This window comes from Rana temporaria, chromosome 8 (genome assembly GCF_905171775.1).
Source record: "Rana temporaria chromosome 8, aRanTem1.1, whole genome shotgun sequence".
Lineage (NCBI taxonomy): Eukaryota > Metazoa > Chordata > Amphibia > Anura > Ranidae > Rana > Rana temporaria.
This window is the reverse complement of record NC_053496.1, coordinates 638638-708653: the sequence shown is the minus strand read 5'-3', so window position 1 is coordinate 708653 and position 70016 is coordinate 638638. Positions and strand designations below refer to the sequence as shown.

Below are 70016 nucleotides of genomic sequence, written 5' to 3'. Positions count from 1 at the left end.
CCTGGGGAGGGACAGGCTGACCATCTTCTATCCGGGCCAGCCAAAGCTCTGCAATAAATGTGGAGACAAGAGTCACCTTGCGTCCTCCTGTCCAGTGATGAAGTGCTCTCTGTGCCAGGGTATAGGACATCTGGCTAAGGATTGTAACCTCATAAGGTGCAATCTGTGCAATGCGGTGGGGCATCCTTATAGTCAGTGTCCTGAGGCAATGCACAATAAGCCTGAGCTCATGAGGGAGTTCTTCCGCCTGGACATGGAGGATGCTCGGAGCTCAACAGCTGGAGGGTCTGTGAGTCCATCTGAGTCTGTGCCAATTCCCAATGTGTCCGTGGTGCCCCAGACTGTGCCAATTCCCAATGTGTCCGTGGTGCCCCAGACTGTGCCAATTCCCAATGTGTCCGTGGTGCCCCAGACTGTGCCAATTCCCAATGTGTCCGTGGTGCCCCAGACTGTGCCAATTCCCAATGTGTCCGTGGTGCCCCAGACTGTGCCAATTCCCAATGTGTCCGTGTCTCCCCAGTCTGTAAGTAAGGTGTCAGTTGCAGAGAATGTGTCCAATCCTTCTGTATCTTCTAAAATTGCAGAGGCAGCAAGAGGTGCTGGTGCATCAGGTGCGGTGCCAGTCCCCCTCCCTCGATGCTGCAGGGTTCCTGTTAAGGATCGTGGGGTGCAGAGGAGTGGGGAGGATGGTGAAGAGGCTGGCCTGGTGGTAGATAAGGGAAGGGAGAGTGGAGAGGAGGATAGGTGTGGGGAGGCTGCTGACTCCGGGTTGTCCAAGGGTGATATGGAGTGGTTGGAGGATAAAAGGAGGAGAGGCAAAAAGGGGAAAAAAGGAGGTACAGTTACCTTAAGTCCTGAGGTTTTGCCTTTGGCGAATAAATTTACGGTACTGTCTGAGGATGACTATGAATGGGACTCGTTCAGTTCTGCATCCTCTATGGATGAAGAGTGCCAGGGTGCAACGAAGCGCGCTGGTTCTCCAGGGAGAGGGAGTAGCCAGGCTGAGAAACGGCCTCAGCCACCTTAATGGCAGTTCCCACTCACTTTATATAAAAGGTGACATGCATGGTGATGCTCTTTAGTCTGGCTCTCCCGTAGGGATTATGTTGTGCGCAATTTGGTTTGCACCGTTTATTATGTTCTTGTGTTTGTTTCTGTTTTGTATAGTCATATTCAATTGTTTTGTAAATATGTTTTATTTATTATGGTTTTATTGGATATAAGTTGTTGTTTGTAAGATTTTTTCAATAAACAAAATTAACCCCTCATAATGGGCACAGCGGGTGTACAGACCCGGGAACTCAGCACAGGGATGGTGGGAACCCCTCATAATGGGCACAGCGGGTGTACAGACCCGGGAACTCAGCACAGGGATGGTGGGAAGCCCTCATAATGGGGCACAGTGCGTGTACAGACCTGGGAACTAGGGTCCAACCAACAGCCCACTGCGGTGGGATCCTTCCAGGCCAGCTTCCTGAGCTCCAGCCTGAGGTAAAACCCCTCCTGACAGGAGTCCATTAATGCCCATCAGTGCCACCTCATTAGTGCCGATCAGCACCTCCTCATTAGTGCCACATTATGAATGCCCATCAGTGCCTCCTCATTAGTGCCCATCAATGCCACCTTATCAATGACCATCAGTGCCTCTTCATTGGTGCCCATCAGTGCTGCCCATCAGTGCCATCTCATTAGTGCCCATCAGCAGTGTTGTAAGTAACGGCGTTTAAATAAACACCGTTACGTAACGATTGGCCTTTAATGGGTAACTAGTAATCTACCTGATTACTATTACCATTACATTGATTGGCGGCGTTACCGAGTTACTATGAGCGCGCGCGGGGGGGGCAGTCCGGGCAGACTCTCACTCTGTCACGGGCAGGGCGGGATGGAGCTGGCCTGTGATATACTGTACTGTACACTATACTGTATAACTGCACTACAAAATTCCTTTACAAATAATGCATATTTTAAAATGTTATTAGTAATAAGTTATTAGTAATAACATTTTAAAATATGCATTATTTGTAAAGGAATTTTGTAGTGCAGTTATACAGTATAGTACAGTATATGGCAGGCCCAGCAGATGCAATACTGTGTACAATTATTAATATCATCATCACACTCCACCTGCCCAGCAATAGTGTACAATATAGATTCAGTGTGCACGGCAGAAGTGTCACTCACACTGCGCACTGAGGGCCAGATTCACGTAGCTCAGCGGATCTATAGATTCGCTCGATCTACGTGAATTAAGATCCGCTCCCGCAAGTTTAGGAGGCAAGTGGCTAATTCACAAACCACTTACCTCCAAACTTGCGACGGCGGATCCTAAATCCCCCAGCGGAATTCAAATTCCGCGGCTAGGGGAGTGTCCTATTTAAATCAGGCGCGTTCCCGCGCCGATTTAAATGCGCATGCGTCGTCCGGGGAATTTCCCGGCGTGCATTGCTCCCACTGACGTCACTAGGACGTCAGTGGTTGCGACGTGAGCGGGACTTGCGACGCGCGTGTTCGTGAATCGGCGTACGCAAACGACGTAGGAAATTTCAAATTCGACGCGGGAACGCCGGCTATACTTAACATTGGCTGCGCCTGATAGAAGCAGGGGTAAGTATACGACGGAAAACCGCTACGGAAACGACGTAAGAACACTGCGACGGGTCCGCGTACGTTCTTGAATTTGCGTATCTCGCTGATTTACATATTATTTATCGTAAATCAGCGGGAACGCCCCCGGCGCCATTTTTAAATTAAAAAAAAGATCCGACAGTGTAACACAGTCAGATCTCAGCCCTATCTATGCGTATGTGATTCTATGAACCAGGCGCATAGATAGGACCAGTGTAAGTCAGAGATACGATGGGGGATCAGGAGATATCAGGAGATAATACACCCGAGTATCTCTTTGTGAATCTGGGCCTGAATCTATATTGTACACTATTGCTGGGCAGGTGGAGTGTGATGATGATATAAATAATTGTACGAAATGTTGTAAAATACTGTATATCGTGTTTTTATTCTTCAATCAGCTAATATAAACATCTTTGATACTAAAGATGTTATAGAACGTAATTGCATTGTAGAATATAAAAAAAAAAATCTCAGTTACTTTTCCGAGTAACTAGTTACTTTGCTAATAAAGTAACTGAGTCACTAAGTCACTTACTTTTTCGGACAAGTAACTTGTAATTGTAACTAGTTACTTTTTTAAATGAAGATGAACAACAGTGCTCATCAGTGCCACATTATCAATGCCCATCAGCACCTTCTCATTGGTGCCCATCAGTGCTGCCTATCAGTGCCCCCTTATCAATGCCACATCAGTGAAGAAGAATTTTTTTTTTTTTTTCAAAGATTTTTTTATTTTTATTTGTTAACCCTTCCCCCCCCTCCCCCAGGGTGATGAAATACTCGGGTTGTCCCGATATCACCTTTCTAAAACTGAGTAGAAGTATCAATCGTTTTTACCGATTGCCGATACTTTTTTTAATGTGACAGCGGCACTAATGTCCGTACACGCAATCCGAATATCGGAGGAAAACGATCGTCCGAGAAGGAGCCGTACAATTTTCTTATAGTCCACATTTCTGAGAGCCGATCGCGACAGTTCATCCGAAAATGTTCCTCCTACGATACCCGATCGTACGATTTTCTTCTAGTCGGTATAGTTGTTGTCCGAAAATACAAATACAATACAAACACACCACAACACAGGAAACCTCTTCAATTTCTACTGTGACTATTTAGTGAAAAAAGTCGTACGATATTCCGATCGTGTGTACGGGCCATTCAGATTGTAAGCTCTAATTCTTTTAGATTGTAAGCTCTAATGAGCAGGGCCCTCTGATTCCTCTTGTACCAAATTGTAATGTCTCCCTTTATTTTGTAAAGCGCTGTGCAAACTGTTGGCGCCATATATAAAACCTGTATAGTAATAATAACAAATCTTTTTTCCCTGACATCTCCCTTTAGAGACGGGGAAAGGGGGGGGGGGGGGGGGGGACACAGGTTCTCGGTCCCTTTCTCTGAACTGAAGATGAATGGAGACGAGAGAGAAACTTGTCTCCATTCATACACTGAAGCATCGTAGACACAGATTACAAGGCTCAGTTATGAATGGACAGTCAGTCAGCTCCTTTCTCCACTCTCCATCCTGACAGGTTCGAGACAGGTGGTGACCGAGGAGCATGGAGGGGGACTGAGGAGCACAGAGGGGGACCGGAGGAGGACGGAGGGGGACCGGAGGAGAATAGAGGGGGACCGAGGAGCATGGAAGGGGACCGGAGGAGAATAGAGGGGGACAGAGGAGGACGGGGGGGGACCGAGGAGCACAGAGCGGGACCGAAGAGCACAGAGCGGGACCGAGGAGCGCGGAGGGGGACCAAGGAGCATGGAGGGGGACCAGAGGAGGACGGGGGGGGCCCGAGGAGCACAGAGCGGGACCGAGAAGCACAGAAAGGGACGAGGAGCACAGAGCGGGACCGAGGAGCACAGAGCGGGACCGAGGAGCACAGAGCGGCACCGAGGAGCGCGGAGGGGGACCAAGGAGCATGGAGGGGGACCAGAGGAGGACGGGGGGGACCGAGGAGCACAGAGCGGGACCGAAGAGCACAGAGCGGGACCGAGGAGCACAGAGCGGCACCGAGGAGCGCGGAGGGGGACCAAGGAGCATGGAGGGGGACCAGAGGAGGACGGGGGGGGACCGAGGAGCACAGAGCGGGACCGAGAAGCACAGAAAGGGACGAGGAGCACAGAGCGGGACCGAGGAGCACAGAGCGGGACCGAGGAGCACAGAGCGGCACCGAGGAGCGCGGAGGGGGACCAAGGAGCATGGAGGGGGACCAGAGGAGGACGGGGGGGACCGAGGAGCACAGAGCGGGACCGAGAAGCACAGAAAGGGACGAGGAGCATGGAGGGAGACCAGAGGAGGACGGGGGGGACCGAGGAGCACAGAGCGGGACTGAGGAGCACAGAGCGGGACCGAGGAGCTCGGAGGGGGACCGAGGAGCACGGAGGGGGACCGAGAAGCATGGAGGGGGACCAGAGGAGGACGGGGGGGACCGAGGAGCACAGAGCGGGACCGAGAAGCACAGAAAGGGACGAGGAGCATGGAGGGAGACCAGAGGAGGACGGGGGGAGACCGAGGAGCACAGAGCGGGATTGAGGAGCACAGAGCGGGACCGAGGAGCTCGGAGGGGGACCGAGGAGCATGGAGGGGGACCGAGAAGCACAGAACGGGACCGAGGAGCACAGAGCAGCACCGAGGAGCGCAGAGCGGGACCGAGAAGCACAGAAAGGGACCAAGGAGCATGGAGGGAGACCAGAGGAGGACGGGGGGACCGAGGAGCACAGAGCAGGACTGAGGAGCACAGAGCGGGACCGAGAAGCACAGAACGGGACCGAGGAGCACAGAGCGGCACCGAGGAGCGCGGAGGGGGACCAAGGAGCACGGAGGGGGACCAGAGGAGGACGGGGGGGACCGAGGAGCACAGAGCGGGACTGAGGGGCACAGAAAGGGACGAGGACCATGGAGGGAGACCTGAGGAGGACGGGGGGGACCAAGGAGCACAGAGCGGGACTGAGGAGCACGGAGGGGGACCGAGGAGCACGGAGGGGGACCAGAGGAGGACGGGGGGGGGACCGAGGAGCACAGAGCGGGACCGAGAAGCACAGAAAGGGACCGAGGAGCATGGAGGGAGACCAGAGTCGGACGGGGGGACCTAGGAGCACAGAGCGGGACTGAGGGGCACAGAGCGGGACCGAGAAGCACAGAACGGGACCGAGGAGCACAGAGCGGCACCGAGGAGCACGGAGGGGGACCAGAATCCCTCCTGAGATGTGTGGAGACCTGATCACCAACTACAAGAAACGTCTGAGCTCTGTGCTTCCCAACAAGGAACCTCCCCCAACTACTAAGGAACCTCCCCCAACTACTAAGGAACCTCCCCCAACTACTAAGGAACCTCCCCCAACTACTAAGGAACCTCCCCCAACTACTAAGGAACCTCCCCCAACTACTAAGGAACCTCCCCCAACTACTAAGGGGGTCAAATACTTATTCTCCTCCATTTATAACATTTGTATCATGTGATCTCTCTGGAGTTTTGGTTGATCTTCTGTTTCCATCATATAAAATACACCTATGAGAGGAATTATATTCATTTCTATGTAACAATCTGCAGGGGAGACGATCGTTATTTGCCCAATTCCTGGAACGATCGTATTTTTCCCGTGTGGTGAATTGATCGGTGTCTCTCTTCTCGGTGTCTCTCCTCTCTACTGATAACAATAAGAAGACACAGAGAGACGAGGATCGTTACAATGTTATATTTATTCACATACAAAGAAGAAGAGATCGGTGTAATTCCCATGGAGTTGGCAGAAGCTCTGAGATAAACAATCATCATTTTCTTAAAGAAAATCATTTTTTCACTTTTTTTTGTTGTGTTCAGAGATGGCTCTTTAATTAGACGGTCACCTAAGGCCTCGCACTCACAGGGGCCTCTGCACAATCCCTGTGTGATAGATCCGTGCATCTTTCTGCAGCCATTTTTATTTGCTTGAATTTTTTTACCCATTATGGGCATGGTGGGGCCCCCAGTTTTGATCCGGGGCCCTGGGGACCTCTGGGCCCTCTAATAATAATAATAAAAAAATATTAGGTGGATATAAGTATCTTTGCGGCGGCGTAGCGTATCGTATTTACACTACGCCGCCGTAAGTTAGCTAGGCAAGTGCTGTATTCACAAAGTACTTGCCTCCTAAGTTACGGCGGCGTATCGTAAATGGTGTCTAATTTAAATTAGGCTGAGGGGGCGTGTTTTATGTTAATGGGGGGTGACCTGACGTGATTGCGCCGTCCGTGGACATATCCCAGTGTGCATTGCGGCAAAGTACGCCACAACGACGTATTGGTTTCGACGTGGACGTAAATTACGTCCAGACCCATTCACGGCCGACTTAAGCAAACAACGTAAAATTTTCACATTTCGACGCGGGAACGACGTCCATACTTAACATTGGCTATGCCACCTAGGGGGCATGTTTATCCTTAGGCGTCGTATCTCTTACGGTTCTGACCAGTACACACCAGTATTGATTAATGACCAATGCAGACCAATGTAGACCAGTATTGATTAATGCAGACTAATGCAGACCAGTTCTGACCAGTGCAGACCAATGCAGACCAGTTCTGACCAATACACACCAGTATTGATTAATGCAGACCAATGCAGACAGTGCAGACCAATGCAGACCAGTGCTGACCAATGCAGACCAGTGCTGACCAATGCAGACCAGTGCTGACCAATGCAGACCAGTGCTGACCAATGCAGACCAGTGCTGACCAATGCAGACCAGTGCTGACCAATGCAGACCAGTGCTGACAGATGCAGACCAGTGCTGACCAGCGTTGACCAATGCAGATCAGTGCTGACCAATGCAGACCAGTGCTGACAGATGCAGACCAGTTCTGACCAGTGCAGACCAATGCAGACCAGTTCTGACCAATACACACCAGTATTGATTAATGCAGACCAGTTCTGACCAATACACACCAGTATTGATTAATGCAGACCAATGCAGACCAGTGCTGACCAATGCAGACAGTGCTGACCAATGCAGACCAGTGCTGACCAATGCAGACCAGTGCTGACCAATGCAGACCAGTGCTGACCAATGCAGACCAGTGCTGACCAATGCAGACCAGTGCTGACCAATGCAGACCAGTGCTGACCAATGCAGACCAGTGCTGACCAATGCAGACCAGTGCTGACAGATGCAGACCAGTGCTGACCAGCGTTGACCAATGCAGATCAGTGCTGACCAATGCAGACCAGTGCTGACCAGCGTTGACCAATGCAGACCAGCGTTGACCAATGCAGACCAGTGCTGACCAGCGTTGACCAATGCAGACCAGCGTTGACCAATGCAGACCAGTGCTGACCAGCGTTGACCAATGCAGACCAGTGCTGACCAGCGTTGACCAATGCAGACCAGTGCTGACCAGCGTTGACCAATGCAGACCAGCGTTGACCAATGCAGACCAGTGCTGACCAGCGTTGACCAATGCAGACCAGTGCTGACCAGCGTTGACCAATGCAGACCAGTGCTGACTAGTGCAAACCAATGCACACCAATGTAGACCAGTACTGACCAGCATTGATTAATGCAGACCAGTGCAGACCAGTGCAGATCAGTGCAGACCAGTGCAGGGCATTGGTGTGAACTGGGATCATGCAATATATGACTTTTCTGTGTGAATGATCCCCAAATCTACACACGGGTTTGATTGCATCAACATTCTTACAGATGGTGGCAAGGAAGGGTTAATGTGACTATATACAGCGCGTCTCTCGGCGGGGGAAATGCGGTGGAAATCACGCCGCAGGACGCGGCCTCGCGTAGTAGTGATGAATCTCGTGTTCTTCTAATCAATGTTTCTTATTTATAGGATTAGCAGTTCTATGGCGACCGGAGATTCGGCGAGTGATTCCCGGAATGACAATTTACACATCGAGTACAGAAAGCAGATCGCAGAATACAGGAAGTAGTGATGTCCAGTTCATGAACGAATCGTTCTTTTGAATCGGTTCTTTTCAGTGAACTGAGTGAATCGATTCATCTGAGTGAACTGAATCGTTTGGATTGGTTCTCTGTGCACTCAATACAAAGCATAGCAGAGCAGGCCTGGTAATATGATCCTAGAGTGAGAGAGCTCGGCCCCTCCCTGCAACCAATCAGCTCAAGGCACAGAGACACTCAGGAACTGCATACAAGTCAGTCATGAGTACACAGTACACCGAGTTAAAGAACCGTACGAGTTACTGAGTGAGTTGAAGAACTATAGGAGTTACTGAGTTGAAGAATCATAGGAGTTGTTAGAATACAGTACACTGAAATACCACGAGTCACCACCAGTATATCAATGATCAGGTAGCAGAAATACATTGCAGACTGCTTTAAAGACAGAGAGGACAAAGAGTCAGGATAAGAAGATCTCCTCATTCAGATTAATTCTTTAACCCTTTAGTATTTAGTTGGCTTATCCTAAAGGAGATATGTATGTTAAAAGGGACAGACATCCCTTCTGGGACATGTGTCTAATTTAGTAGCTGTTTAACTGATTTTTTTTTTTTTTTCATTAAACAATAAAGCAACCCCTTTGGGGCACTTTGTAATAGAGGTAGTTATAACAGGTAGTACAGGACATTCATTAACCATAAATTATATTTCTAGAATTATTGCAGTCACTCTGATGTTTGTGGTGACACCTAACGTGTGAAGCGATTGTCGTTTATGTACACATGCACGCCCTACACACGTTTATTCATATGTAGATATCGGGGTCAGTGGGGATGGTTTTAGTTATTTTGTTTATTTTTACACTTAACAAGCCCCTATGTCAAGGGTGCTCAACCCGTGGCCCTCCAGCTGTTGTGGAACTACCAGTCCCATCATCCCTCTGCCTTTGTGAGACATGTGTGTAACTATCATCCTTGCAATGCCTCATGGGGCTTTTTAGTTCTGCAACAGCCGGAGGGCTACAGGTTGAGCATCCATGCCCTATGTGATAGGTTTTTTGAAGTGACAGGTTCTCTTTATTGCTTCTGGGGTCTGTTATATGATCATATGAGTATAGGATTGTGCTCAGTAACCTGGGTAACAGGTGTTCTGTCAGATCAAGCAATCTATAGGATCAGCCAATATTGCCACTTACCGTGAAGCACAAACAGCTGTGTAAAGGAAAAGCGGGGTTTTGTGCGTGTGACCTGCATTCTGATGGGCCAAAGTCACAGTTAAAATGGCTAGCCATCAGATTTGTCCGTAGTCTTTACAGTGCATAATGAGGCCCCTTTCACACTTGTGCGACTTGTCCTGCGACTTGGGACTACAAAGTCACATGACAAGTGGTACCCCATGATTTCCAATGAGTGCCATCCATATCTGTGTGTCTTCAAGTCGCAGCGACTTCAAAGTAGTCACTGCACCACTTTGGTCCGAATTTGATGCGACCTGAGGCAGAAACCTCAAGATTACATAGGTATTGCTTCAAGTCGCATCAAAATCGCATCAAAGTCACTGTAAAATTTGTGGCAAAAATTGCACGACTTTCAAGTCGCACAAGCGTGAAAGGAGCCGAACGATTGGATTTTTACTACTGTGGGTACTTTGCTCGCCCACGCTAGTAAAATGCGATAGTTTTTCCCTGGGCATGCGCTGTGAAGACTACGGAAAAATATGATGGCTAGCAATGTTAACTGAAGTTGGCCCATCACATGCACAAAAACCTGCTTTTAATTTACACAGCTTTTTGTGCGTCACCAAAATTGATGACACTGTCTAATCTGACAAATTGTGGTCTGATACAATAGGATTGTGCTCTGAGCAAGGAACTAAATACAAGTAAATGTCCCCAGGACCTGCAAACCTTCTGTGAAGAATCGTTCTTCTGATTCTAATCATTTAAGGTTGAGTGAGAGCTTTGGTTCACTTGCTTGTCAGTAGACTCAGCAAGTGAATCGAAGAATCGATTCATTGAATCGGTTCATTTCAGTGAGTGACTCGAAATGAACCGATTCAGTTAAAATAATCGAACTTCCCATCACTAACAGGAAGTCGCACGTTTCTGGCGGGATCAACTGGCTGCCAGCCAGTGCAGGGAAGGTGGCGCCCCCTATGGGCCCCTAAGGAGAGCCAGCCTGCTTGGCAATACAATTGTGTCCTCATAACAATCAGAACTTTCTTCAGACGTTTTCTTTAAATCGTTGGATTGGAATCCTGAGAAAGAGAGAAGAAGAGAATTTCAGGATTTCCGCCAGAAATAGAAAAGAAAAGGTTCAAAGAGAATGAAACCCACAAAAATATCCACACCGGAGGTCCTCAACCCCCCCCCCCAAACCTTCCGTACCCCAACTGTATAAAAACATCTATATTATGGGAATACAAAATATGTGGGGGGGTTGGGGGGCTAAAGGCTGCAGGGGCAGACTGACAACTCATGGGGCCCCCGGGCAATAGGAGATTAAGGAGCCCCTAGGTAACAGGAGATTATGAGGCCCCCAGGCAATATATTATGGGGCCACACAGTATACACACATACAGTATACATACACAGAGAAGGTACTGGAGAGGCGGGGCAGCTATAATCTTGGGATCTGGTTTTACTGAGGCTGGCAACCCTGATGTGGCCCCCTAGTGGTATGGGGCCCTCGGGCATTGCGTGGGTGCCCGAATGGTCGGTCCGCCCCTGAATATAAGTATTGGGGTACAAAGTATGTGGGAGGTTGGGGGGCTTTGGGTGCTGACAAACAAAGAAAGGGGGGTTGCCCTGGGGACCTCTGGGCCCCTTACAAAAAAGAGATAAAAAAATATAAAAAACAAAATTATAAAAAAAAGGGGGTTGCCATCCTGGCCCCTGGGGACCTCCGGGCCCCTTACAGGTGTACTGCCTGTACCCCCCTGATAGCGGCCCTGGGCATAACTGTTCTTCCCCTTTATTTCTACAATAAACACCCCAAAACTGATCGGCGAGTTTGTAATTGTGTGGCAGTGATCTGTCCTCCGGTCCTCCTCCTGATGAATGTCCTCCAATAATCACACCCCAAGATCTCCATACTTACCCCCCGCACTCACACCTCTTCTGTTGGTGGATATTCTGGATCAGCCACGCCCTCTTCCGGGCCCGCCGCTGCAAAAAAAGAGAACAGACAGTACTCAGTATAAGAAGAAACATCATAACATGGGGTCTAGGGGGGCCAAACACTGGCCCCGGATAGGTGGGTACAGGCAGCCTTCCCGTACTGGGCCCGGGCCCCATTGGGTTAGGAGGGATGTTCTGCAATGGCTGCCTTTGTGTGGCCCCAACCAGAACCCCCCGCCGAGACTCTCTGCATCTCACAGGACTGAGGAGGATTGTCCCCTCCAGGTTAGGGGTGTCACCTTGTCCCTTTATTCCAGGTTAGGGGTGTCACCTCGTCCCTTTATTCCAGGTTAGGGGAGTCACCTCATCCCTTTATTCCAGGTTAGGGGTGTCACCTCGTCCCTTTATTCCAGGTTAGGGGTGTCACCTCGTCCCTTTATTCCAGGTTAGGGGTGTCACCTCATCCCTTTATTCCAGGTTAGGGGTGTCACCTCGTCCCTTTATTCCAGGTTAGGGGTGTCACCTCATCCCTTTATTCCAGGTTAGGGGTGTCACCTCGTCCCTTTATTCCAGGTTAGGGGTGTCACCTCGTCCCTTTATTCCAGGTTAGGGGGGTCACCTCATCCCTTTATTCCAGGTTAGGGGTGTCACCTCGTCCCTTTATTCCAGGTTAGGGGTGTCACCTCGTCCCTTTATCCCAGGTTAGGGGGGTCACCTCATCCCTTTATCCCAGGTTAGGGGTGTCACCTCGTCCCTTTATTTCGGGTTAGGGGTGTCACCTCGTCCCTTTATTCCAGGTTAGGGGTGTCACCTCGTCCCTTTATTCCAGGTTAGGGGTGTCACCTCGTCCCTTTATCCCAGGTTAGGGGGGTCACCTCATCCCTTTATCCCAGGTTAGGGGTGTCACCTCGTCCCTTTATTTCGGGTTAGGGGTGTCACCTCGTCCCTTTATTCCAGGTTAGGGGGGTCACCTCATCCCTTTATCCCAGGTTAGGGGTGTCACCTTGTCCCTTTATTCCAGGTTAGGGGTGTCACCTCGTCCCTTTATCCCAGGTTAGGGGGGTCACCTCATCCCTTTATCCCAGGTTAGGGGTGTCACCTCGTCCCTTTATTTCGGGTTAGGGGTGTCACCTCGTCCCTTTATTCCAGGTTAGGGGGGTCACCTCGTCCCTATATTCCAGGTTAGGGGTGTCACCTCATCCCTTTATTCCAGGTTAGGGGTGTCACCTCGTCCCTTTATTCCAGGTTAGGGGGGTCACCTCATCCCTTTATCCCAGGTTAGGGGTGTCACCTTGTCCCTTTATTCCAGGTTAGGGGTATCACCTCGTCCCTTTATTCCAGGTTAGGGGTGTCACCTCGTCCCTTTATTCCGGGACACATGAGGGGACAACTCTACTCCAGGTCTCCGTCCCGCCCACTCTTCCCCCGCAGTGCTGAGGTTCTCTTGTTGGGGGACCGAGTCTCATGAAATGTAATCTGGTGATTGGGGGGCTTTGTCTGGTGTGTGCCGGGTACATGGTGAGTGATGGGCACTGTGCCGGGTACATGGTGAGTGATGGGCACTGTGCCGGGTACATGGTGAGTGATGGGCACTGTGCCGGGTACATGGTGAGTGATGGGCACTGTGCCGGGTACATGGTGAGTGATGGGCACTGTGCCGGGTACATGGTGAGTGATGGGCACTGTTCGGGGTAAATTTTTTATTATTTTTGTAAAGGTGAACTGGCCCTTTAAATACAAGTTGGCAACACAGTAACCTTTTGTCTCTACAGTATTATGAACAAGAATTGTTACATTTCCTGCCACAAGGTGGCGATGGTGAGCCGTCACAAGCACCACCAGCCTAAGAGTCCGCAGCCACACCTTCCGCCAGCAGAAGCATCCGATTGGTTGCTTTCAAACAATACAGCTTTACCAATTCACCTGCAATGCACCCCCCCCCCCCCGGTTTCCATAGTAACTCTGCATTGGGCTTTTCAATTAAATTATGCAAAAAAATAATATAAAAAATTTAGCAAAATTGTTTTCAGACTCTACAGACTCATGGACAACAATAAACATCTACCAGGGGTTCCAACCCTTTCTGAATGGGAGTTGTGCTGCTAGCACAGCACCCGGGTCATGAGCTACCATCGCACCGGTTGGCCCGGCTGCCAGCACCATAACAACCAATGGTACTCAAGTGCAAGAAGCACATGGTGTTACTATGGTGATACTATGGTGTTACTATGGTGGTACTATGGTGGTACTATCGTGATACTATGGTGTTACTATGGTGGTACTATGGTGGTAATATGGTGATACTATGGTGTTACTATGGTGATACTATGGTGTTACTATGGTGATACTATGGTGTTACTATGGTGATACTATGGTGTTACTATGGTGGTACTATGGTGATACTATGGTGATACTATGGTGTTTCTATGGTGATACTATCGTGATACTATCATGATACTGGTGGTACTATGGTGATACTATGGTGATACTATGGTGGTACTATGGTGATACTATGGTGATACTATGGTGGTACTATGGTGTTACTATGGTGATACTATGGTGATACTATGGTGATACTATGGTGTTACTATGGTGGTACTATGGTGATACTATGGTGATACTATGGTGTTTCTATGGTGATACTATCGTGATACTATCATGATACTGGTGGTACTATGGTGATACTATGGTGTTACTATGGTGATACTATGGTGGTACTATGGTGATACTATGGTGTTACTATGGTGATACTATGGTGTTACTATGGTGATACTATGGTGGTACTATGGTGGTACTATGGTGTTACTATGGTGATACTATGGTGTTACTATGGTGATACTATGGTGTTACTATGGTGTTACTATGGTGATACTATGGTGGTACTATGGTGATACTATGGTGGTACTATGGTGATACTATGGTGGTACTATGGTGGTACTATGGTGATACTATGGTGATACTATGGTGGTACTATGGTGTTACTATGGTGTTACTATGGTGATACTATGGTGATACTATGGTGGTACTATGGTGGTACTATGGTGATACTATGGTGATACTATGGTGATACTATGGTGGTACTATGGTGATACTATGGTGTTACTATGGTGATACTATGGTGATACTATGGTGATACTATGGTGTTACTATGGTGATACTATGGTGTTTCTATGGTGATACTATCGTGATACTATGGTGATACTATGGTGTTACTATGGTGGTACTATGGTGGTACTATCGTGATACTATGGTGTTACTATGGTGGTACTATGGTGGTAATATGGTGATACTATGGTGATACTATGGTGATACTATGGTGTTACTATGGTGATACTATGGTGTTACTATGGTGGTACTATGGTGATACTATGGTGATACTATGGTGTTTCTATGGTGATACTATCGTGATACTATCATGATACTGGTGGTACTATGGTGATACTATGGTGTTACTATGGTGGTACTATGGTGGTACTATGGTGATACTATGGTGGTACTATGGTGTTACTATGGTGATACTATGGTGGTACTATGGTGGTACTATGGTGTTACTATGGTGATACTATGGTGTTACTATGGTGATACTATGGTGTTACTATGGTGTTACTATGGTGATACTATGGTGGTACTATGGTGATACTATGGTGATACTATGGTGGTACTATGGTGATACTATGGTGATACTATGGTGGTACTATGGTGATACTATGGTGATACTATGGTGGTACTATGGTGTTACTATGGTGTTACTATGGTGATACTATGGTGTTACTATGGTGTTACTATGGTGATACTATGGTGGTACTATGGTGATACTATGGTGATACTATGGTGGTACTATGGTGATACTATGGTGATACTATGGTGGTACTATGGTGGTACTATGGTGATACTATGGTGGTACTATGGTGATACTATGGTGATACTTTGGTGTTACTATGGTGATACTATGGTGATACTATGGTGTTACTATGGTGATACTATGGTGGTACTATGGTGATACTATGGTGATACTATGGTGTTACTATGGTGATACTATGGTGATACTATGGTGATACTATGGTGTTACTATGGTGATACTATGGTGTTTCTATGGTGATACTATCGTGATACTATGGTGATACTATGGTGTTACTATGGTGGTACTATGGTGGTACTATCGTGATACTATGGTGTTACTATGGTGGTACTATGGTGGTAATATGGTGATACTATGGTGATACTATGGTGATACTATGGTGTTACTATGGTGGTACTATGGTGATACTATGGTGATACTATGGTGTTACTATGGTGGTACTATGGTGATACTATGGTGATACTATGGTGTTTCTATGGTGATACTATCGTGATACTATCATGATACTGGTGGTACTATGGTGATACTATGGTGTTACTATGGAGATACTATGGTGGTACTATGGTGATACTATGGTGTTACTATGGTGTTACTATGGTGATACTATGGTGGTACTATGGTGGTACTATGGTGTTACTATGGTGATACTATGGTGTTACTATGGTGATACTATGGTGTTACTATGGTGTTACTATGGTGATACTATGGTGGTACTATGGTGATACTATGGTGATACTATGGTGGTACTATGGTGATACTATGGTGATACTATGGTGGTACTATGGTGATACTATGGTGATACTATGGTGGTACTATGGTGTTACTATGGTGATACTATGGTGTTACTATGGTGTTACTATGGTGATACTATGGTGGTACTATGGTGATACTATGGTGATACTATGGTGGTACTATGGTGATACTATGGTGATACTATGGTGGTACTATGGTGGTACTATGGTGATACTATGGTGATACTATGGTGTTACTATGGTGATACTATGGTGATACTATGGTGTTACTATGGTGATACTATGGTGATACTATGGTGATACTATGGTGTTACTATGGTGATACTATGGTGTTTCTATGGTGATACTATCGTGATACTATGGTGATACTATGGTGTTACTATGGTGGTACTATGGTGGTAATATGGTGATACTATGGTGATACTATGGTGATACTATGGTGTTACTATGGTGATACTATGGTGATACTATGGTGTTTCTATGGTGATACTATCGTGATACTATCATGATACTGGTGGTACTATGGTGATACTATGGTGTTACTATGGTGATACTATGGTGGTACTATGGTGATACTATGGTGTTACTATGGTGATACTATGGTGTTACTATGGTGATACTATGGTGGTACTATGGTGGTACTATGGTGTTACTATGGTGATACTATGGTGTTACTATGGTGATACTATGGTGTTACTATGGTGTTACTATGGTGATACTATGGTGGTACTATGGTGATACTATGGTGGTACTATGGTGATACTATGGTGGTACTATGGTGGTACTATGGTGATACTATGGTGATACTATGGTGGTACTATGGTGTTACTATGGTGTTACTATGGTGATACTATGGTGATACTATGGTGGTACTATGGTGGTACTATGGTGATACTATGGTGATACTATGGTGATACTATGGTGGTACTATGGTGATACTATGGTGTTACTATGGTGATACTATGGTGATACTATGGTGATACTATGGTGTTACTATGGTGATACTATGGTGTTTCTATGGTGATACTATCGTGATACTATGGTGATACTATGGTGTTACTATGGTGGTACTATGGTGGTACTATCGTGATACTATGGTGTTACTATGGTGGTACTATGGTGGTAATATGGTGATACTATGGTGATACTATGGTGATACTATGGTGTTACTATGGTGATACTATGGTGTTACTATGGTGGTACTATGGTGATACTATGGTGTTTCTATGGTGATACTATCGTGATACTATCATGATACTGGTGGTACTATGGTGATACTATGGTGTTACTATGGTGGTACTATGGTGGTACTATGGTGATACTATGGTGGTACTATGGTGTTACTATGGTGATACTATGGTGGTACTATGGTGGTACTATGGTGTTACTATGGTGATACTATGGTGTTACTATGGTGATACTATGGTGTTACTATGGTGTTACTATGGTGATACTATGGTGGTACTATGGTGATACTATGGTGATACTATGGTGATACTATGGTGGTACTATGGTGATACTATGGTGATACTATGGTGGTACTATGGTGTTACTATGGTGTTACTATGGTGATACTATGGTGTTACTATGGTGTTACTATGGTGATACTATGGTGGTACTATGGTGATACTATGGTGATACTATGGTGGTACTATGGTGATACTATGGTGATACTATGGTGGTACTATGGTGGTACTATGGTGATACTATGGTGATACTATGGTGGTACTATGGTGATACTATGGTGATACTTTGGTGTTACTATGGTGATACTATGGTGATACTATGGTGTTACTATGGTGTTACTATGGTGATACTATGGTGATACTATGGTGATACTATGGTGTTACTATGGTGATACTATGGTGTTTCTATGGTGATACTATCGTGATACTATGGTGATACTATGGTGTTACTATGGTGGTACTATGGTGGTACTATCGTGATACTATGGTGTTACTATGGTGGTACTATGGTGGTAATATGGTGATACTATGGTGATACTATGGTGTTACTATGGTGGTACTATGGTGATACTATGGTGATACTATGGTGTTACTATGGTGGTACTATGGTGATACTATGGTGATACTATGGTGTTTCTATGGTGATACTATCGTGATACTATCATGATACTGGTGGTACTATGGTGATACTATGGTGTTACTATGGTGATACTATGGTGGTACTATGGTGATACTATGGTGTTACTATGGTGTTACTATGGTGATACTATGGTGGTACTATGGTGGTACTATGGTGTTACTATGGTGATACTATGGTGTTACTATGGTGATACTATGGTGTTACTATGGTGTTACTATGGTGATACTATGGTGGTACTATGGTGATACTATGGTGATACTATGGTGGTACTATGGTGATACTATGGTGGTACTATGGTGATACTATGGTGATACTATGGTGGTACTATGGTGTTACTATGGTGTTACTATGGTGATACTATGGTGTTACTATGGTGTTACTATGGTGATACTATGGTGGTACTATGGTGATACTATGGTGATACTATGGTGGTACTATGGTGATACTATGGTGATACTATGGTGGTACTATGGTGGTACTATGGTGATACTATGGTGATACTATGGTGATACTATGGTGTTACTATGGTGATACTATGGTGATACTTTGGTGTTACTATGGTGATACTATGGTGATACTATGGTGATACTATGGTGTTACTATGGTGATACTATGGTGTTACTATGGTGATACTATGGTGTTACTATGGTGATACTATGGTGTTACTATGGTGTTACTATGGTGATACTATGGTGGTACTATGGTGATACTATGGTGATACTATGGTGGTACTATGGTGATACTATGGTGATACTATGGTGGTACTATGGTGATACTATGGTGATACTATGGTGGTACTATGGTGTTACTATGGTGTTACTATGGTGATACTATGGTGTTACTATGGTGATACTATGGTGGTACTATGGTGATACTATGGTGGTACTATGGTGATACTATGGTGATACTATGGTGATACTATGGTGGTACTATGGTGGTACTATGGTGATACTATGGTGATACTATGGTGGTACTATGGTGATACTATGGTGATACTTTGGTGTTACTATGGTGATACTATGGTGATACTATGGTGATACTATGGTGATACTATGGTGTTACTATGGTGATACTATGGTGTTACTATGGTGTTACTATGGTGGTACTATGGTGATACTATGGTGTTACTATGGTGTTACTATGGTGATACTATGGTGTTACTATGGTGATACTATGGTGATACTATGGTGATACTATGGTGGTAATATGGTGATTCTATGGTGGTAATATGGTGATACTATGGTGATACTATGGTGTTACTATGGTGATACTATCGTGATACTATCATGATACTGGTGGTACTATGGTGATACTATGGTGTTACTATGGTGATACTATGGTGGTACTATGGTGATACTATGGTGTTACTATGGTGTTACTATGGTGATACTATGGTGGTACTATGGTGGTACTATGGTGTTACTATGGTGATACTATGGTGTTACTATGGTGATACTATGGTGTTACTATGGTGTTACTATGGTGATACTATGGTGGTACTATGGTGATACTATGGTGATACTATGGTGATACTATGGTGATACTATGGTGGTACTATGGTGATACTATGGTGATACTATGGTGATACTATGGTGGTACTATGGTGTTACTATGGTGTTACTATGGTGATACTATGGTGTTACTATGGTGTTACTATGGTGATACTATGGTGGTACTATGGTGATACTATGGTGATACTATGGTGGTACTATGGTGATACTATGGTGATACTATGGTGGTACTATGGTGGTACTATGGTGATACTATGGTGATACTATGGTGGTACTATGGTGATACTATGGTGATACTTTGGTGTTACTATGGTGATACTATGGTGATACTATGGTGATACTATGGTGATACTATGGTGTTACTATGGTGATACTATGGTGTTACTATGGTGATACTATGGTGTTACTATGGTGGTACTATGGTGATACTATGGTGTTACTATGGTGATACTATGGTGTTACTATGGTGATACTATGGTGATACTATGGTGATACTATGGTGGTAATATGGTGATTCTATGGTGGTAATATGGTGATACTATGGTGATACTATGGTGTTACTATGGTGGTACTATGGTGATACTATGGTGGTAATATGGTGATACTATGGTGATACTATGGTGTTACTATGGTGATACTATGGTGGTAATATGGTGATACTATGGTGGTAATATGGTGATACTATGGTGATACTATGGTGTTACTATGGTGATACTATGGTGGTAATATGGTGGTACTATGGTGATACTATGGTGGTACTATGGTGGTACTATGGTGGTACTATGGTGATACTATGGTGGTACTATGGTGATACTATGGTGATACTATGGTGTGTCTATGGTGATACTATCGTGATACTATCATGATACTGGTGGTACTATGGTGATACTATGGTGTTACTATGGTGATACTATGGTGGTACTATGGTGATACTATGGTGTTACTATGGTGATACTATGGTGGTACTATGGTGGTACTATGGTGTTACTATGGTGATACTATGGTGTTACTATGGTGATACTATGGTGTTACTATGGTGTTACTATGGTGATACTATGGTGGTACTATGGTGATACTATGGTGATACTATGGTGGTACTATGGTGATACTATGGTGATACTATGGTGGTACTATGGTGATACTATGGTGATACTATGGTGGTACTATGGTGTTACTATGGTGTTACTATGGTGATACTATGGTGTTACTATGGTGTTACTATGGTGATACTATGGTGGTACTATGGTGATACTATGGTGATACTATGGTGGTACTATGGTGATACTATGGTGATACTATGGTGGTACTATGGTGGTACTATGGTGATACTATGGTGATACTATGGTGATACTATGGTGGTACTATGGTGATACTATGGTGATACTATGGTGGTACTATGGTGATACTATGGTGATACTATGGTGGTACTATGGTGATACTATGGTGATACTATGGTGGTACTATGGTGTTACTATGGTGATACTATGGTGTTACTATGGTGTTACTATGGTGATACTATGGTGGTACTATGGTGATACTATGGTGATACTATGGTGGTACTATGGTGATACTATGGTGATACTATGGTGGTACTATGGTGGTACTATGGTGATACTATGGTGATACTATGGTGATACTATGGTGGTACTATGGTGATACTATGGTGATACTTTGGTGTTACTATGGTGATACTATGGTGATACTATGGTGATACTATGGTGATACTATGGTGTTACTATGGTGATACTATGGTGTTACTATGGTGGTACTATGGTGATACTATGGTGTTACTATGGTGTTACTATGGTGATACTATGGTGTTACTATGGTGATACTATGGTGATACTATGGTGATACTATGGTGGTAATATGGTGATTCTATGGTGGTAATATGGTGATACTATGGTGATACTATGGTGTTACTATGGTGGTACTATGGTGATACTATGGTGATACTATGGTGGTAATATGGTGATACTATGGTGATACTATGGTGTTACTATGGTGGTACTATGGTGGTACTATGGTGATACTATGGTGATACTATGGTGGTACTATGGTGATACTATGGTGATACTATGGTGGTACTATGGTGGTACTATGGTGATACTATGGTGGTACTATGGTGGTACTATGGTGGTACTATGGTGATACTATGGTGATACTATGGTGATACTATGGTGTTACTATGGTGATACTATGGTGTTACTATGGTGGTACTATGGTGATACTATGGTGTTACTATGGTGTTACTATGGTGTTACTATGGTGTTACTATGGTGATACTATGGTGTTACTATGGTGATACTATGGTGATACTATGGTGATACTATGGTGGTAATATGGTGATACTATGGTGGTAATATGGTGATACTATGGTGATACTATGGTGTTACTATGGTGGTATTATGGTGATACTATGGTGATACTATGGTGGTAATATGGTGATACTATGGTGATACTATGGTGTTACTATGGTGATACTATGGTGGTAATATGGTGATACTATGGTGATACTATGGTGGTACTATGGTGGTACTATGGTGGTACTATGGTGATACTATGGTGGTACTATGGTGGTAATATGGTGGTACTATGGTGATACTATGGTGGTACTATGGTGGTACTATGGTGGTACTATGGTGTTACTATGGTGATACTATGGTGTTACTATGGTGATACTATGGTGATACTATGGTGATACTATGGTGGTAATATGGTGATTCTATGGTGGTAATATGGTGATACTATGGTGATACTATGGTGTTACTATGGTGGTACTATGGTGATACTATGGTGATACTATGGTGGTAATATGGTGATACTATGGTGTTACTATGGTGATACTATGGTGGTACTATGGTGATACTATGGTGATACTATGGTGGTACTATGGTGATACTATGGTGATACTATGGTGGTACTATGGTGATACTATGGTGATACTATGGTGGTACTATGGTGGTACTATGGTGGTACTATGGTGATACTATGGTGGTACTATGGTGGTACTATGGTGGTACTATGGTGATACTATGGTGATACTATGGTGTTACTATGGTGATACTATGGTGATACTATGGTGATACTATGGTGTTACTATGGTGATACTATGGTGTTACTATGGTGGTACTATGGTGATACTATGGTGTTACTATGGTGTTACTATGGTGTTACTATGGTGTTACTATGGTGATACTATGGTGATACTATGGTGATACTATGGTGATACTATGGTGGTAATATGGTGATACTATGGTGGTAATATGGTGATACTATGGTGATACTATGGTGTTACTATGGTGGTATTATGGTGATACTATGGTGATACTATGGTGGTAATATGGTGATACTATGGTGATACTATGGTGTTACTATGGTGATACTATGGTGGTAATATGGTGATACTATGGTGGTACTATGGTGGTACTATGGTGGTACTATGGTGATACTATGGTGGTACTATGGTGATACTATGGTGATACTATGGTGGTAATATGGTGATACTATGGTGATACTATGGTGATACTATGGTGGTACTATGGTGATACTATGGTGGTACTATGGTGGTACTATGGTGTTACTATGGTGTTACTATGGTGATACTATGGTGTTACTATGGTGATACTATGGTGATACTATGGTGGTAATATGGTGATACTATGGTGGTACTATGGTGGTACTATGGTGGTACTATGGTGATACTATGGTGGTACTATGGTGATACTATGGTGATACTATGGTGGTAATATGGTGATACTATGGTGATACTATGGTGATACTATGGTGTTACTATGGTGGTACTATGGTGGTACTATGGTGTTACTATGGTGTTACTATGGTGATACTATGGTGTTACTATGGTGATACTATGGTGATACTATAGTGATACTATGGTGATACTATGGTGGTACTATGGTGGTACTATGGTGATACTATGGTGTTACTATGGTGTTACTATGGTGATACTATGGTGGTACTATGGTGGTACTATGGTGATACTATGGTGATACTATGGTGATACTATGGTGATACTATGGTGATACTATGGCTGCCCACCTGCAGCATGGTGACTGTTGACACTGATCCAGGGCAGGTGACGCCATCCCAGCATTCAGGAAAGGACTGTCCACCCCCCCCGCCCTCTGCTGGAGCCAAAAGGTAGGGAGGGTTAAGGTTAAGAGGGGGATGGGTGAGGGGGGGGGGGGGGTCTGATGTAATAGAGGGACTTTGATGTGATGGGGGCCTGAGAATATAGGGGGGGGGGGCTCTACTGTATAATGGGGATTCTGATGCAATGGGGTACTTTGACATGAAGGGGGCCTCTGATAATCTCCTATGATATTTAGCACCATCTAGTGGCCAAATGCAGTGCAGAGAAGAAACGATCGATCGGCACACTTAGGATCGGATTGAAGACTCGTGGAGGGATCGGTATTTCCAGTACTCACCATCCTGCGCGACCGAGCCGCCGCGACGACAACGATCATCACAATCAGGAGGAGAAGGAGAACGCCGACGCCAATCGTCACCCAGAACAGGTAACCCGACATCTTCCGGGACTCCGCCTCCACCCCTACAGCTGGAAGAAGAGGGCGGGAGACGGTCAGAGACTGCAGACATAGTACAGGAGATGATCAGAGACTGCAGACATAGTACAGGAGATGATCAGAGACTGCAGACATAGTACAGGAGATGATCAGAGACTGCAGACATAATACAGGAGATGATCAGAGACTGCAGACATAATACAGGAGATGGTCAGAGACTGCAGACATAATACAGGAGATGATCAGAGACTGCAGACATAATACAGGAGATGGTCAGAGACTGCAGACATAATACAGGAGATGGTCAGAGACTGCAGATATAGTACAGGAGATGGTCAGAGACTGCAGACATAGTACAGGAGATGATCAGAGACTGCAGACATGATACAGGAGATGATCAGAGACTGCAGACATAATACAGGAGATGATCAGAGACTGCAGACATGATACAGGAGATGATCAGAGACTGCAGATATAGTACAGGAGATGGTCAGAGACTGCAGACATGATACAGGAGATGATCAGAGACTGCAGATATAGTACAGGAGATGATCAGAGACTGCAGACATAGTACAGGAGATGATCAGAGACTGCAGACATAATACAGGAGATAATCAGAGACTGCAGACATAATACAGGAGATGATCAGAGACTGCAGACATGATACAGGAGATGATCAGAGACTGCAGATATAGTACAGGAGATGGTCAGAGACTGCAGACATGATACAGGAGATGATCAGAGACTGCAGATATAGTACAGGAGATGATCAGAGACTGCAGACATAGTACAGGAGATGATCAGAGACTGCAGACATAATACAGGAGGCGATCAGAGACTGCAGATATAGTACAGGAGATGATCAGAGACTGCAGACATAGTACAGGAGATGATCAGAGACTGCAGACATGATACAGGAGATGATCAGAGACTGCAGACATGATACAGGAGATGGTCAGAGACTGCAGACATAATACAGGAGATGATCAGAGACTGCAGACATAGTACAGGAGATGATCAGAGACTGCAGACATAGTACAGGAGATGGTCAGAGACTGCAGACATAGTACAGGAGATGGTCAGAGACTGCAGACATAATACAGGAGATGATCAGAGACTGCAGACATAGTACAGGAGATGATCAGAGGCTGCAGACATAATACAGGAGATGATCAGAGACTACAGACATAATACAGGAGATGATCAGAGACTGCAGACATAATACAGGAGATGATCAGAGACTGCAGACATAGTACAGGAGATGATCAGAGACTGCAGACATAGTACAGGAGATGGTCAGAGACTGCAGACATAGTACAGGAGATGATCAGAGACTGCAGATATAGTACAGGAGATGATCAGAGACTGCAGACATAATACAGGAGATGGTCAGAGACTGCAGACATAATACAGGAGATGATCAGAGACTGCAGACATAGTACAGGAGATGATCAGAGACTGCAGACATAATACAGGAGATGATCAGAGACTGCAGACATAGTACAGGAGATGGTCAGAGACTGCAGACATAGTACAGGAGATGATCAGAGACTGCAGACATAATACAGGAGATGATCAGAGACTGCAGACATAGTACAGGAGATGATCAGAGACTGCAGACATAATACAGGAGATGGTCAGAGACTGCAGACATAGTACAGGAGATGATCAGAGACTGCAGACATAGTACAGGAGATGATCAGAGACTGCAGACATAATACAGGAGATGATCAGAGACTGCAGACATAGTACAGGAGATGATCAGAGACTGCAGACATAATACAGGAGATGATCAGAGACTGCAGACATAATACAGGAGATGATCAGAGACTGCAGACATAATACAGGAGATGATCAGAGACTGCAGACATAATACAGGAGATGATCAGAGACTGCAGACATAATACAGGAGATGATCAGAGACTGCAGACATAATACAGGAGATGATCAGAGACTGCAGACATAGTACAGGAGATGATCAGAGACTGCAGACATAGTACAGGAGATGGTCAGAGACTGCAGACATAGTACAGGAGATGATCAGAGACTGCAGACATAGTACAGGAGATGATCAGAGACTGCAGACATAATACAGGAGATGATCAGAGACTGCAGACATAGTACAGGAGACGATCAGAGACTGCAGACATAATACAGGAGATGATCAGAGACTGCAGACATAGTACAGGAGATGATCAGAGACTGCAGACATAATACAGGAGATGATCAGAGACTGCAGACATAATACAGGAGATGATCAGAGACTGCAGACATAATACAGGAGATGATCAGAGACTGCAGACATAATACAGGAGATGATCAGAGACTGCAGACATAGTACAGGAGACGATCAGAGACTGCAGACATAATACAGGAGATGATCAGAGACTGCAGACATAGTACAGGAGATGATCAGAGACTGCAGACATAATACAGGAGATGGTCAGAGACTGCAGACATAATACAGGAGATGATCAGAGACTGCAGACATAATACAGGAGATGATCAGAGACTGCAGACATAGTACAGGAGATGATCAGAGACTGCAGACATAATACAGGAGAGGGTCAGAGACTGCAGACATGATACAGGAGATGATCAGAGACTGCAGACATAGTACAGGAGATGATCAGAGACTGCAGACATAATACAGGAGATGATCAGAGACTGCAGACATAGTACAGGAGATGATCAGAGACTGCAGACATAATACAGGAGATGATCAGAGACTGCAGACATAATACAGGAGATGGTCAGAGACTGCAGACATAATATAGGAGATGATCAGAGACTGCAGACATAATACAGGAGATGATCAGAGACTGCAGACAGTCTCTGTGGGACAATCACCTACCGAGTGTCAGATTAGCGCTGACGGCGGTCTTCTCTCGGAGGAGGACGCGGCAGGTCCAGTTCCCCAGGGTCTCCGGGGTGACGGTCACTTCCTCGGTCAGGTTTCTTCCCCCCGGGGGGCCGCACTTTTCCCGCTTTATGTTGGTGTTTTGCCAGCAGAGCCGCCCGTCCTCTTCCAGGCAGTTTGTTTGGCACAGAAGGGTGACGATGGAGTCCATGGAGAGGTCGGCCTCAGAGGAGGAGACTGCAATGGTGGGAACAGAACCACATGATGGTCATCAACTCTTCTCCCCCTTCCCCCGCGGAACGTCTCATTACCGGGATGGACAGAATTCAGACCAGAGGAGTCGAGTCTTCCAACCACCTCACAGACATCCCAAGGCCGCCATTGGCTCATCTAGAGATTCTCCCTCAAGGTTGGGTCCGGGTTGGTAACCCCAGGTCCGGCACCCGCCTCTTAGTGGTGTGAAGCCCGGGCCTTCCACCTGCAATGATCCACTTCATGAGAAGAAGACTTGTGAGTCCTCCTTGGCATGATAGAGACCACCTTGGCTCAGAGACGCCATGCTCTGCCAGTGCCCGGGCTTTGACCACCACGCCATTAAAGTCAAGGAGGAGCGGGTGCAGGGCTGAACCCTGAGAGAGAAACTCTGGATGAGTCAAGAACAGCCACAAGACATCCATGACCGATGAACTCCATCGAAGTTCTCTACTCTTCTCGGCCAGCCTGCTATGGAAATACAACATGGAGTAAGTGGAACCTCGGAGGATAATCCGTTCCGGGAGAACGCTTGTAATCCAAAGCACTCTCATATCAAAGCGAGTTTCCCCATTGAAGTCAATGGAAACTAAAATAATTTGTTCCGCATTGACTTCATTGGCATGCAATACCGCGTTGTGGCCAGAGGTGGGAGGGGGCGCCAGAGAGCCTCGGAAATACACAGAAAGGCCCGTGGACAGCTCGAGAACAGAGTGGGGTGGATTCAGGTAGGGGCGTGCACTACTACGGAGGCGCAGCGTACCGTTTTTACGCTACGCCTCCGTAAATTACTTGCGCTACGCTTCATTCACGAAGCAGTAGCTCCGTAATTTGCGTGTGCGCTCCGTAAAAACTGCCCGGCGTAAGCGCGCGTAATTTAAATGATCCCGTAGGGGGCGTGGATTATTTAAATTAGGCGCGTTCCCCGCGCCGAACGTAGAGCGCATGCTCCGTCGGGAAACTCTCCCGACGTGCATTGCGGTAAAGGACGTCATTTGCTTCAACGCGAATGTAAATGGCGTCCAGCGCCATTCACGATTCACTTACACAAGCGACGTAATTTTTAAAAATCGCGGCGCGGGAACGACGGGTATACGTAGCATTGGCTGCCCCTGCTAATAGCATGGGCAGCCTTACGTAGAAACCGACGAACGCAAACGACGTAAAATGACAACGCAGGGCGCGCGTACGGGCGTGAGTATGCAATTTGCATACTATACGCTGACCACTACGAGAACGCCACCTAGCGGCCATCATAAGAATGCAGCCTACGATACGACGGCCTAAGAGCCTTATGCCAGTCATATCTTAGGCTGCAGTCGGCGTATCGAGCTTTCTGAATACAGAAAAGTCGATACGCCGGCGCAACTAAGCAATTGCGCTGCGTATCTATGGATACGCAGCGCAATTGCTTACTGAATCTACCCCAGTGTTTCCGAACAGCTCCGCTCGGCTCTGACACCCCCCACCCCCACCTCAGGCCAAACGCGGTACTGCACACCGCAAACCGAGTTCGGATTTTTTTTAAATACAGCGCTCGTTTTGCGAAACACTCATTAACTGCGTTTCTCGCAATCCGAGGTTGAACTGTATATGAAAGCAGTGGCGGTCCGTCCATAGAGGGCGCTGGAGCGCCGCCCCCTCTGGCTCTCGCCCGCCACTGAGTCTAATAACATTGCATGAATGTATGTTATTGTCGCCGGCTGGCGCTGGTCTATTCAGAGATGGCCGGAAGGTGAGCGCCGGCCACCTGAATAACGGCAGCTGGTTGGCTGTGTGGAAGTTGGCCAGCGGCTCTGATAGGCTTTCCGAGTACAGCCCTCAGCTCTTGGAAGCTTATCCTCGGAACGTACGGGAGGTGCGTCCCTTGGATAAGACTGACGGCCGTCTCAGCCAATCAGGTTCACCGATTCTGGTTATCGGTAACCTGATTGGCTGAAGCGTCACCAAGGCGGGAGAAGACATCGAGGGACGTGGAAGGAGTAAGGTAAGTGCATTTTACAGGGCACAGCGGCAACAATGGGCACAGAGGTGACAAAGGGCACAGTGGCATCAATGGGCACAGTGGTGACAAAGGGCACAGTGGTGACAATGGGCACAGTGGCAACAATTAAAGGGCACAGTGGTGACAAAGGGCACAGTGGCGACAATTGGCCCAGTGGCAACAATTGAGGGGCACAGTGGTGACAATTGATGGCACAGTGGCTGCATTTGATGGGCACAGTGGTGACAATTTCGAATTTTTCATTTATTTTTTAATTTTCAAATTTTTCATTTTCGATTTTTGAAATTTCGAATTTTTCAATTTTCTAATTTTCGAAATTTCAAATTTTTTATTTTTGAAATTTCGAATTTTGGATATTTTTCATTTTCGAATTTTTAAATTTCATATTTCCGAATTTTTAAATTTCCGAATTTTCAATTTCGAATTTTCGGAAATCCGGAAATACGAAAAAATGTAGTTTTTTTAATTTTAGAAATTCCGAATTTTAGAAATTCTGAATTTTAGAAATTTCGAATTTTTCGATTTTAGAAATTTCGAATTTTTCATTTTCGATTTTAGAAATTTCGAATTTTCAATTTTCTAATTTTCTAATTTTTTATTTTTCCAATTTACGAATTTTTCATTTTCGAAATTTCGAATTTATGAATTTTCGAAATTTATAATTCTCAAAATTCCGAATTTTCTAATTTTCGAAATTCCGAATTTTCTAATTTTCGAAATTTCGAATTTTCTAATTTTCAAAATTTCGAATTTTGGAATTTTTCATTTTCGAATTTTTGAAACTTTTCTTTTTCGAAATTTCAAATTTTTCATTTTCGAAACTTCGAATTTTGGAATTTTTCATTTTCGAAATTTCGAAAATGAAAAATTCGAAAAATTTAATTTTTTTTTAAATTGTGGAATTTTCCAAATTGTGGATTTTTTTATTTCTGAAATTTTCCAAATTTTTGGAATTTCCGAAAAAAAAAAAATCATTTTGGTTTCATTCTTTTTTTTCTGAAATTTCGTTTTTTCCGTTTTATTCGTTTCTTGCTTTTTTCGGAGATCCGAAAATTCGGAATTCCGAATTTCCTAATTTCCGAAAAAAGCAAAAAAACGAATAAAACTGATTTTTTTTTTTTCGAATTTCCGAAAAAATAATTTTTTTTTTTTTTCCCGAATTTCCGAAAAAAGAAAAAAAAAAGAAAATAAAGATTTTTTTGGCAGTGCACACAATTGATGGGCACAGTGGATGCGTTTGATGGCATGGCACAGTGGTGACAATTGATGGGCACAGTGGCTGCGTTTGATGGGCACAGTGGCTGCGTTTGATGGGCACAGTGGCTGCATTTGATGGCACAGTGGCTGCATTTGATGGGCACAGTGGCTGCGTTTGATGGGCACAGTGGCTGCGTTTGATGGCATGGCACAGTGGTGACAAATGATGGCACAGTGGTGACAATTGATGGCACAGTGGTGACAATTGATGGGCACAGTGGTGACAATTGAGGGCACAGTGGCTGCGTTTGATGGGCACAGTGGCTGCGTTTGATGGCACAGTGGTGACAATTGAGGGCACAGTGGCTGCGTTTGATGGGCACAGTGGCTGCGTTTGATGGCATGGCACAGTGGTGACAAATGATGGCACAGTGGTGACAATTGATGGCACAGTGGTGACAATTGATGGGCACAGTGGTGACAATTGAGGGCACAGTGGCTGCGTTTGATGGGCACAGTGGCTGCGTTTGATGGCACAGTGGTGACAATTGAGGGCACAGTGGCTGCGTTTGATGGGCACAGTGGCTGCGTGTGATGGGCACAGTGGCTGCGTTTGATGGGCACAGTGGCTGCGTTTGATGGGCACAGTGGCTGCGTTTGATGGGCACAGTGGCTGCGTTTGATGGGCACAGTGAGGCTGCAATTATTTTTTTTCCGTTTGCGCCCCCCCTTAATGTTGAGCCCCAGCCCCCACTGTATGAAAGCGGGCAAACGTTTTTGACAAGCACTGACCTGTGAGCCCGGCCACACAGACCTTCCTCTGCAGCCTCGTCCTCCTCCTGCCCTCCATCTCTAGAAGAATCTCCATCCGATATTCTCCAATTGTGGGATGAGAAAGATGGAGGTCCAAGGCGCTCACGTCCCCAGCGCAGCCCTCAGGCCAGCAGACAGAACCCCCCGAGGTATTGAGCCCATGGACCACCTCGGAGGGGTAAGTGACCTTCCCTTCCACAACCTTCACTTCATTGGACTTCACTGGGAAATTGAACTTCCAGGGGAGGATGAGGGACTTGGGGTCCTGAATGTACACAATGCCCGAGGAGGGACTGGAGGAACCTAAAGGAAAAAGCAAACCAGGTGAAGGACGGGGAACGCAAAGGGCTTCCGAAAAAGTCTCATCAACATTCATTGGAGGTGGAGATCCTCGGCCCGATCTTTATCTGTGACCTCGGTGTGGAAATGAGGGTTTGATCCTCGGCCCGATCTTTATCTGTGACCTCGGTGTGGAAAGTGTTAGGACGACCCCCATTTCAGATTAGAAGAAGTCATCCAGGGCACTGCCTCAAGCTCAGGGTCGTCTCTAAGGCGGGGGGCAAAAGGGACAGCTGCCCTGGGCCCTGTCATTGTTGTGGGGCCCAAAGCAGCTGCCTCATACTTTCCGGCTATCCCAGTTTAAATTCCCTTGTCTTTTGAAGTTTTAGTCCCGTGCTGTGTCCTGATATCTCAGTGTGAAGTGCTGCTACTAATGCTGCCCAGCTCTGCCCTATTGTTGTGTACGGATGACTCACCTGCAGACTCTGGGCCAGATTCACAAAGAGATACTCCGGTGTATTATCTCCTGATATCTCCTGATCCCCCATCGTATCTCTGACTTACACTGGTCCTATCTATGCGCCTCATTCATAGAATCACATACGCATAGATAGGGCTAAGATCTGACTGTGTTACACTGTGTTACACTGTCGGATCTTTTTTTGGATTTAAAAATGGCGCCGGGGGCGTTCCCGCTGATTTACGATAAATAATATGTAAATCAGCGAGATACGCAAATTCACGAACGTACGCGGACCCGTCGCAGTCTTCTTACGTCGTTTCCGTAGCAGTTTTCCGTCGTATACTTACCCCTTCTTTTATCAGGCGCAGCCAATGTTAAGTATAGCCGACGTTCCCGCGTCGAATTTGAATTTTCCTACGTCGTTTGCGTACGCCGATTCACGAACACGCGCGTCGCAAGTCCCGCTGACGTCGAAACCAATGACGTCCTAGCGACGTCAGTGGGAGCAATGCACGCCGGGAAATTCCCCGGACGACGCATGCGCATTTAAATCGGCGCGGGAACGCGCCTGATTTAAATAGTACACTCCCCCTAGCCGCGGAATTTGAATTCCGCCGGGGGATTTAGGATCCGCCGTCGCAAGTTTGGAGGTAAGTGGTTTGTGAATTAGCCACTTGCCTCCTAAACTTGCGGGAGCGGATCTTAATTCACGTAGATCGAGCGGATCTATAGATCCGCTGCGCTACGTGAATCTGGCCCCCTGTGTTTACATGTAAATAACCGACATTCATATGTATATCATGCCCCTCTGTAACCTCTAGCAACCAATCAGTGAGCAGTATTACTGTACAGTAATCTCTAGCATTCAATCAACAAGAAGAAATCATGTGCTGTAACCTCTAGCAACCAGTCAGTAGTGGTAATGATACACTGTAACCTCTAGCAACCAGTCAGTAGTGGTAATGATACACTGTAACCTCTAGCAACCAGTCAGTAGTGGTAATGATAAGCTGTAACCTCTAGCAACCAGTCAGTAGTGGTAATGATAAGCTGTAACCTCTAGCAACCAGTCAGTAGTGGTAATGATAAGCTGTAACCTTTCTTTGTCTTTGTGGGCCGATGACACCAAAGCTAAACTTTTATAAATCCCAATAAACATTGAAAACACAAATCTGATGTTCCTTCCATTACCGAGAACGCGGATGGCTGTCGGGATTCGGAGTTCTTCGCCGCCTTCCATCTTTATATGACACCAATACTGACCCCCGCTCTGCAGATCCACCTCCTTCACCTCTACACTCGATCCTTTCCTGAGAGGCCGATCCTCACCCCTCGTCCAATACACCTGAAGCCCCGGGACTTCCTCAGGAGACATCTTCAGTTCCAGGTCCTCCGAGGACAAGAGGATTGCGGAAGGAGTCGCCGACACTGCAAGAGATAATAAGAGCAGATCCTCCGTCACCACAGGATCCGCGGGGGCGGGTTCAACTGGCGAGACGGGGGAAGGGGCATTCTTGTCTTCTGAATGGGTTGGGCAATGATAGGCGACACTGATGGGCACTGATAGGTGACACTGATGGGCACTGATAGGCGACACTGATGGGCACTGATAGGGGACACTGATGGGCAATGATAGGGGACACTGATGGGCACTGATAGGCAGCACTGATTAGCACTGATAGGCAGCACTTATGGGCACTGATAGGTGACACTGATGGGCACTGATAAGCGACACTGATGGGCACTTATAGGCGGCAATGATGGGCACTGATAGGCAGAACTGATGGGCACTGATAGGCAGCACTTATGGGCACTGATAGGTTGACACTGATGGGCACTGATAGGCAGCACTTATGGGCACTGATAGGTGACACTGATGGGCACTTATAGGCGCCAATGATGGGCACTGATAGGCAGCACTGATTAGCACTGATAGGCAGCACTTATGGGCACTGATAGGCAGAACTGATGGGCATTTATAGGTTACACTGATGGGCACTGATAGGCGACACTGATGGGCACTTATAGGTGGCACTGATGGCCACTGATAGGTGGCACTGATGGGCACAGATAGGCTGCACTGATGTCCACTTATAGACTGCACTGATGGGCACAGATAGGCAGAACTGATGGGCACTGATAGGTGACACTGATGGGCACTGATAGGCAGCACTTATGGGCACTGATATGTGACACTGATGGGCACAACTGATGGGCACTGATAGGTTACACTGATGGGCACTGATAGGTGGCACTGATGGGCACTGATAGGTGGCACTGATGGCCACTGATAGGCTGCACTGATGTCCACTTATAGACTGCACTGATGGGCACAGATAGGCAGAACTGATGGGCACTGATAGGTGACACTGATAGGCAGCACTGATAGGCAGCACTTATGGGCACTGATATGTGACACTGATGGGCACTGATAGGCAGAACTGATGGGCACTGATAGGTTACACTGATGGGCACTGATAGGCGGCACTGATGGGCACTGATAGGTTACACTGATGGGCACTGATAGGTGGCACTGATGGGCACTGATAGGTGGCACTGATGGCCACTGATAGGTGGCACTGATGGCCACTGATAGGCTGCACTGATGTCCACTTATAGACTGCACTGATGGGCACTGATAGGTGGCACTGATAGGTGGCACTGATGGGTACTGATAGGCTGCACTGATGTCCACTTATAGACTGCACTGATGGGCACAGATAGGTGGCACTGATGGGCACAGATAGGCGGCACTGATGGGACTGCACCAATAATCAGGGCATGTTGGTGTTGTGGAGGGGGAGGGGGAAAGGATTGGTGCCCCGAGGGGCAGGAAAAGGCAAGGGCCCCAGTTTGGAGGTGGTAGCTCTGGGTATTCAGGGTCGGAGTTCACGTGCTGATAGAATTTGTAGCTCCCCCATTGGCTGACCTGCAAAGACGAGGAGTTGCACTTTATGAAGAACGTTTCTCTTGTCTCTCTGGCAGGTGAAATTCCCCGAATCTCTTCTCCGCACATCACTTATCTCCAGGTCGCTGCGTGATTGGTCCGGAATGTTGAAGCGATCGGAATCTGAAATCACAGAGATCAAAGGGTTACAAAAACGGGGGAAATATCATTTTTCTTTTAGGGTGGGAGGAGTTAGGTGGACTACAAGCCCCTCCCCCATCTATCTGGCTACCGGCTGGAGTGCGCATGCGCGACGCCGCCATATGCATTCCAACACTAACACAAATGCTAAATTCTCATCGAAAAGCAAATACTGAAACGTTCACAAATTCCTTTCAGCGAAATTCTCCAGCTGTATTCTTCGGCGACCCATCACATTTGTAAAAGCGTTGGAACGCATATGGCGGCGTCACGCATTGCGCACTCCAGCGGGTAGCTGAATGTGATGGGTAGCCACAGGGCCGCCATCAGGGGGGTACAGGCAGTGCACCTGTAAGGGGCCCGGATGGCATCCCCCTTTTTAAAAAAAAATCATCAGCACCCAAAGCCCCCCCTCCGACCTCTAAGGGGCCCGGTGGTCTCCAGGGCCCCGGATGGCGTGCCCCTTTTTCCTCTTTATTCGCGGCGGCAGCCCCCCCCCCAGCTTCTCGATTTGCGGCGTCCCCCGCTTCTCAACTACTTGCGACACCACTTCTCAACTTCCATCACCCCCCGCTTTTCAATCTGAGGCTGCAGCACCCCCCCCCCCCCGGTTCTCTGCTCCAGGGGGCCCATGCCTGAAGCTGTGTAAGGGGCCCCAATATTCCTGATGGCGGCCCTGGGAAGCCATATGTGATGAAGCACCATTGTTATCAATGTTATTGGATGTGTCAGAATGTTATTCTGTTTCTGTTACTTTATATTATTCCTCCTGAAGAAGCGCTTTTTCCACGAAACATGTGGAGGATTCCCTGTACATTGAGGATCGATTACATCCTGTGCCCTCATCTGATGTCTGAGGGGACCACACATAAGCGTGCGCAGCTGGATGGACTGACTTCAGTACAACCAGCCTGCCTATAGATGGACTGAATCTCGGGCCAGTCCCTCTTGAACTAACCGAGATTCGATCCATCTATGGCCGGCTTAATGCGCACGGGGTGATTTGTATTGTGACTGTACTGTCTTCCCTGATGTAAAGCGCTGCGCAAACTGTTGGCGCTATATAAATCCTGTATAATAATAATAATAATAATTAGGGTGTCACACCTGGCACCAGGGGGCCACCATCAGGAATTATGTGGCTCCTTACATCAGCTTCAGGCATGGGCCCCTTGGAGCAGAGGGGGGGGGGGGAGGCGGATTGAGAAGTGGGGGGGTGCCGTGAATTGAGAAGCAGGGGGGGGCTGCCGCCGCAAATTGAGATGGCGGCCCTGCCTGGCACACCCTGTGTGTAGGCCTATGGTACCCCATTACCGGCAGAAATTGTTCTCATCAGTTCAATAACAAACTATTTGAACTAGAAAAATAAAAAAAGGTACGGCGCTACATATAAGATGATCACAAAAAATATTGAATGATTAGTGAAAATGAGAACAAAAAAAGTTCAGTAAAGGTCCACAAGAGGACTAAAAAATGTGATATGAGTCCATAATATGTAAATAAACAGTGATGTTGAAAAGTAGAAAATCCTCCACCGTAGAAGACACCCGATGAAAATAAAGTTGTAGTCTCCTTACCAGATGGTAAGACCGATATTGCAGCGGTCTTAATTAAGCCTAGGGATATTTAGAAGTCCTCCCAAAAGACTGCCTTGAATGCTGTGATAGTTTCTCATATGCTGGGTGCATACCACCAAAAAGGTTCCCTTCAGGCTCCCATGTAACATAAAACAATAAAGAGCCACATAGTGTGAATCCGTATGAATAAGGGTTTAATTCAGTAAAAAGGTGCGCACTTACAGTTAGAAGAACGTTAACCAGCATAAAAATAAGGGGGGTTGTGTATGGAGTGGCGTCTCCACTGTTGTTTTTCCTCCGTCTCGCTCAGCACTCCGTCGCCGTGTGTCTCCGGGTGGTGCGTGATGACGTCACAAGCTAGGCCACGCCTACGCGTTTCGTCACATACAGGACGTCGTCGGGGATTGGCTGCCAATCCCCGACGACGTCCTGTATGTGACGAAACGCGTAGGCGTGGCCTAGCTTGTGACGTCATCACGCACCACCCGGCTGGTTAACGTTCTTCTAACTGTAAGTGCGCACCTTTTTACTGAATTAAACCCTTATTCATACGGATTCACACTATGTGGCTCTTTATTGTTTTATGTTACATGGGAGCCTGAAGGGAACCTTTTTGGTGGTATGCACCCAGCATATGAGAAACTATCACAGCATTCAAGGCAGTCTTTTGGGAGGACTTCTAAATATCCCTAGGCTTAATTAAGACCGCTGCAATATCGGTCTTACCATCTGGTAAGGAGACTACAACTTTATTTTCATCGGGTGTCTTCTACGGTGGAGGATTTTCTACTTTTCAACATCACTGTTTATTTACATATTATGGACTCATATCACATTCCTTAGTCCTCTTGTGGACCTTTACTGAACTTTTTTTGTTCTCATTTTCACTAATCATTCAATATTTTTTGTGATCATCTTATATGTAGCGCCGTACCTTTTTTTATTTTTCTTGTTCTTTTTACTTTGGTTATAGGTAATAGGTACTGGCTGCTTCTTACACTCACGTGTTTTCTCATTTATTATTTTTAGTTTAGCGCAGTGTTTTTTTCTACCACCTTCGTGGTTTGAAAATATTTTTTCCAAACTATTTGAACTGTTATGGGGCGGCAGTCTTTGGGGTCGAGGGTGTTTTTTTTTAATGGGTTTAATTATTCCTTGTTTCAGGGGGGTCGGCACCATGCCTTCCTTAAACGATTGGTTTATGAGGTGCGTGATAGCCGGTGCCACAATATCGGCACATTCTTTGAACAGTTTAGTGGGGATGATATCATTGGGCGCTGTGCTGTCTCGCAGGGTTCCAATGATATTTTTGGTGGTGTCGATAGGGATGGACTTAAGTCTGAATTTGATTGATTGCGGCATATTTGTGTAAATGTTGCCTTTATGATTTACAGGGGAGTCGATGGGGGTTCTCTTTTGCTGAATAATTTCATGGATTTTTTCAATTTTATTAATGAAATAATCCAATAATTAGTTGCGATTCAAGATTCGGAGCCTCTAGGCAGGCTAGGTTCATGGACTAAGCGACTAAATTAAAGAGTTTGCAGGGGCGGTTACCGGCTTTAGCGAGGATATTATAAAAATTATCTTTTTATGCTTTACAGATTTCTATATGATATTTCTTGGTGATTAGTTTGTAGGTTGTGTGGTTTTTCTCTGTTGAACTTCTTCTCCGCGCTCTTGCTTCAGCAACGTGAGATCGTCGTTAAACCAACCGGAGTTGTTTTTCCGGAATGCGCTTTCTGCGTTTTGGAGCTACTATGTCTGCTGTCTGTAGTAGAGCCTTGTTCACCGCCAGGCCTCCTCCTCCTCCTCTTTGCCCCACTCTGTAGATCAGGTTTAGTGATCGAGAGGTGAGTCTTGTGGATGATGAGCGGCGATAAGGAGAACTCCCCAACTAAAGAGACATCCGTCCCAAAGAGTAAGAGCAACAGCCACCTCATGTGTGCCCGCCAGTGCTACCTGCCAGTCCTCACCAATGCATATCAGTGCCACCTAACAATGCCCACCAGTGGTGCCAATCAGTGCCCATCGCTGCCACCCATCAGTGTCACCCATCAGTGCCGCCCATAAGTGCCAGCCATCAGTGTCACCTCTCAGTGCACACCAGTGCCACCTATCAGTGCTACCTCTCAGTGCCCACCCATCAGTGCCACCTTTCAGTGCCCACCAGTGCCAACCCTGAGTGCCCACCAGTGTCACCTCATCAGTGCCCACCAGTGTCACCTATTAGTGCAGCCTCATCAGTGTACATCAATGAAGGAGAAAAATTACCGTATTTATCAGCGTATACGCGGGTATCGGCGGATACGCCGATACCCGCTTTCCCGCGCTGAGTTTGAATACTGCGCCGACATATACCGAGCGCAGTGCACTCGTGTATTGTCGGGCAGTCTCGGATCCTCTCGCGCTGACGTCCTGGACGTACAGGACGTCAGCGCGAGAGTTGCCGAGCCTGCCCGACGATACACGAGTGTACTGCGCTCCGTATATGTCGGCGCAGTATTCAAACTCGGCGCGGGAAACGAGCGGGGAGGACGCGAGGACGCCGCAGAAGGACGCCAGACCCGACGAAGAGGACACCCGAAGCCGCAGACGGACGCCGGACCCGACAAAGAGGACACCCGAAGCCGCAGAAGGACGCCGGACCCGACAAAAAGGACACCCGAAGCCGCAGAAGGACGCCGGACCCGACGAGGCCGCCGATGGACGCCGCGCAAGACACCAAAACTGTAAGTACAAAAAAACTTTTTTCCACAGGAATTCGGGGCAACTTTAGGGGTGCGCGCTATACGCGGGAGCGCGCTATACCCCGATAAATACGGTACCTATTTGCTAAATTTTATAACAAAATATAAAATTGTTTTGTTTTTTCTAATTTTTCCGTCTTCTTTCGTTTTTGTTAACAAAAATAAATAAAAAACCCATCAGTGATTAAATACCACCAAAATAAATCTCTATTTGTGGGAAGAAAATTATAGGATATTTTTATGTGTACAGTGTTGTATGACCGAGTAATTGTCATTCAAAGTGTGACAGCGCTGAAAGCTGAAAATTGTCCTGGGCAGGAAGGGGGGAAAGGGCCCGGTACGGAAGTGGTTAAAGGGCGGGGCAGGAAACGGTTCTTACTTCATTCTTGTTCACTTTTTACCTTTTATAACATTATTTGTGAGCTTCTGGTAGTTTTTGTATCTGATGAGTAGGGATCCGCCCCTTTGCCACTCAATGTTCCCGCGTGACTCCACCCCACACGGCAGAGTGACCTTCTTCCCCACTTCTGTTATTACATTCTTAATGGAATCCAGGGGTACACCTGAAAAACAAAGGTCAGTGAGAGGGATGAGGTTTGGCTTTGCAGTGAATCCAACCTTCACAAAGTTCACAAATCATGGGCAAAAACGTTGCTGGTTGCCCATCAGCAGGGGCGTCGGGAGGGGGTGGCTAGGGGGGCTGGAGCCCCGAATGTGACCCCGAAAAGCCCCGAGTCTCATGCTGGTCAGTCTCCATTGATAGCTCCAAGTGAGCGGCGAGCACCGGGACCGATCTGATCCCGAGCGCCGCAGAATGTGGCCGAGTTCGGCCGAGTGCCATAGCAGGTCCCGCCTTCGGGAGCCTGCGCAACGCCTATGATGGACGTCCCACTGGTCCAATGCCAGGACTGCGAGAAGTGTGACGTCCATCATAGGCGCTGCAGGCTCCAGAAGGCGGGAATTACAATGCGGCCGCCACGCCACATCCCCGCTCGACGCTCCGGCGGCTCTCCTCTTCTCTCCTCCCCTCCTCGGCTCTCCTCCCCTCCAGACTCCTTGGCTCTCCTGTTCTCCTCGGACGACTGACGGAATGACTGACTGCCTGCTGTGACACCACGGCTGAGGTAGGTCATACAGTGTATGTAAATGTCAGTGTAGGTAGGTCAGTGTAGGTAGGTCAGTGTATGTCAGGTAGGTCAGTGTATGTAGATTGCTACCGTCAGTGTATGTAGGTCAGGTAGGTCAGTGTATGTAAGTCAGGTAGGTCATGGCCCAGCCAAAAAAAAGCCAGCATCACATAAACCATCCCCCCACCCCCCATCCAGTTTCCGGCCTTGGACTTCGGGCTGAAGCCCCTGGTCTTTTTGACACCTAGCAACGCCCCTGACCATCAGGAATAAGGAACAGCCTATAGTTCAGTGCTGAGCCCTATAGGCCAGCTGAGCTGCAAGAGCCAATCATTTGAAGGGACGAGTATTGATATTGACCACATGACCGTATTAGATGAATGATGTTGCTAGTCTGGGGTCCCCTTTGTGTCCATGCAGCTGCAGGGTGGGCACCCCCATACCCACAGCTGATTGGCTCAGCACTGACCCCCCCCCCCTCCCTTAACTTTGAAAGGGTCAACCAAAAAGTCTGTCATCTTTGAGCAAGAGTCCCTAAAATTGTTCTTCGACCCCAAGCCTTGCAGACGTTTATGGAATCCAATGCGCTTCTTTCAGCCATAGACCTTTAATGAAAGCATGAGCTGAAGGGTACCGATGGATGGCACCATCACATGCGTAGTTCAAACTTTTAAAATTTCCATCAGCACCAATAGGATTTCAGCACTTATTCACCATAATGGGTTCCAAGCAGAAGCAATGTGCGGTCATTGAGTCCTTGATGAACGAGTGGTGCAGATTGTCCAACAGTTACAGAAGACTACAGAATGCTTATGGAGGGGACACCATTGACAAGAGTCACCAAGGACAAGACATCGCTGATGTCATTGGTGTCACCTCTGTAATCACTCTGTAGCCTTCTGTGGGTGTCGGATAGGCTGCACCCCGCCTTCATCAAGAACTCAATTACTGCACATTGCTTCACATTGCTTCTGCTTGTAATCTATTATTTAAATGCAAAGTTACCATAGAGGAAGAGTTACTAAAGAGGAAGAGTTACTAAAGAGGAAGAGTTACCGTAGAGGAAGAGTTACCATAGAGGAAGAGTTACCATAGAGGAAGAGTTACCATAGAGGAAGAGTTACCATAGAGGAAGAGTTACCGTAGAGAAAGAGTTACCGTAGAGGAAGACTTACTGTAGAGGAAGAGTTACCATAGAGGAAGAGTTACCATAGAGAAAAAGTTACTAAAGAGGAAGAGTTACCATAGAGGAAGAGTTACCGTAGAGAAAGAGTTACTGTAGAGGAAGAGTTACCATAGAGGAAGAGTTACTATAGAGGAAGAGTTACCGTAGAGGAGGAGTTACCATAGAGAAAGAGTTACTATAGAGGAAGAGTTACAGTAGAGGAGGAGTTACCATAGAGGAAGAGTTACCGTAGAGAAAGAGTTACCGTAGAGGAAGACTTACTGTAGAGGAAGAGTTACCATAGAGGAAGAGTTACCACAGAGAAAGAGTTACCGTAGAGGAGGAGTTACCATAGAGAAAGAGTTACCGTAGAGGAGGAGTTACCATAGAGGAAGAGTTACCGTAGAGGAGGAGTTACCATAGAGAAAGAGTTACCGTAGAGGAGGAGTTACCATAGAGGAAGAGTTACCGTAGAGAAAGAGTTACCGTAGAGGAAGACTTACTGTAGAGGAAGAGTTACCATAGAGGAAGAGTTACCACAGAGAAAGAGTTACCGTAGAGGAGGAGTTACCATAGAGAAAGAGTTACCGTAGAGGAGGAGTTACCGTAGAGGAAGAGTTACTGTAGAGGAAGAGTTACCGTAGAGAAAGAGTTACTGTAGAGAAAGAGTTACCGTAGAGAAAGAGTTACCATAGAGAAAGAGTTACCATAGAGGAAGAGTTACTATAGAGGAAGAGTTACTAAAGAGGAAGAGTTGCCATAGAGGAAGAGTTACTATAGAGGAAGAGTTACCGTAGAGGAAGAGTTACCATAGAGGAAGAGTTACTAAAGAGGAAGAGTTACCATAGAGGAAGAGTTGCCATAGAAGAAGAGTTACCCTAGAGGAAGAGTTACTAAAGAGGAAGAGTTACTAAAGAGGAAGAGTTACCATGGAGGAAGAGTTACCGTAGAGGAAGAGTTACCATAGAGGAAGAGTTACTAAAGAGGAAGAGTTACTAAAGAGGAAGAGTTACTAAAGAGGAAGAGTTACCGTAGAGGAAGAGTTACCATAGAGGAAGAGTTACCGTAGAGGAAGAGTTACCATAGAGGAAGAGTTACTGTAACGGACATATGCCTGCTGGCGGGACATCGATAATCTTCATGCAGGGGGACTACAAGGAACTGCATGGCTTGTCACAATTGGATGTACCGCATTGTATTCTGAGCTCAAAGGGTTAACTGGACAAGTCTCTTTCAATGCTGAATGCTAATGTTCCCTTCGCATAGCTAATGAACACTTTTATGGAGGTAACAGCCCTCCTGTGAGGTGTATGCTGATGGGGATTATGTGTGAGTGATAATTGTTTTAAAGGTTAATTGAATTCTATTGTCTGATCAAGTTAAGTTGAGGAGCCGAAACGTCTAGCAGCTGATTGGCTCAAGGGAAGGTCATTCTTTCAAAGTGTGTGTATTGAAGGCCCCCTGGGTGGGGGGGGGGGGAGTGTCATTTGTTCCTGTACAGTTTGTAACCAGATTTAAGGAAGAAAAATGTGGCATTAAAAGTCGGTCCTGCTTGACTCTGCAAACGTAGCACGTCTCGTTTCTTGGAAGGGCGTTCGATGGGATATACCGGCGGTACCTGCATATCGCAGCTTGCCAGGGAAAAGGACGTCTCCAACGGCTGAGACCCTTACACTACATGGGTAGCCGTTACATTGGTGGCAGCGGTGGGATATGCAGGTACCGCCGGTATATCCCATCGAACGCCCTTCCAAGAAACGAGACGTGCTACGTTTGCAGAGTCAAGCAGACTGACTTTTAATGCCACATTTTTCTTCCTTAAATCTGGTTACAAACTGTACAGGAACAAATGACACTCCCCCCCCCACCCAGGGGGCCTTCAATACACACACTTTGAAAGAATGACCTTCCCTTGAGCCAATCAGCTGCTAGACGTTTCGGCTCCTCAACTTAACTTGATCAGACAAGAGTTACTAAAGAGGAAGCGTTACCGTAGAGGAAGAGTTACTAAAGAGGAAGAGTTACCATAGAGGAAGAGTTACCGTAGAGGAAGAGTTACCGTAGAGGAAGAGTTACTAAAGAGGAAGAGTTACTAAAGAGGAAGAGTTACCATAGAGGAAGAGTTACTGTAGAGGAAGAGTTATCAAAGAGGAAGAGTTACTAGAGAGGAAGAGTTACGATAGAGGAAGAGTTACGATAGAGGAAGAGTTACGATAGAGGAAGAGTTACGATAGAGGAAGAGTTACCATAGAGGAAGAGTTACCATAGAGGAAGAGTTACTGTAGAGGAAGAGTTACTAAAGAGGAAGAGTTATGATAGAGGAAGAGTTACGATAGAGGAAGAGTTATGATAGAGGAAGAGTTACCGTAGAGGAAGAGTAAAAAGTCTTCCAGTTAGTTTTCTTGAAAAAACAAACAAAAAAAAACACAACAGCAAGAGTAGAAAGTCCTGTCCTGTCTTGCTCTCTGTGTGGAAGCAGAGGTCTCTTTGCAGAGATCTGACACTCCTCCTGCAGAGTCAGAAGGGATCATAATTTTTTTCTGATTGTGGAGTTATAGGTGGGACTCAGCATGGGGTCTGCAGGACGGGAAGTGAAGAGAAGGGACATAAACAACTCAAAAAAATTGGTTCCAACCATTTCCTGTTCTAACAGAAGAAAGCTTATGAATATAAATGTATAAACTCACATTTGTGGAAGTATAGGAGGAATATGATGAGTCGGTGTAATTTCTTCATCTTGGGAAGTCGGCTTCGCCTTATTCTTTCAGTCTCCGGTGACTTGGAGGATCTGCGGACAAAGTAGAGTTTGTTGGAAGGCAGTTGTTGGTTTAATATCTTATATTTCTGGATTTTTACTGCCTGGTTAATGAAGCCATTTGGCCTGTTGGGAGTCGTCTTGGAATGTTAGTAAGGTGAGTTTACCCAGCAGGGTTTGCGTGCAACTGAGGAGCGCTTATCAGAATCTTCACCTGGAAAAAGGATTCACGCCGACCCCCTGGTGGTGGGGTATGGGAACAGGAGAGCTTTACTTCAGACCACCCAGTGATGGAAAGATTAACCACTTCGTAGCACGGGTTGTCAGCATCCAAGGCAAGACAAGTCATTTGCGCCCCTAACCCACAGAGATTTGGCGCTTCCCGAGTCCCTTCCACTTGTACAGTATTAAAACCCCTTATGGTACATTTGAGGATGTACCCCTCTATCTCTTTGTTCTCCTTTCTCCTCCCCCCCCATCCCTCTCTTTAGCCGTCTTTCGCTCCCTTTTTCTTTGTTCCTTCCCCTTTTTTTTCCTCCCTTCCATGCATTCTCTATTTTTATTTCTTATGTCTTGGTGGGGTCAGTAGGATCAGTGGCGATGCAGGCGGGGAGTTCTGATCAGGTTCTCAACTTAGGTGCTCTTGATGAAGGTCATCTGCTGATATGAGAACTGTAGTGGGGACTTTTAATGGCAACTATAATCACAGAGGTAGTGTTACTCACTGTGTCTCTGCATTCTCAGACTTTGTGGTGTCTCGTAGCAGTGACCCCTATACTAAAATCAGGAGATGGGGTCTCCTCCAGCACCTCCCACTTCACATTCCTCATGTCAGCTGACTTCTAGTCTCTGCCCCCCAGCCATGCCGTGAACTGAATGGGCGGCTGAGTGGGCGGCTGCGGGCTTCAGGAAAAGCCCATGATTTGGTGACCCCCTGGCAAATCATCATTTGACCCCCAAGGGGGTCCCGACCTCAGGTTGAGAACCACTGCTCTAGATTTTAGTTATCAGAGTAATGGGGGCTGAATACAAATGCCCCCCCCCCCCCCCCACACACACACACACACTTTTCACCTATTTATTTGTATCATTTATTATTTTCCTTCCACTTCACAATTATGTGACACTTTGTGTTGGCATGGCTGTCTTAACGAGAGGGCACATCTGGGCACTGCCCAGGGGCCCAAGCTGCATGGGGGGGGGGCCTTTCCCCAAAGCAGCTGGTCCTTGAGCCCACGCTGCCCCAAAATTGGGGGCCCCGTGATGGCACCGAGAGTGATAGATGCACAGGGGAGGCAGTCGGCCTCCTACCTACTTGATGTCTGTTTACCTGCACTATCATCATTGAAGGGGCCTCAGAGCATTATTTTGCCCAGGGGCCCATGATGCTATTTAGATGGCCCTGTGTGTTGGCCCATCACATAAAATCCCAATAAAATACATTTATGTTTTTGGGTGTTACATGAGAAAATGTGGGAAGTTTCAAGGGGTATGAATACTTTTTCCAGGCACTGTAAATGGTTATACATGGAGGACAGTCGACGTGTAAATATTTTCCACCACGAAGAACATTCATGTTAGAAAGTTTTGCCCGGGGATGATATCTGTGATAAGACAGCAAAGCATTGATTTGATCCGTCTTCGCACACCCTGCGCCTCTATAGACAGAGCTGGAGAACGGGGGGTCTGAAGTGGTTTTGTGGGTGCCTCCCTCCCCCGTCTTCCGCTCCTTGACAGAACACACAGGGGAGAAACCATTCAACATTTCCTGTTGTTGTGAGGAGAACCAAAAAGAGAAAAGAAGGCGAAGGAGAGTCTTACAATAGAAGTTTGGGTACAAATTGCAAAATGCAATATAAGGTATATAGAGCAGACGGGGTAATAGATGGAGATGGAGAGTGGGGTATAATAGAGAGTGGGGGGTATTATAGAGAGGGGGGTATGATGGAGAGTGGGGTATAATAGAAAGTGGGGGGTATAATAATAGAGAGTGGGGGGTATTATAGAGAGGGGGGTATGATGGAGAGTGGGGTATAATAGAAAGTGGGGGGGTATAATAATAGAGAGTGGGGGGTATAATAGAGAGTGGGGGGTATAATAGAAAGTGGGGGTAGGTTAGAGAGCGTACATAGAAAGAGATTTAAATTGATCCAGAGGAAGACGAAAAAGAAAAATGTCTTCCTGATCTTCTAAGGTGACCTTTCCGAAATTTGTTACCCCAGAGGAGCCCATGAAATAATTTTAGGTCTCAGGGAACCCCTTTCAAAAACCAAGGAATTGGGGGAAGTGAAGGGGGAAAACATCCCTTACATTGGTAGCCAGCAGGGCCGGATCTGGCCTATCTGATTTGGGGGGGGGGGGGCAGTAAAAAAAAGTAATGGGAGGTAATGCCAACACTGTGTGAGTCGGTGAGAGTCTTTCACTCGGTGTCACAACCCGGGAAACATTGGTATGTATTAGGCAGTCATTAGATTGGGGGGATCATACAGAACCTGTGCCCCCCTTATATCAGATTTCCCTATGAGTATCACTCTACTTTAGAAGACCCCATCAGAGTGCCCCCCTTATATCAGATGTCTTCATCAGAGTATCGCTCTACTTTAGATGTCCCCTTACATCAATGTCCCCATCCGAATTCCCCCTTACATCAATTGTCACCATCGAAGTGCCCCTTTACATATGATCAGTTATACCCATCATGGTGCTCCTTTACCTCAGGGTCCCCATCAGAGTGCCCCCTTACATCAGGTGTCCCCTTACATCAGATGTCCCCATACTTTAGATGCCCCCTTACATCAGGTGTCCCCTTACATCAGATGTCCCCATACTTTAGATGCCCCCTTACATCAGGTGTCCCCTTACATCAACTGTCTGAATAAGACTGGCTGAGGGATCAGTGGATACATTCTCAGAGACCTGGGGGGGCACGACCAAAATCTAGGGGGGCACAGCCCATCCCAGCACCCCCCTTGATCCTGGTGGCCAGTGGTGCCCTCCTTACAGTGGTGGTTAGACGGCAACTCTTACAGGTAGATGAAAGAAGAGCTTGGGTGCAATGTGTTGGCTTTGCCAAGTGGTGTTGGCCATAGACCATGGTGGCCATATTGGGTTAATGATGTCACCAGAATACCCGTCCCTTTGTATACTTGCAGCTGTGTGTGTGTGTGGGGGGGGGTGGCGGGGGGAATCTCTCACCCACAGCTCATTGGCCCAGAAATAGAGCGAACGTCCAAGTGCCTCCCTGGTCTGCAGAAACCCCAAATCCCAGCAATGGGACGTTCATGGTGGATCTCCATTCTACCAGGCCAACCAATCCTCTCTTTGTACCCGGGGAAGGATCATTCAGAACTTTTGGCATTTCACTGCCCAAAAGACACCACATTTTTGGATCACTGTAGTCCTAATCATAAAAGATCTCTCGGCAAATCTGGAGGCTCCTGCCCTGTGCCCCCATACCATGGGGGGGTACGGAAGGGGCGCACTCTCCGTCTTTTCATACACTTTTCAGGCACATAGAAGAAGACTTGTAGAGGGGTGTAGATCTGTGCAGAGATCTGTGTATGTGTGGGGGCGGGGGTGTGGGGGTGGATGTATACCTTTCTCTAGAGATGATCGGAGGGCTTGTGGTGGGTTCCTGGTAGGTTTGATCTTCACCAGAGATATATTCTGATTTACCAGCCGCTTCCGAATTCACATATATACTGCTCCCATCCCCCCTCCTGACACAAGACCCCAAACCGCACACACCGCAGTATATATATATATACACATACACACAACAACAACCTACTAGCATCAGAACAGAGCTGTCTTAATGCATGGGCACCCCTGGGCACTGCCCAGGGGCCCCAGGTGCACGGAGGCCCCATAATAATCTTTCATTGCATAAAACTTGCCAGCTGTCCAGGATTTGCTGGGACAGTCATGCGTTTTACTAAACTGTCCCAGGATGCATCCCAGAACCCTCTTAATCCCCCTGTACTGTGCCCTCCTATTCCCAGTATTGTGCCCCCTTGATCCCCCTGCACTGTGCCCTCCTGTTCCCAGCATTGTGCCCTCCTGATCCTCTATACTGTGCCATCCTGTTCCCAGTATTGTGCCCTCCCAATCCCTCTGTACTGCGCCCTCCTGTTCCCAGTATTGTGCCCTCCTGATCCTCTTTACTGTGCCCTCCTGTTCTCAGTATTGTGCCCTCCCGATCCCTCTGTACTGTGCCCTCCTGTTCCCAGTATGGTGCCCCCTTGATCCCCCTGTACTGTGCCCTCCTGTTCCCAGTGTTGTGCCCCCTTGATCCCCCTGTACTGTGCCCTCCTGTTCCCAGTATTGTGCCCTTCTGATCCCCCTGTACTGTGCCCTCCTGTTCCCAGTATTGTGCCCTCCTGATCCAATGTACTGTGCCCTCCTGTTCCCAGTATTGTGCCCTCCTGATCCCATGTACTGTGCCCTCCTGTTCCCAGTATTGTGCCCTCCTGATCCCATGTACTGTGCCCTCCTGTTCCCAGCATTGTGCCCTTCTGATCCTCTATACTGTGCCCTCCTGTTTCTAGCATTGTGCCCTCCTGATCCTCTATACTGTGCCCTCCTGTTCCCAGTATTGTGCCCTCCTGACCCCCTGTACTGAGCCCTTTGTGTTGATCAGTTTTTGATTTTTGCCATGTTTTCTTATTGTTAAAAATCGATCTTATTGAAAGAACTAATGAATATACGGTGTGTGTTTATTTCTATCAACTATTTATACTTTAATGTTTGAGAGTAGGTGTGTAAATTTGGGCAGGCTGGTAGGGGTCCCAGTGCATTACTTTGCCCAGGGGCCCATGACGCTATAAAGACGGCCCTGTATCAGAATACATCGTTTGGGAAAATGTATTTTGTGGCACAGAAGACCTAATAGACTATTGTTGGTGCCCCAAATATTTGGCCTAGAGAAACCCAACTTTTCTGGATGCTCCACAACCACAAGCAATGTGTTTGTGTTGTGCTTGCAAGGTGGGCCCATTCACCCCCTGGGGGGGCGTCATTTAGAACTTTTGCCATTTCACTGCCCAAAAGAACAACATTTTTAGATCACTGTAGTCCAAATCATAAAAGATCTCTCAGCAATTTCTGGAGGCTCCTGCCCTGTGCCCCCATATACCATGGGGGGGGGGGGTACGGAAGGAGCGCACTCAGACACATAGAAGAAGGCTCGTAGAGGGGTGTAGATCTGTGCAGAGATCTGTGTATGTGTGTGGGCGGGGGTGTGGGTGGATGTAGAGCAGTGAATGGAGATGATCGGAGGGCTTGTGGTGGGTTCCTGGTAGGTTTGATCTTCACCAGAGATATATTCTGATTTACCAGCCGCTTCCGAATTCACACATATACTTCTCCCATCCCCCCTCCTGACACAAGACCCCTAACCACAAGCACTGCAGTATATATATATATACACATACACACAACAACAACCTACTAGCATCAGAATCCATCGTTTTTTAAACATTTTCTGTGGCAAAGAAGACATAGGAACTAATAGACTATTGTTGGTGCCTCAAACACGTGGCGCAGAGAAACCTTTCTGGATGCTTTACATAACAGTTCAGTCTGTAAGTGTAACGGAATGGCCCGCCATACCCAGAGACTTTTGAAGGATGCGGGGTACTCCTGTGCCAGCTTCACTAATGACTCTTGGGTCTAGGGTCATCCTATGTCCACTAGGGGGATAGGATGACTGAGAACTGATATCTCGGATTACATGAGATGGGACAGTAATGATAATTCATGTATTGCAGGATATCTTGAAATATTACAGGTGGTTAATTCTGAACCCAACAGGTCAATAGGAGAGTGACTCATTCATGTGGGGGCACATAGACTGTTGAGGTGTTAATTGAGTCTGGCTCCTAAGATATTTCATTGTGTGAAAGTCTATTGATGATAGATGTGTTGGCAGTCTGAAAGGTCAGATGTCCGACTTTTCAGCCGTAGTGGATTAGCATGTCAATTACGCCTACAAAGGAATGTGTATTGTGTATCAGGTGAGAATAGCTTATCGCAGAGTCAGAACGTCTGGGTAAATGACTAGGAATTAGTTCATGTAGATTATCTGAATGTCATTATCTAAAGGAATGTGTATTGAGCACCCATTGTGTCATGTTGTGGGTGGAGTTAAGTCATTGTTTCTTGGGGCTTCTAACTGTATATAACAAGCCTGAGTTTACCATTAAAGTATCCATTCTGTTTGGAACCAGAGAACAGAGCTGTGTGTGTCTCGTTCTTCTGGGGGGGAAATACAATGGGTCGTGTCTGCTGGATTGTGGAGTGTCGGAAGCTGTCGTGGGTTGGTGGAATGGAATATCGTAACGGCGTTAACCCCTGACCGTTACAGTAAGGTTTGAAATAAGAAATACGACTTGTGCCGCAATTTGGATATCAAGTGCTCCACAACCACAGGCAAGGTGTTTCCTTTTTGGGATGCAGTGTGTCCCCATTCACGCCCTGGGGGGGGGGGGGGTCATGACAGGGAAATTTTTTTCTGTAGCTGTGGCATCTGTAACTCTATATGGCTGCCTTTGTGGCTTAAGGGGAATGATTGGGGACCAGGACTCATGCCCCCCCCTTAGACTGCACATGTAATCAAGTCCTAAGAGTGTCCCACATTGGAAGGACCCTTCGTCTTTTTTTTTTTTTAAGAAAAAACAGGACCATCTGGTTGGGTGACGTAGTCATAGGATGTAGGCAATGAAGCTGGCAGTGCTGGGCTTTCTTCTTCTTATTATTCATTGGAAGACAAGCGTCATCAACGAACTGCGTGTTACAGCAAAATTAAACCCAACAAGAATAAAAAACGCTGACAGGTACCATTTTTTTATTTCAGAAAGACCTTATAAGTCTCTTCTGTCATAAACCCGTCTCCCGTCCGGTCAGGGATTGCGTGCATTCAGTTGTGCATTGGAGGGTATTTAAGTTCCAACTTTTAATGTGGCCGGTATTATGTCTTGTTGTCAGCTACTACGAGTGCTATAATATCTACCTGACAATGGCCTGTTTGTTTGCCAACCCCGAGTGACCTGACTATTCCCATGCTTGACAACCACCAAGACCCCTTCCTGGACCTGACTACTCTCTCTCCTTCCCCGACTCCTTCCTGGACCTGACTACTCTCTCTCCTTCCCCGACTCCTTCCTGGACCTGACTACTCTCTCTCCTTCCCCGACCTCTGCCTGGACCTGACTACTCTCTCTCCTTCCCCAACTCCTTCCTGGACCTGACTACTCTTTCTCCTTCCCCGACCTCTGCCTGGACCTGACTACTCTCTCTCCTTCCCCAACTCCTTCCTGGACCTGAATACTCTCTCTCCTTCCCCGACTCCTTCCTGGACCTGACTACTCTCTCTCCTTCCCCGACCCCTTCCTGGACCTGACTACTCTCTCTCCTTCCCCGACTCCTTCCTGGACCTGACTACTCTCTCTCCTTCCCCGACCTCTGCCTGGACCTGACTACTCTCTCTCCTTCCCCAACTCCTTCCTGGACCTGACTACTCTCTCTCCTTCCCCGACCCCTTCCTGGACCTGACTACTCTCTCTCCTTCCCCGACTCCTTCCTGGACCTGACTACTCTCTCTCCTTCCCCGACCTCTGCCTGGACCTGACTACTCTCTCTCCTTCCCCAACTCCTTCCTGGACCTGAATACTCTCTCTCCTTCCCCGACTCCTTCCTGGACCTGACTACTCTCTCTCCTTCCCCGACCCCTTCCTGGACCTGACTACTCTCTCTCCTTCCCCGACTCCTTCCTGGACCTGACTACTCTCTCTCCTTCCCCGACCTCTGCCTGGACCTGACTACTCTGTCTCCTTCCCCAACTCCTTCCTGGACCTGACTACTCTCTCTCCTTCCCCGACCTCTGCCTGGACCTGACTACTCTCTCTCCTTCCCCAACTCCTTCCTGGACCTGACTACTCTCTCTCCTTCCCCGACCTCTGCCTGGACCTGACTACTCTCTCTCCTTCCCCAACTCCTTCCTGGACCTGACTACTCTCTCTCCTTCCCCGACTCCTTCCTGGACCTGACTACTCTCTCTCCTTCCCCGACCTCTGCCTGGACCTGACTACTCTCTCTCCTTCCCCAACTCCTTCCTGGACCTGACTACTCTTTCTCCTTCCCCGACCTCTGCCTGGACCTGACTACTCTCTCTCCTTCCCCAACTCCTTCCTGGACCTGAATACTCTCTCTCCTTCCCCGACTCCTTCCTGGACCTGACTACTCTCTCTCCTTCCCCGACCCCTTCCTGGACCTGACTACTCTCTCTCCTTCCCGACTCCTTCCTGGACCTGACTACTCTCTCTCCTTCCCCGACCTCTGCCTGGACCTGACTACTCTGTCTCCTTCCCCAACTCCTTCCTGGACCTGACTACTCTCTCTCCTTCCCCGACCTCTGCCTGGACCTGACTACTCTCTCTCCTTCCCCAACTCCTTCCTGGACCTGACTACTCTCTCTCCTTCCCCGACCTCTGCCTGGACCTGACTACTCTCTCTCCTTCCCCAACTCCTTCCTGGACCTGACTACTCTCTCTCCTTCCCCGACCTCTGCCTGGACCTGACTACTCTCTCTCCTTCCCCAACTCCTTCCTGGACCTGACTACTCTCTCTCCACTTCACTTTCGTCGCCACTCCAGCAGGAGTGGGCATAGTGTACCTGGACAGGCCTCTCACACCGACCTGGCAGCCAGGGTATTACTTGGCAATTTTAAGAGGAACAGGTCTCTGCCACAGACCTGACCTCAGAGCCTAGGATATGGAGACTGTTCTCCTCAGTAAGCTTCTTCTTGCCTGAATCTTGCCCAGGTAGTTTCAATTAGGTTACCGACTGATAGGTGGCTAAATTCCACCCCTCAGTGTCCGGTTACCTCGATCCCCGGTGGATTGTCTAGGCCCTGTTGGACCGCCAGCCTCTCATTGGCGCTCCTCAGACGGACTCCCCACCGAACAGCTATCTCACTTGGGATCCTCTCAGAATTGGGGACCCAGTCAATTACTGGGGCCCCGCCATAGCTTCAATTGCTCCGGGCCAACATGGTCCCGGAAACCAGGAACAGAACACCGTGTGGCACGCGCACCCCGGCCTGGTAGGCAGCATCGCTGGGGGCCGTGATGTGTGGTCACCCTGAAGGTGGGCGCCACACCCGGAACAAGACCTCGCCTAATGGCGTCTGCTCCAGAAGTACCTTCCCCCAGCATGCCCCGCGAGGGAAAACCCCTCCTGATTGGCTGCTGGCAAGAGGCACCCCAGCCTGGACTCCACTGCTGCCACCTGCCGCCCTGGGGTGGAAAAGCACCTCAGGAACACAGAATGAACCGACAGTACAGCCCAGCTAGAACAGAGACCTAATTTGTACAAATCACTTGGATGAGAGCCAAATAACTCTCTCATCCCCCCTCTAAATTTAGAATAGCACCTGAAAGTACACAGGCGCTACATATATATAGTCATATCATCATCTTATCATCATCCAATCATAGAAGGGGGAGTGGTTAATACGATGGGTCTACATTTTATCATTATACAGTAGACATTTTGCCACTCTTAAGATGGCCGACAGTTTGACCCTCTCAATGTGGCTGACACAGTTTCGTTATTAAAGGGGTTGTAAAGGTAAATGTTTTGCATCCTAAGCATTAAGGTGAAAAAACCTCCAACAATACCGCCCCCTCTCCCCCCGAGCCCCCTTTTTACTTACCTGACCCCTCAAAAGTCCCGCCCTCGTCCCCGTCATCCTCTTTGGTTCCCAGCCTGGCCGTTGATTGGTTACACTGCATGGATTGAAAGCAGCGCAGCCATTGGCTGGCGCTGCTGTCAATCATATCCAATGACGTGATACAGTCAGCGCGGGTATGGCCGCCGCTGTATCACAAAAGCACGCCCGCAAAAGCTTTCCACCATGCAAACTCACATGAAGGTGGAAAGCTCTTGCGGGGGGGGGGGCATGATCAGCCACCGAGGGACCCCAGAAGAGGAGGATCAGGGCCAAAATGAGCCGCACAGTGGAGGTAAGTGTCACATGTTTGTTATTTAAAAGAAATAATAATTTAACTTTGGTGTCCCTTTAACAAGAAGAGCACGAGTGCTGTAGCTGATAGTCACACGGTTTTACTTCCCTGTGCCAATGTCTACAGAGGAAGTAACCCAGACATTGGCTACAAATAGAGCGGCGCTCTGCAAAGCGCGCTGTTCCCGTAAATCATGCTTCTGCAAAATACAAGATCCAACCCAACTCAGAATACCAGTCAATGTCCTTAACCAGCGGGTTCATGCTAGAATATATGACCCCCATATCTCTATAGTGGGGTCCTTATGCCAGGCCAATTACAACAACACCCACCCAGGGCCGGGTCAAGGGGTGGGCAGGAGGGATGGCTGCCCTGGGCACTGTGGTTTCATGTGAGGTGGGGAGGGAATTGGTGTTGGGAGGAGAAATTTGGGGGGACAGCTGGGGGTAAGAATTGTTCTAGGAGGGGAGATTTCGGTGTGTGTGCTAGGAGTGGTGATTCAGGGGCGGGGGATGGGAGAAGAGCATTTGGGCTAGAAAGTTAAATTCTGGGGGCTTGTGCTAGAAGAGGTGATATGGTGAGCAGGGCCGCCATGAGGGGGGTACAGGCAGTACACCTGGAAGGGGCCCGGAGGCTCCCAGGGCCCCGTATGGCAACCCCCCCTTTTTTAAATTTATTTTTATAAGAAAAAAAAATTATATATTTTTATTTTATTTTTTATTAAAGAGCCCAGAGGTATATATATATATATATATAATTTTTTTTTTTTTTATAAAAATAAATAAAAAAAAGGGGGGTTGCCATCCGGGCCCCTTACAGGTGTACTGCCTGTACCCCCCTGATGGCGGCCCTGCTCACCATATCACCTCTTCTAGCACAAGCCCCCAAAATTGAACCTTCTAGCCCAAATGCTCTTCTCCCATCCCCCGCCCCTGAATCGCCACTCCTAGCAATATATATATATTTTAAAGGACTCAGAGGTCCCCATGTAGCAACCCCCCCTTTTTTAACTTTTTTTATAAATGTTTATTTTTTTATATATTTTTTTATTTTTATTTTTTATTAAAGGGCCCAGAGGTTTATTTATTTTTTATTTTTATTAAAGGGCCCAGAGGTTTATTTATTTTTTATTTTTATTAAAGGGCCCAGAGGTCCCGGATGGCAACCCCCCTTGTAATTTATTTTTATAATTTTCTTTTTCATTTTTTTATATATATATATATATTTATTTATTATTAAAGGGTCCAGAGGCCCCCTTTTTAAATGAAAATATATATATTATATATATATATATATATATATATATATATATATTTTTTTTTATTATTATTAAAGGGCCCAGAGTCTCCCTCCCAAGGCCCCCCTTTTTTTCCTCAATTTTCGGCAGCCCCCCCCCCCCGCTTCTCAATTTCAGATGGCAGCACCAACTCCCCCCCCCCCCCCCCCCCCCCGTTCTCTGCTCCAGGGGGCCCATGCCTGAAGCTGTGTAAGGGGCCCCATAATTCCTGATGGCAGCCCTGATGGTGAGGAGGTTTGTGCTACTGGGGATGATTAGGGGGTATTTGTATTAAGAGGGGGGATATTTGTGTTAGGAGGGGGAAGGGATTTGCACTGGGAGGAGGGGAAATTTATGCTTAGGGGGATAATCATGCAGATTAATGCCCAGTTTTCTTTTCTTGGAGGGGGGGGGGGATTTTTACTTACATATAATGCTGATACATCTTGGGGGGGGGGGGGCAGTTTGGCATGTTTGCCCTGGGCCCTGGGTGACCTTGTCCCGGCACCCCCCCCCCCATCAAGGCATTTTCATATTGTAGAGGGCTGGGTGGGGGCAGGGAAGGAAAATGGAAGCGAACGAAACTTCAGCTTTAAAAATCAATTGCAACCTCTACAGAAAAATGATATGAAGCCGATTTCACCCCCTTTGGCTCCCCATTTATAGTCGGTGTTGTTATACAGATCTCATTTCCAGAGCTCAGATCCCCGGGGGGGGGGGGGGGAGACGCATATAACAACGAGTTCCTTCTGTGGGTGACACCATGAGATTATCTCCCAGGATCCTTCTATCAGTCCCACCAATGTGCTGAACTGTCACATCTCATATCAGACTTTGTCAGCAGGAAGGAGTAGGAGGCGAGTAAATGCAACAGCAGCGCGCGAGCGCACCGAGCACACCGAGCGCATCGAGTGCACCGAGGACACCGAGGACACCGAGCGCACCGAGGACACCGAGCGCACCGAACTCACCGAGGACACCGAACGCACCGAGGACACCGAGCACACCGAGCACACCGAGCGCACCGAACGCACCGAGGACACCGAACGCACCGAGGACACCGAGCACACCGAGCACACCGAGCGCACCGAGCGCACTGAACTCACCGAGGACACCGAACGCACCGAGGACACCGAGCGCACCGAGGACACCGAGCGCACCGAGGACACCGAGCGCACTGAACTCACCGAGGACACCGAACGCACCGAGGACACCGAGCGCACCGAGGACACCGAGCGCACTGAACTCACCGAGGACACCGAACGCACCGAGGACACCGAGCACACCGAGCACATCAAACGCACCAAGGACACCGAGCGCACCGAATGCACCGAGCACACCGAATGCACCGAGCGCACCGAGGACACCGAGCACACCGAGCGCATCGAGTGCACCGAGGACACCGAGGACACCGAGCGCACCGAGGACACCGAGCGCACCGAACTCACCGAGGACACCGAACGCACCGAGGACACCGAACGCACCGAGGACACCGAACGCACCGAGGACACCGAGCGCACCGAACTCACCGAGGACACCGAACGCACCGAGGACACCGAGCGCACCGAGGACACCGAACGCACCGAGGACACCGAGCGCACCGAGGACACCGAGCGCACCGAACTCACCGAGGACACCGAGCGCACCGAGGACACCGAACGCACCGAGGACACCGAGCGCACCGAGGACACCGAGCGCACCGAGGACACCGAACGCACCGAGGACACCGAGCGCACCGAGGACACCGAGCGCACCGAACTCACCGAGGACACCGAACGCACCGAGGACACCGAGCGCACCGAGGACACCGAACGCACCGAGGACACCGAGCGCACCGAGGACACCGAGCGCACCGAGGACACCGAGCGCACCGAGGACACCGAACGCACCGAGGACACCGAGCGCACCGAGGACACCGAGCGCACCGAGGACACCGAACGCACCGAGGACACCGAGCGCACCGAGGACACCGAGCGCACCGAACTCACCGAGGACACCGAGCGCACCGAGGACACCGAACGCACCGAGGACACCGAGCGCACCGAGGACACCGAGCGCACCGAACTCACCGAGGACACCGAACGCACCGAGGACACCGAGCGCACCGAGCGCACCGAGCGCACCGAGCGCACTGAACTCACCGAGGACACCGAGCGCACCGAGGACACCGAGCGCACCGAGCACATCGAGCGCACCGAGGACACCGAGCGCACCGAGGACACCGAGCACACTGAACTCACCGAGGACACCGAACGCACCGAGCACACCGAGCACATCAAACGCACCGAAGACACCGAGCACACCGAATGCACCGAGCGCACCGAGGACACCGAGCACACCGAGGGCACCAAGCACACCGAGGACACCGAGGGCACCAAGCACACCGAGCGCACCAAGCACACCGAGCGCACCGAGGACACCGAGCGCACTGAATGCACCGAGCACACCGAGTGCACTGAATGCACCGAGGACACCGAGCACACCGAGCACACCGAGCGCACTGAATGCACCGAGGACACCGAGCACACCGAGCGCACTGAATGCACCGAGGACACCGAGCACACCGAGCGCACCGAGGACACCGAGCGCATCGAGCGCACCGAGGACACCGAGCGCACCGAGCACACCGAGGACACCGAGGGCACCAAGCACACCGAGGACACCGAGGGCACCAAGCACACCGAGCGCACCGAGCACACCGAGTGCACTGAATGCACCGAGGACACCGAGCACACCGAGCGCATCGAGCGCACCGAGCGCACCGAGGACACCGAGCGCACCGAGCGCCCTCCTATTCATCCAACTCATCCTCATGTCTTTTATTCATCCATTTATTTCTACAGGTTTTAGATTCAGCTTTTCAGAACGTGTGAGAAGTAGGCATGTGCAATTTTTTAAGTTACGAATACGTTTTCCGTCAATTTTCGTTATTTTAGTTGATTCGTTAACATACGAATGAATGAACGGTTTAGCGCAATTAATAACGAATAACGATATTTTCAAAATTACGAATATGAAAAACAACGAAGATACGAAAGATGAAAGAAACGAAAACATAGAAATAACAAAAATACCGAACCCAAAAAAAAAAAATAATTACGAAAAACAAAATGAAGGAAAATGCAAACTTACTAATATTCGAAGACCGAAACGAAATGCCGAACAAAGACTAAAAAACGAAAATAACATAAACTAACGAAAAATAAATTACGAATCTTCGGAGAACGGAAATGAAAACAACGAAAATACGAAATAATGTAAATTAGCTTTCGTTAGTACTGAAATATTTCTGGACATTGACCAATAGCCACTGAGCGCTGTCCCTTTCCTCTGAAGAGGTTTGTTCCTTCCCCCAATGAGCTTCTTTCTCATTACCTCCTGGCTGCTTGTGTCTTTTTCTGTGTCTAATTTCTAGGTTTGTATTTGTAATATCTGACATATTTTAGTTTTCTTCTACGTCAGACTTCATTCTAGACAGGGTTAGGTAGATTCACAAAGAGTTAGGCCGGCTTATCTACAGATAAGCCGACCTAACTCGGAATCTGCGCCGGCCTATGTTTAAGTGTATTCTCTAACAGAGATACACTTAAACATATCTAAGATAGGAGGGCTTGCGCCGTCCTATCTTAGATTGCAATGTTTTGGCTGACCGCTAGGTGGCGCTTCCATTGCGGCCGGCGTAGATTATGTAAATTAGCATTTACGACGATTCCCGAACGAACGCGAGCCCGCCGCAGTCGAATTACGTAGTTTCCGTAAGGGATAGGCGGCCTAAAGTTATTTCACCTATGAGGTGGAATAACAATGTTAAGTATGGCCGCCGTTCCCGCCGCGAGGTTCGAATTTTTTACGTTGTTTGCGCAAGTCGTCCACGAATCGGGATTTACGTTGTTTACGTACGCGTCTAAATCAATAGGCCCGTACGGCCTACTTAGCCGCAATGCGCACTGGGAAATGTAGTCGCCCGGTGCATGCGCAGTGTCAAAAACCGTCAGAAAACGTGAGGTCAAGCCTCATTTCCATACAACACGCCCCCCTCCAAGTCATTTGAATTAGGCGCGCTTACGCCCGCTTGTTTTAGGCTACGCCGCCGAAAATTTGCAGGTACGTGGTTTGAGAATCACTACTAGCCTAACTAATTTATGGCGGTGTAGCCTAAAAAGACTAGGCTAGGCCGTCCTAAAGTTAGGCGCCCCTACGTGAATCTACCCAGGTGTGTGTGCTAACTAAGACAGTCAAGTCAATCACAGTAAAGTACGAATTACAAAATTACGACGAGTAGTGTGTCGAATAAACGTAAAATGTATTCTAACAGAATTACGAATGCAATAAAATCTACAAAAGTACGTTTTTACAATCAAAGGAAATTAGACATGAAAATACACTGATCATAAAGCAACGAAAATATATTTCTTACGAAAATACGAACGCGGCATGATGGAAAATATAATGTAAATACAAATAGCAAAACAACGAAAATTAAACTAACGTAAAAACAAAGGAACGAATAAAATCCTTTTAAAAATACGAACGCGGCAGAATACAAAATATAACGAAAATACGAATCTCGATTCAACGAAAAATAAACTAACAGAAAAAAACGGAAAAAAGAGTGTTACGAAAATACTAAAGAGTACGAATACGATAACTAACGTCTTACAAAATTACGACTCGTTACGAATCACGATAAACGAACAGAAACGAAACAGAAATAAACCAAATTTTTGCTGTGCACATGTCTAGTGAGAAGTTTTAGACGACAATTTAATAAATGATTTTACAAAACTTTGATTGGATTTCTTGGTGTGAACGGCTTCAACCTAATTGCAAAAACCTTGAAAAATGTTGGAAAACTCACTGAAAAGCTACTTGCGTTTTTATAACGTTACTATATAACGTCCGGAGTGCATGAAGCTTTCATCTAGCTTTTTATTATTTAGGTTATTTGTTATCATTTTTTTTTTTTGTTTTTTTGTTTTTTTACACCGTTGCTTTTTTCTCTCTACAAGGAGAGAGAGAGAGATACAGTACAATGTATCTTTCCTCTCCATTCACAGAGAGGGAAACGCAGGGGCCGGACTTCGCAGTGACTGGTCATTGTGGTAGCCAATCAGAGGAAGTCTCTTGGAAGTAGACCAGGGAGGCAGTGAGGGTGCAAGGGGGAGTCTCTTGGGTGTAGTCCAGGGAGGCAGTGGGGTGCAAGGGGGAGTCTCTCACGAGTAGTCCAGGGAGGCATTAAGGTGCAAAGGGGGAGTCTCTCACGAGTAGTCCAGGGAGGCATTAAGGTGCAAAGGGGGAGTCTCTCACGAGTAGTCCAGGGAGGCAGTGAGGTGCAAGGGGGAGTCTCTTGGGAGTAGACCAGGGAGGCAGTGAGGTGCAAGGGGAATCTCTCTGGAGTAGTCCAGGGAGGCAGTGGGGTGCAAAGGGGGAATCTCTCTGGAGTAGTCCAGGGAGGCAGTGGGGTGCAAGGGGGAGTCTCTCACGAGTAGTCCAGGGAGGCATTAAGGTGCAAAGGGGGAGTCTCTCACGAGTAGTCCATGGAGGCATTAAGGTGCAAAGGGGGAGTCTCTCACGAGTAGTCCAGGGAGGCAGTGGAGTGCAAAGGGGGAATCTCTCGGGAGTAGTCCAGGGAGGCCATGGGGTGCAAGGGGGAGTTTCTCACCAATAGTCCAGGGAGGCAGTGAGGTGCAAGGGGGAGTTTCTCATGAGTAGTCCAGGGAGGCAGTGGGGTGCAAAGGGGGAGTCTCTCAGGAGTAGTCCAGGGAGGCAGTGAGGTGCAAGGGGGAGTTTCTCATGAGTAGTCCAGGGAAGCAGTGGGGAGCAAAGGGGGAATCTCTCAGGAGTAGTCCAGGGGAGCAAAGGGGGAGTCTCTCTGGAGTAGTCCAGGGAGGCAGTGGGGTGCAAAGGGGGAGTCTCTTGGGAGTAGTCCAGGGAGGCAGTGGGGAGCAAAGGGGGAATCTCTCACGAGTAGTCCAGGGAGGCAGTGGGGTGCAAGGGGGAATCTCTTGGGAGTAGTCCAGGGAGGCAGTGGGGTGCAAGGGGGAATCTCTCAGGAGTAGTCCAGGGAGGCAGTGAGGTGCAAGGGGGAGTTTCTCACGAGTAGTCCAGGGAGGCAGTGGGGTGCAAAGGGGGAGTCTCTCAGGAGTAGTCCAGGGAAGCAGTGGGGAGCAAAGGGGGAGTCTCTCAGGAGTAGTCCAGGGAAGCAGTGGGGAGCAAAGGGGGAGTCTCTCAGGAGTAGTCCAGGGAAGCAGTGGGGAGCAAAGGGGGAATCTCTCAGGAGTAGTCCAGGGAGGCAGTGAGGTGCAAAGGGGGAATCTCTCGGGAGTAGTCCAGGGAAGCAGTGGGGAGCAAAGGGGGAATCTCTCAGGAGTAGTCCAGGGAGGCAGTGAGGTGCAAAGGGGGAATCTCTCGGGAGTAGTCCAGGGAAGCAGTGAGGTGCAAAGGGGGAATCTCTCGGGAGTAGTCCAGGGAAAGGGTTCCTGCTGAGTTTTCTAGGGATTCTTGGAGCAATGGCAAATGGATTTACCACCTTCAATGACTTTTTCCACTGACCCCCAAAATAAAGGGGATTTTTTTAGGATCACTATTTTTAGGGTCACAACCATTAGAATTGGGGGGGGGGGGGCACCACAAGTGCTGGAGGACGCCAAGATTTTTTATTATCTATATTTATCTTCTGTGCCTTTTATCAATCGTTGCATTTCAGGATTATTATGAAAACTGTGGAGTTCATTTACTAAAGGCAAATAAACAGTGGCTCCGGAGCTTAGTAAATGAGGGGAAGCTCTGCTGATTTCCATCATCCAATCATGTGCAAGCAAAATGAATTTTTTTAAATTGTCCTTACATGTGATTGGGTATTCTTTGCCGTTGCAGTGCAGTGCAGGTAAAGCCTCACTTTGCAAAGAATACCCAATCACATGCAAGAAAGAAAAAAAACAGCATTTTTGCTTGCTCATGATTGGATGAGGGAAGTCAGCAGAGCTTCCCCTCATTTACTAAGCTGTGGAGCAACTGCACCGTCTATTTGCCTTTTATAAATCAATCCCATACTCTGCACTACAAGTGCGCTTGGAAGTGCAGTCGCTGGAGATCTGAGGGGAAGATCTGAAACGAGGGGAAGCTCTGCTGATTTTATCATCCAATCATGTGCAAGCTAAAATGCTGTTTTTTATTTTCCTTGCACCTCCCCCCCCTCGGATCTCCAGCGACTGAACTCGCAGTGCACTTGTAGTGCAGAGTGGATTTGCACTTTGTAAATAATCCCCAAAGTATGCCACAGTTTTTTTTTTACTTTTATTTTTATTTTTTATTTTATTCTGAATTTGCATTTATATATATTTTTATTTATATGTTCCTAATGGGAAAATAAATATGAATAAATAAATATGGGAATCCAAAAGTGCATATAAATAAATACAAATATTTAATTAGCATTTATATTTGTATTTATGTGTTCTTTTTTTATTTTCCTTAACCACTTGCCGACCTCCTCATGTAGATATACGTCGGCAGAATGGCACATCAACGTACCTGTACGTGCTCTGCTTGACGTGGGTCGGGGGTCCGATCGGGACCCCCCCGCTACATGCGGCGGTCGGATTCCCGCGGGGAGCGATCCGGGACGACGGAGCGGCTATTTGTTTTTAGCCGCTCCGTCGCGATCGCTCCCCGGAGCTGAAGAACGGGGAGAGCCGTATGTAAACACGGCTTCCCCGTGCTTCACTGTGGCGGCGCATCGATCGAGTGATCCCTTTTATAGGGAGACTCGATCGATGACGTCACTCCTACAGCCACACCCCCCTACAGTTGTAAACACACACTAGGTGAAACATAACTCCTACAGCGCCCCCTGTGGTTAACTCCCAAACTGCAACTGTCATTTTCACAATAAAGAATGCAATTTAAATGCATTTTTTGCTGTGAGAATGGCAATGGTCCCAAAAATGTGTCAAAACTGTCCGAAGTGTCCGCCATAATGTCGCAGTCACGAAAAAAATTGCTGATCGCTAGTGTTGAGCGGAATACGCCATATTCGATTTTGCGATATATCACGAATATATAGCCGAATATTCGTGAAATATTCGCTAAAATCATTCGTGATATTTTATAAAAAAAAAAAAATTTGCGAAATTTCGCTAATGCGAATGCGAAATTGATTGCGAAATTTTGACAACTGTGGTAGGAGAACTCTGATTGGCTCTGATGCAAAAGAAGGGCGGAGAAAGTATTCGCGAATATTGGTGATATTTTTTTTTGAAATTTCGCTAATGCGAATGCGAAATTGATTGCGAGATTTTGACAACTCTGATTGGCTCTGATGTAAAAGAAGGGCGGAGAAAGTATTCGCGAATATTCGGAAATCGAATATTCGCGATTGCGAATATTCGGCAACATTAAATGATCGCCTCAGCTTAGCTACTCGGCCCAGGGTCTCTAATCATACCAGCAATGCTTTTAGACGTCGATAGGATGTGATCTGTTTTAAAAATAAATTTGAAAAAATGCGAATATTCGGAATAGCGAATATTGGCCGCGAAATTCGAGTTATTCGCGAATATTCGAATATGCCATATTCGTAACGAATATTCGCAATGCGAATATTCATGAGCAACACTACTGATCGCCGCCATTAGTAGTAAAAAAAAAATAAAAAAAAAAATGCAATAAAACTATCCCCTATTTTGTAAACGCTATAAATTTTGCGCAAACCAACCGATAAACGATTATTGCGATTTTTTTTTACCAAAAATAGGTAGAAGAATACGTATCGGCCTAAACTGAGGAAAAAAAAAATGTATATATGTTTTTTGGGGGATATTTATTATAGCAAAAAGTAAAAAATATTGCATTTTTTTCAAAATTGTCGCTCTATTTTTGTTTGTAGCGCAAAAACTAAAAACCGCAGAGGTGATCAAATACCACCAAAAGAAAGCTCTATTTGTGGGGAAAAAAGGACGCCAATTTTGTTTGGGAGCCACGTCGCACGACCGCGCAATTGTCTGTTAAAGCGACGCAGTCCCGAACTGTAAAAACACCTTGGGTCTTTAGGCAGCATATTGGTCCGGGGCTTAAAGGGTCACTAAAGGATTTTTTTTTTTTAGCTAAATAGCTTCCTTTACCTTACTGCAGTCCTGGTTTCATGTCCTCATTGTTCGTTTTTGCTTTGAAGTAGCTGTAATTCTGCTGTGATCTCCACACTTCCTGGTTGCCTGTTTCCTTATAACCATCGTACTGGGAGATTTTCACGGTGGTCTGAGCTGTCATTACTGTGAGTCTAAAACTCCTCAGAACCAATCAGATTAATTTTAAAAACAAAACACTGCCCTGGATTTGTTGTTTTTGTTCTGTGAGTCTTCCCGACTCACCTCTCACCCGGAAATTCATGTATGTACCTTAAAAACCGAACGTGAAACTAGAGGCACATTATATGATAGATTAAATTCAATTTGTAATCATTTTTAAAGGGAATCGGTTAACTTTTATGTCTCTATACCCAATAAACAGTCATTTTAGCAAAAAAAATGTTTTCCTTTAGTGACCCTTTAAGTGGTTAAGATCGTGCTAATAATCTGTAATTATAATCATGTTCAGCATTGGCTCCTGAAAATTATTTCAAGGGTTCCTTCGGGGATAAAAGGTGATGAGAAAGGCCGACACGGATGTCGAGGTGTTGAGTTATTTGCAAAATGTTTTTACTTGAGATTTATTTGGTATATATATTTGTTTTTCCTTCACATGCTTTACAACTTAATCTCTGCAAATTTGTTAATTTAAACAAAAGTGAAATGTATCAATTCTAATTATTGAAGAAACTATTTGAAACAATAGAGAGGACTGCCACCATATCGGTTTCCCTGATCTGCTTTATCTGCTTTATTTGAAGAAAAACAAATATATATACCAGATAAATCTCAAGTAAAAACATTTTTGCAAATAACTCAACACCTTGATGTCCGTGTCGCCTTTCTCATCACCTTTCAGGGAACCCTTGAAATAATTTTCAGGAGCCAATGCTAAAAATGATTATAATTACAGATTATTAGCATGATCTTATTCACTAGCGGTGCATCTTTCCAGCGACCCACTGCTTTTTGATTTATTATATATGGACTTTTTATTTGTTCACATTGTTATACGATTCACTCTGTTATAATATTTTCAACATCATCATTTTCTAGCGCCACTTAATTGTTTTTGTATATATAATTTGTATATGTTCCTAATTGGAAAATAAATATGAATAGATAAAATATGGGAATCCAAAAATGAATAAAAATTAACACATTATTTAATTAGCATTTATATTTTTATTTATATGTTGTTTTTTTATTTTACTTAACTTTTCCACAACTTACAGAGCATGCTAATAATCTGTAATTATAATTATTTTTAGCATTGGCTCCTGAAAATTATTTCAAGGGTTCCCTGAAAGGTGATGAGAAAGGCGACACGGACGTTGAGGTGTTGAGTTATTTGCAAAATGTTTTTACTTGAGATTTATCTGGTATATATATTTGTTTTTCTTCAAATAAAGCAGATCAGGGAAACCGATATGGTGGCAGTCCTCTCTATTGTTTCAAATAGTTTCTTCTATAATTAGAATGGATACATTTCACTTTTGTTTAAATTAACACATTTGCAGAGATTAAGTTGTAAAGCATGTGAAGGAAAAACAAATATATATACCAGATAAATCTCAAGTAAAAACATTTTGCAAATAACTCAACACCTCGACGTCCGTGTCGCCTTTCTCATCACCTTTCAGGGAACCCTTGAAATAATTTTCAGGAGCCAATGCTAAAAATGATTATAATTACAGATTATTAGCATGCTCTGTAAGTTGTGGAAAAGTTAAGTAAAATAAAAAACAACATATAAATAAAAATATAAATGCTAATTAAATAATGTGTTAATTTTTATTCATTTTTGGATTCCCATATTTTATCTATTCATATTTATTTTCCAATTAGGAACATATACAAATTATATATACAAAAACAATTAAGTGGCGCTAGAAAATGATGATGTTGAAAATATTATAACAGAGTGAATCGTATAACAATGTGAACAAATAAAAAGTCCATATATAATAAATCAAAAAGCAGTGGGTCGCTGGAAAGATGCACCGCCAGTGAATGATCTCCTATGATGGACGATTATGAACACCACGGTGAAATGGAAATAGATAAATATGTGAATAAATGACCACCACCGGGAGGAGAGGCTTACCGGAAATATTGAACCCTAATAAGCATACGCTTAAAGGGTCAATATAGACTGTATGTGAGTTGGTGGAACCACATCAATCGGATCTGGATACGCAGAGGAAACGATGGCTTGAAAGCATCACTTTAAACCACAGCAGGGGGAGTAACAACGTCTTGATGGTAACTCCCAAGAGATCAGACCGTATCCAAGGTACATAAAAGAAAACGAGGTCGCATAGTGTAATACCGTAATATTAATGAAATTTATTAACGGTTAAAAACACTTACAGTTCCGATGAAAACAAAGGGCATCAATAAAAGGTTGCGCATGGCAGCAGCAGAGTCAAATACAAATTATATATAAATGCAAATACAATATGAAATAAAAAAAAAAAAAAATTGTAGCATACTTTAGGGGTTATTTACGAAAGGCAAATCCACTCTGCACTACAGGTGCAGTCACTGTAGATCTGTGGGGAAGCTTTGAAATGAGGGGAAGCTCTGCTGATTTTTTTTTTTATTCCAGTCATGTGCAAGCAGATTGCTGGTTTTTTTTTTTTTCCTTTTCTTTGCAGGTCCCCCTCAGATCTACAGCGACTTCATATTATAGAGACAATTAAAAATGCAGCAGTGTGAGTGAGACTGTGGGTGTGCTGACCTTGAAAGGAAAGCTTACACATCTCACCACAATAGTACCCAACTGTTCTCCAATATCCAATAATTCTATTATCGGCCTTTATGAATTATTCTTTGTCAGTCAGTTATCCTGATCTGTAGTTCAGGTTTTTGAAACTCTTTGGAAACAATTGTCTCCAGTAAAAAAACATAATTTTGAACTCTGATCTCCTCTCTACAATAAAACTTAGGTTAGTTGTGAATACTTCCTTTTTTCTATACTCTGTGAACAGCTGAATTATTATTATAAAGACGTAGTTGAAATATATAAAAAAAATATATATAATCCGATTAAATTAAAAATAATAAAAAAATAATAAAAACAGCAATGGGATCCCAGTTTGTCTCAAGATTTCAAAAGGGAATCTCGATAGAGCAGATCAGGGAAACCGATTTGGAGGCAATTCTCCCAATTGTTGCAAATATTAGCTACTTTAATTAGAATTTATATATTTCTTTATTGTTTAAATTAACAAATTTGCAGAGATTGAAATGTAAAGCATGTGAAGGAAAACCAAATATATATTCCAAGTCTTAAATAAAACATCAGTAAAAACGTTTTGCAAATAACTCAACACCTCGATGTCTATGTCGCCTTTCTCATCACCTTTTATCCCCGAAGGAACCCTTGAAATGATTTTCAGGAGCCAATGCTAAAAATTATTATAATTACAGCTTATTAGCACGATCTGTAAGTTGTGGAAAGTTAAGTAAAATTAAAAAGAACATTAAAATATAAATGCAAATTCAATATTTATATGAATAAATAAATAAATAATAAGTGGGATTCTGCGCAACGTATTACACAGATATGATAAGTGTAACCACAATGGGGACCAAACTAAAAGTGATAAGTGATAAATACGATAAATAATAATACTAAGAGAGCTAACAAGCTCAGTAATAAATGAGTCCAGCAATAAAGTGCAATAAAATCACATAAAAGTGAATGAGAACCAATATAGCACTAATGCAAAATAGGAATAATAAAGTGATAATGTGCAAAATAGTCCCAAAATAGATGACATAAAAAAAGGTGCTGCCAAATGGAAATGCTGGTATGGCTGAATTTCCACTCAATAAGATGCTGGTGATTAACAGATGGTTAAACGTATCCCTCACTGGGCTCACAGGACTCTTACCTCTAGGCCGATAGTCAATATTTATATGCACTTTTTGGATTCCCATTTTTTTTATTCATATTTCTTTCCACATTGGTTTTCCATATATGAATTTATTTACGTATTTAAAGTGACAGCGCTGCAGGTTATTGTAATGATTTTAACCGGTATTTTTTTTGTATGTGAATATTAGTGTGGGCGGCTTTCTTAGGATATATTTTGGTGAGCACTTTAGCGTACAGTTTGTTTTATTTTTTGTTCAAAGGGGTGTGGAATCACCTCAAGTGTCTCTAAGCGATCACATGAAGAGTTAAAAGTCTCTGTTGTGAAATTGAGTTATGAAAAAGTTTATTTAAAAGGTGCGATTCAAATCCCAATCCCAAACCCAATCCCAATCACCATCGTATGTCTTTGAATGCTTTGGAAATGTGACGAAAATTTTAACCAAAAGTTTTATCATTGTATCAAATGTCCATGTGTACGATTACACAGGAGTTGTAAAGGGAACTATGTCGGGAATCACACCAATGAAGTCTTCCTTGAAGGTCCTCATACCATTGGGGTAATGGCCCTCAAACCACTGGCAGAAAGTCATCTTCCCTATGGAACCTCATTATAGGCTTTAACAATGGCCACACACACACCAGGCAATTTAAACCAACCTTAAGCAGCCTTCAAAAAATTCCCAGAATAACAAGGGAACTATGTCAGAGAATCACACCAATGAAATCTTCCTTTACTGGTCCTCATAGCATTGAGGTAATGGTCCTCAAACCACGTGCATAAGGTCATCTTCCATACAGAGCTTCTAATAGGCTTTAATAATGGCCAAACACACCAGGCAATTTAAATCAACCTCAAGCAACCTTCAAAAATGTCCAGGGAACTATGTCGGGGAATCACACCAATAAAGTCTTTTACTGGTCCTCATACTATTGGGGTAATGGTCCTCAATTGGCAG

At 46.2% G+C, this 70016-nt stretch overlaps 1 protein-coding gene across 1 annotated transcript; it reads right to left on the bottom strand.

Moving 5' to 3' along the window:
• Positions 1–10618: 10618 nt before the first annotated feature.
• On the bottom strand, positions 10619–47853 carry LOC120909823. Its single transcript, XM_040321551.1, has 10 exons — positions 47752–47853; positions 44683–44890; positions 40105–40266; positions 35218–35358; positions 33480–33716; positions 31526–31849; positions 27274–27516; positions 24321–24451; positions 11622–11689; positions 10619–10779 (listed from the first exon to the last, which is right to left on the bottom strand). Exons 1-10 carry the CDS (start codon positions 47851–47853, stop codon positions 10746–10748), a joined length of 1650 nt encoding a protein of 549 aa, XP_040177485.1. The 3' UTR covers positions 10619–10745.
• Between the last annotated feature and the right edge of the window lie 22163 nt (positions 47854–70016).

What these genes read in the sequence shown, in the direction of transcription:
- LOC120909823 (XM_040321551.1), bottom strand. Translation starts at nt 47,853, where the DNA reads ATGGCCACCATGGTCTATGGCCAACACCACTTGGCAAAGCCAACACAT. An exon ending in CACAAATAATGTTATAAAAG is followed by an intron (nt 35,359 to 40,104) that starts GTAAAAAGTGAA and finishes CTGTGATTTCAG; the next exon opens with ATTCCGATCGCTTCAACATT. An exon ending in GCAACTCCTCGTCTTTGCAG is followed by an intron (nt 33,717 to 35,217) that starts GTCAGCCAATGG and finishes TATCTCTTGCAG; the next exon opens with TGTCGGCGACTCCTTCCGCA.